Source organism: Ochotona curzoniae, unplaced genomic scaffold (assembly GCF_017591425.1).
Source record: "Ochotona curzoniae isolate NIBS_2020 unplaced genomic scaffold, NIBS_Ocur_1.0 scaffold_2453, whole genome shotgun sequence".
Taxonomy (NCBI): domain Eukaryota; kingdom Metazoa; phylum Chordata; class Mammalia; order Lagomorpha; family Ochotonidae; genus Ochotona; species Ochotona curzoniae.
In genome coordinates, this window is record NW_024467094.1 from 2,519,003 (window position 1) to 2,591,091 (window position 72,089).

The window sequence follows — 72,089 nt, forward strand, 5'->3', positions numbered from 1 at the left end:
TTTGGTACTATCGACTTGGCTGCCTGACACATCTATCTGACTGAGGCACTTCAATTTGTAACAGGCCTTTCAGACGTAGTTTCAAGGGATTTACAGATCATTTTCATACGTAACTAAGAAGATCCTAAGGAGTAGAGATATTAATAAAAAGCTAGATTAGCTCATTTTGTTCAAGACTTTGTGGCTCATGCCTGGTAAAGATCCAGAGAGACATCTTGGCTTCAAGCCTTTGACTCTTAATAAAAGCAATGTTGACTGATGTGTGTCTTCATCTATGCATCTTCACGCTCTTTTGTGTACACGTAGTCGCTCCTCAAATGGACTGGATGAGCACATTCACACACACCTGTGAGCAAAACACGTATTAGTTCCAAATAAGAACCCGGGTGCGGGGCAGAGGGATAATGTCTTGTGCAATCAGCAGCGTCCACTGGGTCTTGAGGAGTTGACCCAAGGATATGTTAAAATTGTTAAGTCCGGTGTGAAGTCAACCATTAGAGCGTGCATCGGCAGCAGCAGGGCCCGAGTTGCATTTTTCCTTTGTTGTGCTAGCTTATGCTCCAAGCAATGCATGATCGCCTTCGATAGCGACTGCTTAAAATAGAAATCCTGACGATTTTACAACACTGGAAAAGTACGGAGAATGAGATGTTACCTCTGATGTGATTATATTAATGATTACTTAGGTGCTTAAATCAACAAGAACTGGGAAGAGCAACGTGGAAAACAAAATGAGACTGTAAACGGCCCATCCCTTGATTTTAAAATCCTATTAGTGATGTTAAAATGGTTGAATGACAGAAAGCAGAATACTCATAAAACACAGAAGCAGCCCCGGGTCTGAGTGAATTGGCCAGTGTTCCTTGCTTAAGACAATTCCAGTGGCTGAATGTGGGGGTACACAATCTATCTCTGCCACCGTAAACTCCCCAAACTCTCCTGGGATGCTGGAGCTGTGAGAGCTTACTTGCCTGAAACCTATTCATTAAATATCTGAGGCTGGGGATGGATCAGCTAATTGGTTCAGTCCCCAAGTTAGTTGGAAACATCTGGCATCTTCCGTACCAGGCTCAGGTTCCACACGTACCTATTCTAGCAACTCTGCCATGCGTCCGTGAAAATGTCCATGGAGAGCAGTGATTTTTGTGTTATTAATATTTTAGGCATGTTCCCTAGCTGCAACCTATCCCACTTGGGGAAAGGCATCGTGGAGAACAGACATGCTTTATAGCTGCTGCTGATTTACAGGCTGCTAAACCCACTCTTCAGTTGCCCTTCAGGATGCGAAAGAGCAAGGGAGGCAAGGTGTGAAATCACCTGGAGGTGATGTGAAAGGTGAGTGAAGTGAGGAGGCAACCGTGAAAAGTCCTCCTCCTCTCTACTGTCTCCAGTTCACTCCAGGCTAAAACTCCAGGTTCTCACAGTGTCCCAAAGGGGTTCAGCTCTCCAAATACATATGAGGCTGGGAAAGAACAAGAACGACCAACGTGAGCTACAAAAGAGGTAAGAAACCAATGAGGGACAGCAATAATAACAACAACAGAAATTCTGCTTGCAAACGATGCCTCGGTGCTTGATCGGGAAAAGATAGCTTAATATATGAAATTCCAAGTGAGGTGCCTTAATGTTAAAAGGCCAAGCAGAGGGTCTGATGTGGTAGCCAAGTGATAAAGACCTTGCCTTGTATGCACGGGAATCCCATATGTGCCCGTTTGTGTCCTGGCGGCCCCGCTTCCTATCCAGCTCCCTGCTTGTTGCCTGGGAAAGCAGTCGAGGACGGCCCAGAGCCTTGAGACCTGGAAGAAGTGCCAGGTTCCTGGCTTGGGATCAGCTCAGCTCCCGGACCATTGTGGCCACTTGGAGAGTGAATCAATAGCTGAAAAAAATTTTCCTCTCTGTCTCTCCTCGTTTCTGTATATCTGACTTTCCAATAAAAATAAACAAAATAAAAAAGACCATGGAGAAGATGATGTGTTCTTGTTTTCATGTAATGACTGAAGTTTTCATCAAGTGTAACTGGCAGCTTTTATTTTGCTAGCAGGGAGGGTTAGAAAGATATGACACTGGGAACCCAGCAGAGCGGGGGTCAGGGTGCGGATGGACACACCACAGGTTGTGAGAAGAAGGAGAAAGGACTCAAGATCTAACAAGACTCACACATCTGGGATCTCCCAGCTCTCCACTCAAGTTCCCCACTTAATGAACAGCCACAGGACGTAACAACAGGATCAGGCTGGGATAGGACAGGCCAGTGAGAATGATCCAATAGGAAAACTCTGGGATTCAAGCATTTTCTGATAGTATGACGTCATAGTTATTTATTATCTACTGAAGAATGAGCAACCAGTTAAAATTAGTTAACCAATATTACTGACCATCTCATGTGGGCTAGGTATATACACATATATTTTTAAATTGTTTTATTTATTTGGAAAGCAGATAGATATCTTTCATCTACCAGTTTACTCCCGACAAATAAGTACACCAGGTCAAAGCCAGGAACCAGAAGCTTATCTAAGTTTTCTAACGTGGATGGCACATCTATTGCCTCCCAGGGTGCACAGTAGCAGACGGAAATCGGAACCGAGTGGAATCAGATACTCTAGTTTGAGATGTGGGCATGACCTCTAGGCTATATTCTTGAATCTTTATATTAATCAGGTAAAATGGCTCTGTCTTTATTGTATGTGTCAAGAATATGGAAATTATGATTTATGTGAGTTCACGGAGCAAATGCCTATTTTCCTTTTTCTTTGTAACTATTTATCCCGGACGTGTGTTTGGATTTTTCTCACATGTGCCTTGATTTTTACCTTTCTTACATCTTTGGAGACAGAACCATTTTTTTTTTCAGTAAAATCTAGTTTTTCTGTACTTCCCTACATAATTTGATGATTCTTAGATATCTCGTTTAAGAAATCCTCTCCTCTAACAGTGCTTGCCAAATACCAATTTTCAAATAACAGGACGAACTACCCTTGGGAAATTTTTCATTATATACCTAGAGACAAATATGGAAAAGATAATCTAGAAATGTTATTTGTGAAAGTAAGAAAGCTAAAACTTAATGGGACCATGAGAGACACAGAACATTAGCAACAAGGCAGATTGAAAAGCCTAGACACTCCTTCCTGCCACAAAAATAAAATAAAATAAAATAAAATAAAATAAAACCATCCTGTTTCAGCCACAGTTCACTGGTACTCTCCTTTTATGAAAAAGAACAAAATAATTGAAATCTGAATGCTGAAAGACTTGAAAACCATGCTCACCAAGGCTGCTAAAGAGATGGAGAACTCCTCTCGCCATCTAATAAAGAACACATTCCTTAGCTTTTAGGGTCACCCAAGAGAGAAAGGAAGTTGGGACTTACTTGCATCCAGAACCCAACTTCACCAGCTGAGCCGCCAAGGATGTGTTCCCAGTGGTCAGCCTGAGTTCCAGGGAAAGCAGAGGAGACTTGTGCTGGTCAACACCATTGATTTCTTTCCTTGCTCAGCACCGAACTCAAATAGGAAAGCAAATCCCAGTTCTCACTTTGTTCAGAGGAGGAGAAGCTTGTTCCAAGAGACCAACCTTTGGTTTCCGTGGTGTTTCTTAAAGATCTAGTGTTTGTTTTAAAAGTTCTAGAATGCCAATGAGTTCATTCCTGTCTATTCATCTTAAGGAAAAGGAGGGGAGCAGCATAAGCTGATAGACACCATAGGAACCATGGGAAAGCAGCGAGTTGACAGAGACCCATGGGATCTCATGGTTGAGCTAATTAGTGCAAATCTTCTTGAATAGGAGACCCATCTGTAATGAATGAGATATGCCTGCTTTTCCTAAAGCACTGGAAATACGGTCAAGAAAAATGATGAACCGAAGATGTTCTCAACCAAAAAGGATGATAACTCTCCAGGAATCGACTCCCTGCAAGTGAGGTTATAGGATTAATAGGACAAAGAAATAACACATAATATGCTTGTTGAGGTCACCAAAACAATGTGTGAGTGAGTTTTAACCAAGAGATGGAAAATGATATCAAATAGAAATCACAACTGAAGACCACAACGCTTGAACTGAAGGATCTGCCGGAGAAATTCAAGACAGATTAGGTGATATAGAAAACAGAATCACTGGATTCAAAGAACAGTCACTGAAAATAATTCAAAGGAGAAAAAACATGTACAAAATATGTTTTAAAAAAAGGACGAATAAAGTTTAAAAGAATAAAATGTCATCAAGTAGACCAATTTATGTATTGTGGAGGAGGGTAGCCTTGCGGGGCTTGGAGGAGAGCCTGCTGAGACTTGAAACCCAGGTGGTAAACCTTAGGAGTGCCTTTGGTCTCCCTGAAGACCTGCGCACAGCTCCTGAAGGCCAGCACACAACAGGCCCCCTTCCTAAGGGACAGGCTCCACCACAATGCACTCCCACTCGCCGCTAGACTTGCTTTTAGTCCTTGGAAAGCGACGGTAGCCAAAATATTCCCACAATTAACTGTTTTTGAAGGTTGTTTGGGATCTGGGTAGAAATATATCCTTTCTACAATAAACTTTCTGCCTTGAATTCCTGATCCTTGGTCCCCTGTGTCTTTTTAATATAACAGGGCTCTCCTGTCCCAAGTCCTGAGTCCAAAGTGATCCATATGGAAGTACGTCAAGTGAAGAAATATAGAAAAGACCAGAGGGTGTATTCAAAGAAATAATACCTGAAAATATCTCCAATTTTGGAAGGGAAAAAGTCAGCAAATAAAACAAGTTTAAAAAAAAACATGACAAGATTCGACATTTGGCACCGTGGTGCCAAATTGTCAGAGTTCCTAGGTTTGAACCCCTGCTCTGCCTTGACCCAACTTCCTGGTAATACTTACCCAGAGGGGAATCATCATTGGTGGCTCAAGTCCTTGGGTCCCTGTCGCCCATGTGGGAGGTCCAAATTGAGTTCTAGGCTCCTGGCTTGGACCTGGCCCATCTTTTGCTTCTGCAGGCACGGGGGAGTGAATCGATAGATGGGAGAGATCTTTCTCTTTGCCTTTAAAATCAAAGACAAATAAATATAATTTAAAAATATGTAAGATGTCTTATGTTAAAGGCAAAATGTTTATGGGGAAAAAAAGTGGCTTGTCACATATACATGAACCCTGATAAGGACCATTAGCGATTGGTAAGGATGGCAAACAGGCAAACAGCAGCATAGTATTTTTTTTCCTTTTTAATTAATTACATTGCATTATGTGACTGAGTTTTATAGGCTCTGGGATTTCCTCAAGCCCTCCTCAACCCCCCTCCCCATGGTGGATTCCTCTACCTTGTTGCAGTATTAGAGTTCAAATTCAGTCAAGATTCTTTCTCTGCATACTTATATCAAGCACAGAGTCCAGCATCTTATTGTCCAGGTAAATTCAACAGTTTCTTGGGGAGACCATCTCTGGTCTGATGGTAGAGCTGGCAGAATATCACAGTATAGCACCTAGACTCCATACTCAGCTTTGCTCCTGACTTCCAACCAATGCAGACACCGGGAGGCGGCAGTGTGGGCTCAAGTGTGTAGGTTGCCGCTACCCCTTTAAGACACCTGAGTTAACCCACTCTCAGCTTTAACCCCAGCCCAGCCCTGGCCTTTGTGAGCACTGAAGAAGTGAGCAAGTAGCTGGCAGCTCACACACTCTCTCTTTTTCTCCCTCCTTTTCTAAAATAAATACATAGTATAAAGGAAATCTCAAATAAGCCACCTTATTATACCTCAAGAAGTTACAAAAAAGAACCTATCTCCAAGTTAGCAGAAGAAAGTAAGTAAGATTAAAGCAGAAATAAAAGAGATAGACAATAGACAACAACAGAAAAAGCCTATGACATGCATGAAGAGTTGGTAAACAACCTTAACAAACACTTAATCCAGACTGAAAAAAAAAATCAAAGAGAAAGAGGGTCTGGACAAATAAAGCCAGTAATGAGACATTAGAGCTAATGCTACAGAAATAATACAAATCATCACAAGAGGATAATTAAAGGCCAACAAACTGGATTACTTAGGAGAGAGAGAGAGAAAGAGAGAGGTGAATTCCTGGAGAAACACACAACCTACAAGGACTGAAAGAAGAAAAAGCAGAAATTCTGAATGGACAAAAGATTTGCAAGAAAAGTAATTGAATAACCAACAATCTCACAACAAAGACAATCCCAGGTCCTAATGGCTTCACAAATAAATCTCCCGAACGCTTAGACATTTGGAGAAGAATTGACGGCAGTATTTCTCAAAACTCTTCATTGCATTTGAGGAAGAATCACTTTCAAACTCACTTCATGAGGCCCCCAAAGCAGAAAATGAGCATCTTCCTTCCCTCGCTAGCCTCAGGTCCACCATCTTGTTCTACACCACAGCAGCCTTCTCTTTTGCAAGGATGCAGTTCTAATAGCCACCCTGAGCAGATTCTTCCATCCCAGTGATGAGATCATTCAGCTTTCTTTCCTTTGCAAAGCTTCCAGTTACAGAATGAAGGCTCCATGCCTGCCAGATGCATTCTTTCCTGTTTGAGTTGGAAGCCTACACACACTATCCCCCTTGATGTCTCCCTAGCAGAACCTACTGGAGAGGGCAGGAAGAAGCCAAATAAGCCTGCTACTCTGAAATTCTCAGTTCTCCCTGACAGTAGACCTTCAGTCTGCAGGCAAGAGTTTGACCAACTGTGTCGCTACTGCTTTACACAGATTACAAGTTTTACAGCTGCAGTGTCTGTTTCATCACTTCCTTTAATAACGAATGCCATATTTCAGGTGTTGTTGTTCCAGCTTAGCACTTCCAGATGCTACATTCCCCATAGGTTAGGGATACCTTTGGCTTGACTAAACAAGGCAGAAATTTACGCCTTGGTTTAACAAAGCCATGAAGGCAGACAGTCAAGGGCAGGTTAGGTGGCTCCAATATGACCATCAGAGAACTCCATTTCCCTCAGTTGCTGGAACCAGTGAGGCTAGAATTCCAGTCATTTCTGTCTAAGCAACTGCATCCTGGTAGTGTACACAGAGACCAGTAAAGAGACCCACAGGGCATCAGTTCTAAACACTACATCTAGACAAGCTTGCAGCTATGGTTGCTTATTCACATCTAAAATGGACTAAAGAGTGTAGAGGATAAAGCCATCTACCTGCAGCAAAAAAAAAAAAAATACCATGGAAGTGTCAGTTCAAATCCCACCTGCTCCACTTCTAATCCAGCTCCTTACAAATACACCTGGGAAAGCAGTGGGAAATGGCTCAAGAGTTTGGGCCCCTAAACCCACACTGGAGACCTAGAGAAAGCTCCTGAATCCTGGCTTTGGACTAGCCTCGCTCTAGCTGTTGTGGCCATTTGAGTAACGAACCAGTGGATGGAAGATCTCCTCTCTTTCTCCCCCTCTCTCTTTTTTTTCCCCTCTTTCTTCCTCTCTCCCCCTCTCTCTTACTCTGCATTTCAAATACATAAATAAATAAATAGTTTTTTTAAAGGTGGCACCCCCCCCCAATAGTGACTCTAATGTAACTTAAAACAAATAAACAAAATTGACTAAAAGCAAGGACTCTAAAACCTCACTGTATCTTTAAGATGATGATTTTCAAACATTCCTGAACTGGCTGCCCAAAGCCCAGGACATATATTGATATATTTTCACGATCTCTGAACCTCTGACCGTGGATTAGTTCGATAGCATCCCAAATGGGCCTGCAGCCAAACGCCGATGGCATCAGTGGTACCTTTGAAGGACCATGCACAAGAGCATTCTACAACGAAGGAATCTCTTCTCTGTTTCCTCAACAGGACTACAATCTATGTCCAGCCAGACTGGATGGTAGCGATGAACAAGATGTTCCCCCTTCTCCCACTTTTCAGAGCGGGAGAATTCATGAGCATCGTCTTGTCCTCTCTTTAGCATGGTGTGCTGAGAGCTCACTTATCTTTAAATACTTGTGCAATTCTAACAGCACACAGAGGTGAATACAGAGGACTGGATAGTTCCTGGATTGAACCTAAAGGGCATGAGTAGCAGATACTGTGCAGACTCCATTGGAGAAGGGTGTGAGGGTGTTCTTTGCACAGCTGGCCCTTCTACAGAGAGGTCCAAGGCCAAAGTAGTAAACCACAACAGATGACCCACTTTTCAATCAATGTTAGATTTTTTTATCTGAGCCTTCTTTCCCCTCCATTCCTTACATATCCATCTGAACACTTGTTTGGATTCGGAGCCTACACCTAAGAAATATGTTAAAGAGATGGAGGAGTTGGAACCCTCACTCCTTTTCAGCTTTTCTGTCTTCTTCCATCTTGACATCTGGAGTTCACAGGATGGTTCAAGTTCTGGCTTTCATCCTGGGCTGTGAGAATGAAGCTGCACCTTCAGGGAAATTATGTGTGTGTGTGTGTGTGTGTGTGTGTGTGTGTGTGTGTGTGTGTGTGTGTGTGTGAATTAAAAACCACCTGAGTCCCTCTGCATTATGTGGAACCCTCTTGGTGTGCTGGGATTGCCTATCACATCTACAGAAGAGAAACAGATTTCTTAGTTGTTTACTGCACTGTAATAATTAGTCGTCTCTGTCCCATGCAGCTAACTTAACACTAGTTGATGCATTTCTCAAACAACCGCTCCATTATACAGGAGGTGACTGGTGATAGAAGGAGAGCAAGGAAAGTAGAGGGAAGGACCCCCAGCGGCATGGCCTAGCGGCTGAAGTCCTCGCCTTGCATGCCCGGGATCCCATATGGGTGCCAGTTCTAATCCCGGCAGCTCCACTTCTCATCCAGCTCCCTGCCTGTGGCCCGGGAAAGCAGTCAAGTACAGCCCAAAGCCTTGGGACCCTGCACCCTTGTGGGAGACCCGGAAGAAGTTCCTGGATCCTGGCTTCAGATCGGCATAGCATCGGCCATTGCGCTCACTTGGGGAGTGAATCATCGGACGGAAGATCTTCCTCTCTCTCTCTCCTCCTCTCTGTATATCTGACTTTCCAATAAATAAATAAATCTTAAAAAAAAAAAAAGAAAGAAAGTAGAGGGAAGCCGAAGTGAGTTATGCTACAATGTCCTTTAATTTGGATCTGACTTCCCCTGTTTTCCTTAATCAAATCCAGAAACACCCCCAAACATACTCTCTTTTGTACAACCAAGTCTGCAGCCACGGACTGTGTGTTCTGGGACATCCCAGGGCAGTTGTCCCATGGAGCAAACCAGGGAGAGGTGGGTAATGCTAGGACATGGCAAGTCTAGAGCAGTATTCCTTCAGCCTGTGGGGTCGTGGAGTGGACTGGAAGTCATTTACTCCAGATGGTGCCTTGTGTTTCAAAGGCACATTTTGAAGCCTCAGCCATTGATCAAACAGACTACTGGATATTGTTCTCTGTGTGTGATAACTGTGGCGGGATGCAAAAGTCCAGGAAATAGAGCTACTGCCTTCTGAAGTCAGCCTGACACGGTTCTCCTCTGGGGGGGGCCCTTTCTTTCTCTCCATTTTTTTATTGCTACATCCTGCCTGTTCCTCTCCAACTCCCTCCACCCAAACACACATAGTTCTCCCCCAAACTGGATGCCTGGCTCGAGTTTGCCAGTCTGCACTGAAATGCTCTCGGCAGTAAAGGATTCAAAATGTTTCATTGATGACCTCTCGGACAGTCCCAGCCACCCTTGATCTTCAGGAGGCAGAAGTAGCTAAGCACTAAAGATGAGTGGTGTTTTCTTTTGTTTTGTTTTGTTTCGTTTTGTCTTGTTTTGTTTTGCCAACTAACCAGTGTGAGTTTGCTTGACAGATCTCGAATTCACCTGGGCTGTTATCCAGTCTGACATGAAACTGCCCTCACTGTCCTATCGAACCCAAGTAGGGAAGGGGTGAGGTAGATTTGTGAACCGCCGATCCAGTATCCATGAGTTATTTCCAAATGCATGTGAACCCGCAGCCTGTGCTGTAATATGCACAGTGGGTTAAGCTGTTGATTACATACTGGAACATCAGGGCTTTTTTTTCCTTTATTTTTGACATTCTTTACATAGTTCATTAGGGCAAAAAAGGTTCAAGGGCTACAGGAAAGTGGGTAAGACTATTATTTCCATATTGTTTCCTTCATGTATCTGAAGTAAAGGGAGATATTAAGGGAGAAACCCCACCCGGTCTCCCACCCACCCCAGGTCCCTGATGTGGGGCATGCTCTGAGGGTTTTGCTCAAGTGGTTGTGACAGTTCAACAGTCATGAATTGCTGCCAATCTCGCCATTCCAAGCACGATGAGGTCGCTGAAGAATCCACTGATTGACATAGTCCATCTTAGAGTTTCTGTCTTCCAGACCATTAACAGGGATCTGGATTAGAAGTATAGTAGCCGGGACACAAACCAGCAATGTCTGGGGATGCTAGCACTGTATGGCCTAGCTTTACCCACCACACCATAATGCCAACCCATCTCCTGATATATGCAAGGCAAGGATTTAGCTATTAGACCATTATATTGGGCCCTACATTTCTTAAATTTTAGAAGCATTTAGAAAATATCCAAACTTAAATGGTTCAAAATAATTTTAGATTTCAAGGAAACTCTGACCACAGTACAGAGAGTGCCTGTGTGCTCCTCATCAGCACATCTCATATCACCAGGTATGTTTGTACAAAGCATCGCTTCATTGCTTTGGCACCTGCCTTTGTGTTCATACCACCTTTTAAGTTCATTTTTTTTTTCTATCAGGATCTCACCCAGAACACTTCCTTACATTTAATTATCTTGACTCCCAGCTTCCTCCGGTCTTCAACCATTTCTCAGTCCTTTGTTCTCCATAACTGTGACGGTCTTGAGGGATGCTGGTCAGGCATGTTGGATTATATTCCTAAATCTGGAATTTTCCTGATGACTGTGGGCTTGGAGGGCAGGGTGAGATGCCTTCTTGTCACAGCCTATCAAGGGGGTCTGATGTCTGTCTGTCTTATGAATGGTGATGTGAACTTGAGCCTTTCTTGAAGGTCAAATTTGCTTCGTTTCTCCACCACACTAAGCCCTCCCAGTTTCTACACACTGTTTTTTGGATGTGAGCTTCTTCACTAAATCCAGCCCACATTCAAAAGCAGGAATTGGGGACGGGAGCCTTTTTGGTTGTTTTTTTTTTTTCTGAGCTGAAAAATTTTACTTTAGAAAAATGTGGGAGATGGGTTGGCATTATGGTGTGGTAGGTAAAGCCAACCCATACAGTGCTGGCATCCCCACAGCATGCTGGTTTGTGTCCCAGCTACTATACTTCTAATCCAGATCCCTGTTAATGGCCTGGAAAACAGAAACAGAAGATGGCCCAAATGTATGGGCTCGTGCCATCCACATGCGAGATCTGGACAAGATTTTGATATTGTTTAGTTATTCACATCTGAAATTGACTAAAGAGGGCCGTGCTGTGGTGTAGCAGGTAAAGCTGGCATCCCGTATAGATGCCCATTCAGGTGCCAACTGCTCAATTTCCAATCCAGCTTCCTGCCTAGGGCCTAGGAAAGCGATGAGGATGGCCCAAGCACTTGGGCTCCTGTACCCACATGGGAGACCAAGAGGAAACTCTTGGCTCCTGGCTACAGATCAACCCAACTCTGCCCATTGTGACCCCTTAGGAAGTTAACTAAATGGATGAGAAAAATCAATCAATCTCTTAAAATGTCTAGGAACTTATGGGAGAAAAATATACATAATTGGCATATCACAGCTACACGGGTGATTCTTTAACAACTGCAGCCCCCTTCTGCTTCTCCCTTCAAGACCTAGCACATCTTAATCCCTTATGAAGAATTTCCCAATTATGCCATCAGCCTCCCTCCCCCGGGAAACTCAGTTTAAATCACTCTGCTATGACCATGGTTTGCATGTTTCTCACGTGGCCGTGTAAACAGCAAATGAGAACTACACCCTGATGAATGAAAAGGTAAAGTCATTCGCTCGTTTCTCCTCATCCTTCCCTCCTGGATGGACGTCAACAGATCCATTTTTTTTCTCCTCTTCCCTCCTCAGTGACTGAGGCTGTTACTAACCATACTTGCCTTTTAGCAAGCTGAATCCAATCCATGATGAAGAGCTTCTGTATAATCTGCAGTTCTCTCATCAAACTGTCAGAAGCAATAAGTGCCAATAAAAATTGGAAGAGGAATTCAAGTCCAAGGTCGGGTCCCCGTGACTGTTTCTCACAGAGATTCGTAACAAGCATCAGTATCTCCAGGAGCCCTGGCTGTCCATCTCCTATTGTTCTTTGTTGCATGGTGGTTAGCTTTGGATTTGGCTTTGTTTTCTTTTTTTTTTTTTTCCCAAAACACAGATTAAGACGCGGATGACTTTCGAGAAAAGCTCCCACATGGGAGATCTGAATGGAATTCCCAATTCCTGGCTTTTGCCTGGCCCAGTCCCCACCCATGCCAATATTTAGGAAGTGAATCAGTGGATGGAAGCTATCTCTCTCCTTCCCTCTTCCCCTCTCTCTGTCACTCTTTCAAATTAATTAAATAGATTGTTTTAAAGGTTCTGACTTTATGAGTCTTTGCTGTCAATAGCTTTACAAATAAAGTGTGAGCCTATGACCTAAGCTCTGTGTCATAGAAACTGGAGCTATTTAGGCAAAATAAAAGTCTATCTGCTTCTTTTTGTTTTGGTTTCCCTGTAGACAATGATTTAATCATGTCAAAATCAGAGTTACTGAGAGAAAAAGAGGGAAGAGATCTTTCATCCGCTGATTCACTCCCCTAAATGGCCACGAAGGATAGGCATTGACCAAGCTGAAGAGCTAGGAGTTCCTTCCAAATCTCTCACATTGATGGCAGGGACCTAAGGTCTTGAGCCATCCTCTACTGTTTTCCCAAGTGCATTCGCAGGGAGCTGGATTGGAAGTGGAGTGCCTGGGACACGAACCAGCATCCATATAGGATGTTAACATTATAAGCACTGGCTTCACCTGCTGTGCCACAGCACCAGCCCCCATTTCTGAAGACGGCTGAATATCTTCCACATGGTAGGAACCTTTGTGTCGTATCCACCCAGCGGCTGGATGAGTTTGGAAGTCAAGTGTCTAGAGTTGTTTTCCTAAGGTCTTGAAATGACAGACATTCTGCAGTAGGTCCCTACCCTCCACTAAACCAAGGTGACTGGGCCCCTGTTACCACCTCCCAACTGCTGCAACCCTTCAACTCTGTCATTCCTTTCATTTCCCTTGGGAGGCATCTTATCAAGCAGCCTATGCAGGTGTGTGTTCAGGAAGTAGTAGGGACACAATCATATCCAGAAAGGAAGCTGGGAGAAGAGAAATATAAATTAAGAGCTAAAATGGGGGGAAGAGGGGAGGCACAACGCTTCTCGGGTCTACTAAGCATTAAAAATTTGAGAGAGTTCTGTTAAGCCATGCAGGGGTAGCCAGAGAATGACTGTAACTTCACCCCAAATCTCCCTTTCTTCTGGACCTCAGTATCTCTATGAAGTGTGGCTGGATATCATTATTGTCAGGATCCCTGCTTAGCTCCATTGTCTCAGGGAAAAAAAGAACATTCAGTGTGTCATTCCTTTTTGCCCAGTGCAAACCCCCTCCTCGCAAAAGCCAAACCCAAAGCCCAGCCCTGTTATCATGCATGGAAGTGGGGCCAAAAACCAGCTAAGGACTCAGCTGCTGGGAACCTATTAGCAGCAGCTCAGATTTCCTGCTTCCAATGGCTTGCAACGCTCTCTGGATTAGCTTTGCCCACAGCCTGTGGTTAATGACTGTTTGGATGCTAACAATCTGCTGTTGTGCCGACAGAATGCCTGTAAAGACTGTGTTCAGATTGTTGAGTGAGGCCCCAAGGATGGCAAGGCTGTTTCAAGAACAAAAAAAAAAAAAAGTGGGGGGTGGAGTGGGGTGGGGTGGGGTGGGATGGGGTTTGGGAGAGAGACTCTGGTCTATGTTGCCTGACACCCTGCCCAACATCAGGCTCCAAGTCTTGATCGTGACGATATCAGAGGCGGTTGGCATGCTACATTGTGAAATGGGTTGTTGATATCCACCCAGGATGCCTGCTTTCATTCTGTCCTCCATAACTCTTCCATCTGTTTCTTTCCCTTTATGTTTGCCTAATTGTGATCTGCCTGCAAAGGCCTCCACTACCCCAAAGGGAGGGCAGGTAAACAGGCTTTGAACAAGATACTAGCCCAAAGGGGATGGTGATTTCTTTCTTTCCATTATCAAGGAATTGGCATCATATCAGAGCTGAACATTTTAATAGCTTCTTGTTGCCAAAGAATAAAGTTCAAACCCATCTACATCATTGAATCCCTACTTTTTTAGAACTCCAACCCAGGTTTTCAGTCTTATCATTCACTACTCCGTTTTAATCTTGCTTTTCCCACACAGGACTTTTTGAACCTGGGGTTTTCCAACCTTGATCATATTGGCCCACAGGCTTGCAAACACCAAGAAGACCCATCCATCCTTTCCACTTTGGGATACCATTTCTACATTGTAATCTAAATGCTGCTTCCTTCACAAAGTTGTCACAGAGTTCCCAGCCGTAAGTAACCTTTCTTCCAATGCATTCCCTAGCTGTCTGCTTTATAGATGAAGATTGCTCTCAGTGAGTAATTCATTTATTAACAATTTCAGGGGCTTTTCTGTGCCTTTCATGCCCACACTGTGAGCAGAGTCCTTAGAGGTGCACCTTGGCTTCCCAAGTTAATTTTCACCCAAGAAATGAAAAAGAACTAATGCGGGCACCACCATCAACTCTTGATGGAGGTGAGAATTAGAGGATGCCCCCCTGCCACCACCACCCAAGAGTCCAGATTCACCTGGACTCTTGACGGATGCAGTGGAGTCACACTGTGAGATCAAGACTTCCAGCACAGCTTAGAGCCTGTACGTTCTAACTAGACCTTGAGAGCCATGTTGTTCATCGTGGGCTTGGAATTTAGCAAGTTAGTCGCTTAAAGCAGGTTGATTCAGAAGCAAGTTGTAAATTTTAGAGGGGAGCTTCGGGGCTTAAGTATAAAGAAAACGACTCCTTTCTGATTGAGAATATAATTACAAAGACTCACACACAGGGAAAGACCATAATCTTCTGTCTTTTGGGGCTCCTGCCAAGTTGCATGAAAGACAAAAGTTGAGTTCTCAAAAGAGGCAGAGGATGAAAAGCTTGGGGGGAATCAGAGAGGCAAGGGACCACAACGAGGTGGCTCTCCCTGAGGGCGGCACATGGGACTCAGAAAGGCCAGGGAGGGTGTGAAGCCTCCGAGAATTGTCACACCAGTGGAGTTCAGTGAAGATCAAGGAGAAAATGGCCTGTTCAACTGAGATACCCTCACATCCTTGACCTTGTCTTAGAAACATGCCTTGGTTGAGACAACATCCTGTTATGTTTGTTGCTGAGTTTTTTTTTTTTTCAAATCCATGTGCTTTTTAATTTTTCCTCTTGGGGAAACCATTCCTGAAATTTTTCTTCCCAAGTGCACACCTGTAAATGACTGAATTATCTAAAGAATTTGAATAAGGACAGGAAAATAAAAGAGAGGAGGAAGAGCCACTTGTGATAATAGTTTTAAGGTTCCGTATCTCATCTTCCATCCTAAATATACATGAAGTGTTCAGTGGAAGTTGAATTAATGCTTCCTGTAACAAACACACAGCACACATCCTGTTAAGAAACTGCGGCAGTGAACGTGAACATTTGGCATGGCGCTTAAGTAGCCACTTGAGACACTCACATGCTGGGTTCAGATCCTGGCTCTGCTTCTAATCCAGCCCCCTACTAATGAAGACTTGGGTGTTCAGCTTTCTACCACCCACATGGGAGACTCAGATTGAATTCTAGACTCCTGGTTTGGTTCAGTCCAGCCTCCATTGTTGTGGGCATATCGGAAGTGAACCAGCAAGAGCAGGTAGGTGTGTGTGTGTGTGTATGTGTGTGTGTGTGTGTAGTTTCTGCCTTTCACGTAAAATAAAAATAAATAAACAAATACAGCTATAACCTTACTGACAGGGAGGATGCTCTATGACAAATAAGCTTTGTGGGCAGACATATCATTTCAGAAGTAAAAGTACTAAAGGAACTATGTAAGACCCATTCAGTACCCCAAGAGTAACCATAAATACTAATATATTCAGGCACTTGTGAGAAGACCCTAACACTATTAGCACTATCAGCAGGTTGAGTCATTGCTTGTGATGCCCACACCCAAGGTGAAGCGATAGGTTCAAGTTCCAGCTACTGTGCGTCCAATCATGCTCCTTGCTAAATCATGGGAGCTGGCCCAAGAGCACCCACATGGGAGACCTGAAGGGAGTCCCCAGACCAGCCTTTGGTCAGTGCACCCATATGGCATAGCAGTGAGTAGAAGTTTTTCTCTCGCTCTGTTCCCATATACCTACCTTCCCCCAGAGTGGAAGTTTCTCTCTCTGTTCCAAACACCTACTTCTCCAGTGAATGGAAGTGCCTCTGTCTCTCTCAATCTCTTTCTTTCTCTTTCTTCCCACATGCCTACCTTCTCTGTGATGGTCCTGTTAAGCAATCAAGCAAGCAAACAAATACATCTTTTAAAGATAAGTATCTTTCCTCCATAATGGTGCTGGTTCATATCCCAGCTGCTCCACTTCTGATCCAGCTCCCTGCTAACAATGGTCTGGTAAAAGAAGCAGCAGATGGCCCAAATATCTGGGCCTCTGCTACCCACGCGGGAAGCACAGATGATGATGGTTTTGGTTTGGACTTCACCTTGGTTCAGCCATAACCATTGCAACCATGTGGAGAGTGAACCAGCTAAAGGAAGGTCTCTTTTTCACTCTCTTTTCAAATTCTGACTCAAAAGTAATCAAATTTAAAAAAAAAAGAAGAAGAAAAAGAAAAACATCTTTTCTCTCTTTTGTGCAAAGTGCAGGCACTTGGCGATGTTCTGTGATTCTCCTTTAGGCAAGTAGGAGTTGCTTTGACCTTTTTCTGATAACTCAGGATAATTCACATGCATACTCAGTTGCAACAATCCTTCAGATCTACTGCGGACTTTATGGTCATCAGTGACCTACAGTTTCGGATGTATATAATTTCAGCTCAGGGAAGAATCACTTCTAGAAGCCTGCTGTCTAATTTAGGGGGAAGCTGATTCTCAAAAAGTGGTTTTAAAGTCTTACTCTGATGTAGCACACTCTAGTGTCACAACAGTGATAAGGACAGTGCACCAATAACATCATCAACATGGGTGACCTAAGCCTGACCTCTGTCATCCAGACTCCTTGGAAGTCTTGATCAACTTTCTTAAGTCTTGAACCTTCCATTTTCTCCTTTGTAAAATGTGGATGCTAACAGTACCAACATTGTAGGCAATGGCCAATATCTAATCAATGGCCAAGTGGATAAATCCTGTACTGGGTGCTTGGCCAGTAGTCATTATGGATGTGTCCATCAGATCTGACATGGAGAAGAGATGACTATAGGACAACATCATGTGGAGGCTGAGCTGGAGCCCAGTGGATCCAGACAGGGAAGCAAATGGAAGACATGCAAGATAGCCTAGAAGATAACCAGGAGAGGGTAAGTTTGTACCAGTGAGGAAGGCATAAATAAGACGTTTGTGTCTGGGGCTGTAAGTAGAACTTCCAGTTGGAAAGGAATCTTTGGACAGCAAATAAGGGTTCGATATAAAGGGAGCAGAATGGAAGCAAGAAACAGGAGACTTCATCCTACAGGCAATGTACTGTGCTGCAAGGTGTTTTTTGTCTGCAAAAAAAATAACAAAATGTATTTCTTTAAAAAAAATCAGCCTGACACAGGAATGGTGAGTGATGGTGGTAGGTTGCGAGATCACGGGGTTGGCTCATCCATGATCAGTGAAGAACAGTGAGGTTGATAAACCAAGCTTGGAGGCTGATTGGATCATGGAAAAAGCAGGGGTTCAAGATTTTAAACTGTGTGACTCAAAGAATGAATGATGTGTCACAGACAAACGAGTGTAAAAGCCAGGACTCCAACGCAGAACTCAACTTTTAATCGTTCACCATCTTATATTAGTGTGTCATAGTTAAGAGATGTTATCCACATTTGGTATTCACATTGTTAAGATCCTTTATTTGTGATGAACGAATAAGCAGGTTGGAGCTGTGAAGACAATTGGGTTGGTTCTAGGAGACAACCATATGTATCGTTAAGAGGAATTTAAAGAACAGAGAAAAGGGCTGGCGAATGATCACAAGGATATGAGAGCCTGTAGAACACAGAATAGAGTCACAAAGCCCAGGTTAAGTTCTCGATGTACTTCTTATTGGCAACTCTTTAAACTTGACTTTCCTTGATCTGGCAGTGATGTACCCAATTTCCAAAGCTTGGAAAAATCACAGTGACAGTGGATGGACGTGTTGTGTGATCTGTACAATGATGCACGGGTATTGTTGTGACGGGAGGCCAGGGCGAATGAAGAGCAGTTCTTGAAGGTTATGGAGAAAACCCAATTGTTCCACCACAGCAGATATGGTATATTGCATCTTGAGAGCTGAGGAAGTGGCACTTCAAGCAAAGTGACCCAGCAAAGGGTTAAAGCCATGAGAAAAGTTGGTGATGAACACATCCCTGCTGACCTCCGAGAGAAGGGCTTCTGCTGAGACAGCGACAGAACCTGGATTTTATGAGATTAGGGAGAAAGTGGGTGGTAAGGAAATGGGCACGCTGAGGTGTAGACTGCTTAATTAAGAACTTTACCTGGAAAGGAAGCACAAAATGGGACGGTAGCTTGAGGGGGGCAGCTTAAATTATTACCGCTGCTATGGATGTAGACATTTTAACAGGATCAACGCCTAAAACTGAAGGGATTAGCACTGTTGGTGGAATTTCAGTCACCTGGGGATTGCAGGAGAATTTTCCCTCTCCGACACCTTGGGCACTTCCCCAAGCCTCCCAAATCATCCCCTGAGTGGGTGTCTGCTGCTCTTACCTTCATCTTCAACTGGCCCTTCATAACTACAGAATTCAGAATCCTATCACCCGAGGTCACCATCTTATAATTTCATACTATTTTAGTAATACTAATAATAGCAAATTTGTACATTTATTTATTTGAAAGACAGAGACAGCTCCCAAAGATGAATTTACATCTCCCAAATGCCCAAAGCACCAAGGACTGGGCTAGGCCAAATCTGAAAACCAGGAACATAACGGACATCTCTCACTTGTACAGCAAGGACCCCAGTCCTTGAGCTTTCTCTGTTGCCTCCCAAGGTCTCATCAGCAGGAAGCTGAAGTCAGAAGCTGGGACTGGGTCTCAGATTCCAACACTTCAGTACAGAACAGGCATGTCTTAGCTGGAGCCTTAACCATGTCAGTACATCCTCAACGACAGATTTCCAAAACAGCAAACTCTGTCAGCAAGCTAGGAGAGGGAAAAAAAAGGCATTGCACATGTCTGTCACATTGTTCTTAAGTTCTAACCCTTAGAAATAAGAAACGACAGTTTTCTTAAGCTTCTTCAACTACAAGATTTGTGCAAAACGTGGTAGTCAGCATTGCTGTCACGTTCCCTAATGATCTTGATTCTGTCCAACCAAACAAAGTTACTCCCTCCTGGAGTACACACCTTCTCCACTCTCATCCTGAGGCTCCCTAAACCTGACACTAAGTCACGCCAGCTGTTCCTGTCCTCTGTACATGTGTTTATGCTGCCAGTTCTATAACCACCTTATCCTCTGCTCTCTCGTCCCAGTGTATCCATCTGCAAGTTTTGGCTCAGTCGTATTTACTCGCAGAAACTTTCTGCCTCATGGAATTTTGCTCCTGAAAAATAGCTTGTACAACCAAAAGTTAACCTTAACTTACAACAGGAAACCTTCAAAAATTTGTGGGAAAATAAAGGATAAGTTCAGTTTTGTGCAAAAAAAAAAAAAAGTCTCTTTACATAGGAAAGGTTGTCAATAAGTTCATTAAAATGTATATTGTGAAAAAGCTATGTATGGGTGGCCAAAATTTTCACACTGAACTATACACGGATTTCAAAATATTTTTGCACTAACGTAATCTTCTCTTTCAATTCCGTTTTCCCACACACCTTTTCAAGTGTTGTCCAATGTAATTGTGTTTAATTTTTGAATTTTCATGCCCCATCCTCTTATTTCCTTAACGACAGTCTTCCAAGTTTTCTTTTTTTAAAAATTGTCAGTGATTTATGTATTTGAAAGGCAAAGATACAGAAAGATAGAAGATCTCCCTTTCTTTGGCTCAGTCCCCAGATACCTGCTATGATTGGGGCTGGGCCCCGAGCAGGACCAGGAACCTGAAAGGCAACCTGCACTCCCATGTGGGTGGCAGAGCCAATCACTTGAGCGATGCACACCTTTTTTCTGAGGTGTGCATTAGCCTGCAGCTGAGATCATAAGCGGAGCCATAACTGGAGCTCAGCAGGGGACACAGGCAACCCAAGAAACATCTTCATTTCTATATCGCATGCATGCCCTCATTGTTCACGTTCTCTTATTCTTGCTCAATCTTTTTCATTATTATTATTATTATTTTATGATACAGTTATTGGCTCTGGAGTTTCCCTTTTCTCCCACTCCAAATTCCCCCCACCCACTCACACGCGCACACACACACAGTTCCCCTATATTATTATAGTGTAGTTCTTCAAATGGTCCTAAGTCCATCTTTGCAGGCATGAACAATGGCAGAGAGTCCAGCATCCTATTGTCAAGGTATAGTAAACAGTTTCATTGGGAGTTCATCTTTAGTCTGGAAATAGAAATGTATACTGTAATGTATCTTCACATCTGGATGTGACAGTCTCCATTACACAGTTACTATACATTCCCTTAAATGAAAAGCCACAAAACGAAATCAACAACTGGAACAAAAATAGAAATTTGCAATGCCATAAAGTTAAATAACACGCTACCAAATGACTAAAGTGTCACAGAAGAAATGAAAAAAAATCAAAAACCTTCTTGAAGAAAATGATGCTACTGTATGACCCATGAGTCAGTGAAGAATTTGAGACAGAAAGCTGATTTGAGGAAATGAAAATAAAAATTAAACTCCAAAATCCATGAGATATAGTTTCCACTGGTCTTTGTTGGTGAGATGTGTCTCCTGTAGGTACCACATAGATGGGTTTTGTTTTCTGATCCAATCTACTACTCTATATGACATTTGCAAATCTACTAATCTATGATGTTTGCACGTCCTTTTCTTGTGAATTCTATTCTCTTGCATTTCTGTTTAATGCTCAGATCTAGGGTATGCATTTATGTGATGATCATTTAAGGTCCAGGTTTAAGTCCAAATACTACGACCTCAAGTTGAAGTTCTGAGAGGACTGATGAATTTGTGATCTCCTGAAGATGCCCCCGAGGGGAGCAACTCTCTGTCATGCGAAGGGCACAGCGATGACAACAACCATGACAAGGAAGAAGAGCGATGATTGATGAGTGGCATGATCGCCTCTGAGTCCTGAAGTGTCAGATAGAGAAGGCAGCCTCAGTTAGGAGCAAGTTCCACATTAGTCAGTCTCTTCCCCCTTTCATGCACTCCATTTTGGCTTTGCATGCTGGCTAAGCTTCATGCTGATATCCTAAAATATACTAAAATGTAAATGGACTCGGTTGTTGCGTCTAACTCAGGAGAGTATTGTTCCCTCCAGTCTTCGTGACAGCCTCATCACATTCCTCTCTTCATGCTTCTCCTTTCTCCCCTACCCACACCATACAGTAAAAGTCAAATTAAAATCAAGGCTTCGTTGTGGCTCAGCGGAGCAAAGCTGCCAGCTGTAGTACCAATGCCAGCATCCCAGAGGAGCAACGGTTCTAGTCCTGGCTGTTGCACTTGTGACCCAGCACCCCGTTAATGCACCTAGGGAAAGTAGCAGAAGATGGCCCCACTGCTTGGGTCTCTGTCCCTGCACTCACGTGGGCAGAAGGGGTTGCAGGATCATAGCTTCAACCTGGTCCAGCCCTGGCCTTTGTGTCCATCTGGGGAATAAACCATCAAACAGAGAGAAGATTTGTTTTCTGTCTCTGTGTCTCCTACGAATTAAATAAAGACTTTGAAAAAAATGATCACAACTTCACATCCTGTTCTCCATTTTCTCATGTGTTCCCACACCCCACCCCAAGATTAACCTTGATCGTTCTTGAAATAGTCCGGGTAGAAGGTGAGGCAATGATGTTACAGTCATTCTACTTTAGAAAAGTGACGTAGCTTGGCAGAGCTGCACAACAAATGAAGGTAGAAATGTGCTTTAACTCCTGAGCTTTCTGCTTCTTTGCAGCATGGCTGGAGGACTCCTACAGGATGAGGTCAGCTGCCGAAAAAACTGGTGGCATCCAGGAGTTGGGATGTCTAAACGTCTATAACCACTAGAGGTGACTGAACCATGCATTAGTAAAGAAACAGGCAATAACAGCTGTCATTTAACTCTTGAACACGAGAAGTGGACAGAAAGGACAAAATCACAGACCCCAGAAAAGGGGGTTTCTGAATTGGAAAGAGAGAAGGCTGCAAGTGAATCCACACCCAGCAAGTGCTGGAAAAGTGAGGCTGAGGGTTTCAACCAAGGACTGCTGAGGAGCTTCACGGGGACTTGATCACCTTCAGGTTCAGGAACAAACGCATTAGTATTCAGTCTTGGTCACCTGCCTGATGGCTCTTCATCACTCGATCTGATGACAAAGCGTCTCTTTGCTGTTTAAAGGTCGAATGCCAGGCACAGGGAGGTGGTGTTTTATCACCAGATGAGTGCGAGCAACAAGACAGATGAACACTGCCGGGAGTGGCGCCAAGTGCAATTGTGTACCCAGATTGCGATTCCCTGAACACGTGTCATGTGCCTTCAATTAACCCCGTACTGATAACTGGTCAGCGACACTGATTTATGGCAAGGTGGGGTCACAGAGCTGAGTCTGGAGAAGTGTTTATTTCGTGCTGAGATGGAAGAGAAGCAGAATCATACTCGCTCTCATCCCCCACAGAATCTCACATTGATATCCTTGTTCATAAAGCCCAGGCTGCCATGGGTACCCCATGGTGGGACTTGCCACCGATGAAGAAAGTTCAAGGCTATCTCAGAAAGAACACTTACAAGTGTAAATTCCCCGGAGAAACCTTTAAAAGAACATACTCCAACAACAAGGGCAATAAATGTTAGGTCGGAGGCTACAGTATCATTTTAAAACCTTCTACACATCTGGCCTTTTAAAAATCCCTAAAACACCAGTGAATGGACAGAGCAAGTATTGTGTGTATATGTGACACAGGCTGAGGGGATGACTCAGGGTCACACCACTCAAGATGGCAGCGTCGGGATGTTGAACTATAAAGATTCTGTTTTTCACAGATTGATGGGCAGGGGGACGGAGAGAGACACAGATCTTCCATTCTGCTGGTCCACTACACAAATGGCCATAACTGCTCAGATGGGGCCAGGCTGAAGCCAGGAGCCTGGAATTCCATCTGTGTCTTCCACGCAGGTGACATAGACTCAAACGCTTGGACCATCTTTTGCTGCCTTCCCCCACAACTGGATAAGAGATGGAGCAAACTGGACTCGACCAAGCACTCCAATATGAGGTGCCAGCATACAAGCCATGGCTTCATTCGTTGCAGTGCGTCCCGGCCCTGACTCACAAGGCTCTATAATCCTGTGATTTTTCTCCATTGCGCCTGCCTGTCTGGATCATGAAGATGGGGTGGGATTCAGCTCTTCAGAAGAACAGGGTCTTCCGTCTGCCTTAAAGGAAACTCTACGCAATCTAAACAATTCTGTTCTCATTTCAGATGTGCCTTCTGTTCTCGCTTTCATTCTGAAATTAAACAAATAAAAACCTGGGGCTGGCATATTGGTTAAGTCGCAGCCTGTGATGCCTGTACCCCATACTGGTGGCAGTTCATGTCCCAGCAGCTGTTCTACTTCCGATCCAGCTTCCTGCTAACATGCCTGGGAAAAGCAACAGATTTAAGGGTGAGAAATGTGAACCTGGAACTGATCAATGATTCCTCCAAAGTCACTCCGGAGTGTCTGGTTCAAGTCCAGGTGGGCAATCTTCACTGTTTCCGCTCTTACCTTATGCAGATTCACAAGAAGGAGGGGCAGGTTGGTGGCCATGCAAGGTCAGAAATGGACCCATATGGGCAAGACTGGTGGGTCAAGTACCCAATGCATGTCAGCCCACCCAAGCCCAAACCAGGGGTCATCTTAGCTCAGTTTGACCCTCCAGGCCTGTGGAGCATCATTGTTCCTCCAACTAGTGAATCTACTTAAGGAGGGGTCTTGGACTCGCTGGGAGGTTAGGGAATCAGGGCAGGCACTGGGCACAGCTGGGAAAACACTGTATCCCTTATCTGAATGCCTTGATTTCATTCCCAGCTCTGTTCCTGATTTCTAAGTCCTGTGATGTACAACCTGAGAGGCAGCAGACGACTGGAGTGGTTGGGTGCCTTCCACCAACATGGCAGACCTGCCTTGGGTTTCCAGCTCCTGGCTTTGGTATGGCCCAATGAGGCTGTGGCAGACATTGAAGGGTAAGGTGATAGATGGAGTCTCTCTCTCTCCATTTCCCTCTCCCACCCTCTTCTCTGCTTTTAAAATAAAATGAAATCTTAAAAAAAAAATGTGGAGTTAAGTCTTTGCATAATAACAGGTGCACAGAGGTCAGGTGTACAAAGTTGTAAAGTCACACACAAGGGACAGGAAGGCTCGATTTCTTCACTTATAAAGCAGGAATAAGAATACACTGAGGGGTCAACACATTGGCTCAACTGGCTAATCCTCCACCTCGAAGGGCAGGCATCCCATACGGGTGGGTGCTCGTTCATGTCCAAATTGCTCCACTTCCCATCTAGCTCTCTGCTTGTGGCTTGGGAAAGCAGCGGAAGATGACTCAAAGCCTTGAGACCCTGCACTCATGCGGGAGACTTGGAAGACACTCCTGGTTCCTGGGCTCAGATTGGCTCAGCTCACCTCTGGCCCTTACAGCCATCTGGGGAGTATTCCAGTAGGTGAAAGATCTTTGTCTCTCTTTAGCCCCATGAATCTGCCTCTCCAATGAGAATAATCTTTAAAAAAAAAAAAGAAAGAAAATACACTGTTTTAAGGATGAAATATGCCAGTGATGAAAGAACTTGAAAGCCAAATGCAACCCACTCACCTTTTCATTATTTTTAATGCACACATTTTTTTGTACTCTTTGTAAGTGTTTGCTCTGTAGCCAGCATAAGGCTACACGGGGTGGGAGAGTATATGTGGAGTCAGATGGTGTTACTGGAAATGCTTATCATGCACATTAAACCCTAGCGGTGACAATAGGGAGTATTTCCTGTTAAGTTCCCTTGAACTCCAAAGCTCTCAACATCTTAGGAAGCTTTGTTCAGGGTAAATCCTCAACACTGAAGTCATTAGGCCTGTAATTTACCCCCTGCTAGAACATGAGAAAATGTAATCAAATAAATATTATTGTTTTTCCTTCCTTTCTTAGCAAATTACCACCTTCCGTTCCTCTCTTCCCCCAAGCTCTCCTAGCTGGGCAAGTCTGGAACTGATCTCATGGCAGAGAAATCTTTTAAATCAAAATGCTGCCATCTGTAAGAAGTCCTGCCCACCCCCCCCCATCCACCCCTGTTCTTAAGCGCGGAAAACCCTTCAGAAATCAGGAAATGAAGTCCAATTTGGCTCCAACTGGAGGTGCGCGATGGTGTTATGAAATTCCACACAGTCATTCACATAAGTGCTGGAAAATATAAACTTTCCAAGAGAAATGTGTGTCTTGACGATGTTAGGACAGACTGCATTCCTCCCTTCTCCCTAAGGGAACCCTACACAATGACACCTGTAGAGCGTGAGCAGTGGGTGGTGGTCTGCAGAAAATGAGCCTGGGGAGGGAAGGGAGAAATGAAAACATCAAAGGAGAGAAGGGGAACAATTACGCAGGGTGTGTCTTTCATGCACATAAGATATCTGTTATAGTGTGTGTGGGTGTGTGTGTGTGTGTGCGTGTGAGAGAGGAGAGAGATTCCTAAATATACACCAGTAATTGTGTCATTATTCTAGTCAGTCATTCACATATGTGCACACTCCTAGTTACATCAATATGTTCTTCAATATTCCTAAGAAAGACAGACTTAACCAGAGTTTAAGTCTGGGGAACAAGGATATGTAGTGGAGAGATTTTTGAAAGTCAGCCTTAAGAACTGAGTTTTCCTGCCATGCCAAGACACAGCAGCACCTAAAGCTTTGTTCTTGTTTCTTTGCTCTCCTCTGTCCCTTCCCTTCCTCTACTCTTTCTTCAATCCCTCACTTCTATCATTCTCTTCTTCCTCCCTCCCTTTTTCTTTTCAGATATCTAAGTGCACTCAGCTCTCATCATAAAAGCCACACAATTGTACTTTAAAATATCATCGTTTCTTCTTTTGAACGGCCAGGACTGGGACTCGTGTTGTAGTACAGTAGTATAAGCCACTGTTGGCAATGCCAGCTTTCCATACGGGAGGGACAATTCAACACTTGCTGCAATGCTTCTAATCCAGCTCCCTGCTGATGGCCTGGGAAAGCAGAAGACGGCCCAAGTGCCTGAGGCCCTGCACCCACGCGGGACTCTAACAAGTTGGAGTCCTGGGCTCCTGGTAGAGCCATCTGGGGAATGACCCCGAGTCTCTTTCTCTGTGTCACACTTCATTTTGAATAGATAAAAATAAAACTTACAAAAAACAGCAGATAAGGCAAATTCACTGAAATTTTTCTCAATTCCAAGTTCTCCAACTTTTATTTTCCTGTATGAAGCAAGACCAAAGATAATTCAAAGTCTCTTTTAAGGGTTCATAGGCAAATTTCTCAGGGTCTCCTCTCTCTCTCTCTCTCTCTCTCTCTCTCTCTCTCTCTCTCTCTCTCTCTTTTTCTGTCACACACACACACACACACACACACACACACACACACAGAGTTATCCTCTCAGCTCTTATTCACCCTCTTGATCTAAATAGCTACAAATGGCCAAATGGTCACTCAAACAATGTGTTCTGAACTGGTCAAGAGCAAAGGAATGCATTTGTGCTTGTAATAGCAGAGATTTTTTTTTTTTAAAAATTACTTATGTGCTTAAGCCATGTGACTTTTAGGCGACCTTCTGCTGATACTGTCACAAAGCATCTCCTAGATTCTGCCCTAAGCAATGTAAGGTAGATGAAGATAGCTTATTTACAAGCCAGGAAACAGAGGCTCCAGCAAGTCAGCCAGCTTACTGATGCTCATTCAGGCAGTTTGTGTTCACGCCTGGATCGCAGCAGGTGATCACATAAGCGTTTGCTCAGTCAGTGCGTAAGGAAAACTAAAAGCTCATCTCCCTGACTTAGAAGTCCACACCATTTTTTTGTTCTTAATGACATCATGATGCCTTGTTGATGAACTTTCAATGTAAAATTGCGTGTCCCTGACCATAACTGTTACAGACAGCTACACAATTACCATCAGCCCGCCATATGTATAGGGATTGATTCCAGACTCCCTCACCAGTACTCACAAATACCCAAATCTGCAGCTGTTCAATCCCCTTATGAAAGAAAGGGCATAGTATTTGCATATAAAGCATCCCATCCTGCTTTGTGACCATATCTAGATCACCTACTGCTGATACGACATAAACACTAAGCAAATAAATTCGTTGTCATAGTCTATCGGCTGGAGTATGAAGACAAGAAAAATGTCCATACATGTTCAAAACAGAGGCCATCTTTGTTCTAAATGTTTACCATCCACAGATGCAGAATGCATGACTGCAAAAAGCCCCCGTAGTTCATCAGTTGTTGAGTAACACATTTATCCTCCAAACGTCAAAGAAGCCATCCCTGCCAGATGCTACATTCTGATTCATTAAAGTACATGCTAAAAGGCTGCAGCAGGGGCCCGACGCAATAGTGTAGTGGCTAAAGTCCTTGCCTTGCCTGTCCCGGGATCCCATATGGCCACCAGTTCTAATCCTGGCAGCCCTGCTTCCCATCCAGCTCCCTGCTTGTGACCTGGGAAAACAATAGAGGATGGCTCAAAGCCTTGGGACCCTGCACCTACATGGGAGACCCAGAAGAAGCTCCTGGCTCCTTGGCTTTGGATTGACTCAGCTCCAGCCATTGTGGTCACTTGGGGAGTGAATCATCAGGTAGAAGATCTTGCTCTATGTCTCTCCTCCTCTCTGTATATCTGACTTTCTAATGAAAATAAATATGTTTTTTTAAAAAATAGGCTGCAGCAGAATAAATTAATTGTGGGGAACTTCTGATATGATCCCAAATGCTAGAGTCTTGAAATCTGGCAGGTGATCGGGGCGTTACGAAGTTCAACAACACTAATTGGATTTTGGAGTCAAAGTACGATAGGCTGGGGCAGGAAACCAGTTGTGCTACAACACACATAGTAGGCAGGGTGGTGTGAGTGTCTGGGAAATTCAGTGCAGAGGTAGTTACCCTCCAACTGACCTATGAAGTGTGGAAATGTTGGGGAGCCAGAAAAACTAGCAGAGCCAGAAAGACTTGACCAAGACCAATGGCATGCAGGGTCCTAGGTCATAGGCCACACTTGGAATGGGAATACTAAGGATGCTCTGAGAGTGGACATGAGGGCATCCACTTGACACTGCATTTAAGATCCTATTTGGAAAACCTGCCTCCAATATCTACGCACCTGCGTTTGAGCCCTTGCTCTGCTTCCAATCTTACATTCCTATTGACGTGACCCTTGGAAGAAAGCTCAAGTATTTGGGTCCCCGCTAACCATTTTGAAGATCCAGAATGAGTTCTGAATTCTTGTCTTTGGGCTGGCCCAGACCAAGATGTTGTGTGCATTTGCGGAGTGAAGAATAGATGGGAGAACTCTTTCTCTCTGTGTGTCTCTCTGCCTTTCAAGGGAAAGAAAAGAGCAGACAGAAAAACCATCCAACTACACATTATCTTTTATATATATATCTAATGCACAGTAATTCTTAGAAACACACACACACACATTGTGGACGAACCTCCCTTTCTTTTCTCCGTGCTTCCCTTTCTTCACTTCTTTCTTAACTGATAACCCTGTAAGAAGCATCCATGATCCCATTACCTCAAATAAAAGCTAGCATTTTGGCTTGACCTATGTGTGACTCTATGGTTCCATTTGACTCTTACGTGCTTTCCCCACCACCCTGAGGTTCGTCCTAGACCAGAGAGTCTTCACGTTTTGCCTTTCTTCTCTCAGAATGCTGTGAGTGCGTTTTGCTTACAGTTTTATTAAAAAGATGTTAAGCTATATGCAATCCTTCATGACTCATGGTTTTCACTCAGAATACTGGCACATTGCCAGGGCATACACAGATTGTCACATGCTATTATATCCATCGACCTGAGCAGCTATGTAACGTTCCTTTGTGTCAATAAGTAGCTTGCTCATAGACTCTCCTTCAATGGGTATTTGCAGTAGTTCCCTCTTTTGGCTACAGGAAAAAATGCCCCCAAGACTTTTCTTGTGCGTTTTGTTGCCTCTGTGCTTGTTTGTTTGTTTTGTTTTGTTTTGTTTTGTTTTGTTTTGTTTTGTTTTATCACACTCAAGAATGGAGTGGGTGAGCTCCCGGCTGTAGGAATGTTCATCTTCGGAAGCCAATGTCTTGACATGATGGCAGTTCAGATACCTACCCATCTGTGTTTTCTCCAACATGAGATCTTCTGAGTCTTATAATCCTCCACCAATCAGATAAGTACGAAATGGTCTCTTATGCACCTGAGTAGCACTTCCATGGCCATTGCTGATTTGCAACATTTGTAATATGTATATTGGCTATGTGTGAAATAGTGATGATTTTCTGCCCATTTTTCTCTTTGGACCTCTCATTATTCATGGTTATTATTTCTTGCCACTATTTCTTGTTTCTGTTACTTGAAATAGCTTTTCCACATTCGTGATTATTTTTCCTTTTTAGGTTATCTTTTACTGAATTAAATTTCCTTTTTTAATTTTAAAGTAGTCAAATCTTTTCTTCAAACAGTGAATGTTTCTTATGTTCTAATTAAGAAACTTTTCCTTATCCTTAGATCTAAAAGGTATTGATGTATAATTTCTGCTAAGTATTTAAATTTTTTTATTTCTTGGTCATTTGACATGTTAGTCCATTTCAGGTTGATTCTGTATATTGTAAGAGGTAGGAGTGATTTTCTTTGCCACATGAGTCAACCATTTTTACCAACTCTGCTTCCTAATTCCTTGACTTAGCGTGAGTATTTGGCATAGCAGTTAAGATGACATTTTGGGACATTTACATCCCCCATTGCAGTGCTGGCTCAAGTTTTGGCTTCTCCATTTCCAATCCAGTTTTCTCCAAATGAGCACTCAGGGAGGTAGCAAGGGGTGGCTGAGGTCTACGTGCCCCTGACACACGGGAGACCCGGATGGAGCTTTTGGCTCTTGGGTTGGGCTTGGCTCAGCCCTGCCTGTGATTAAGCACCGGGGGGATGAACAAGTGAATGGAAAATCTCCATCTCTAGGCCTCTCACATAAACATAAAAACGAATAAAAATTCCAAGTCCCATCAAGTCGTTCCCACCTATGCATTGGGGGCCTGCGTCTCTGTTCTTTCTTCTATTCCATTGATCAATTTCCAACACCTGGGGTCAACATTACACTGTCTAAATGCTCAACTTTACAAGTTACATTTCTCTAGCTGATCTTTTCAGAAATATCTTGATACTTCAGGGCTTTTTTTTTTAACACCTTGGTATACAATTAAGAATTATCTTGCCAAGATGACAGTGAACCTTGAAGAATACTAATCTGGATCCGGCACGATAGCCTAGCAGTTAAAGTCCTCACCTTGAATGCACCACCATCCCATATGGGCGCCGGTTCTAATCCCAGCAGCCACACTTCCCATCCAGCTCCCTGCCTGCAGCCTGGGAAAGCAGTTGAGGACGGCCTGAAGGTTTTGGGATCTTGCACCCATGGGGAGACCTGGAAGAGGTTCTGGGCTCCTGGCTTCGGATTGGCTCAGCTCCAGACATTGCGGCCGTTTGGGGAGTGAATCATCGGACGGAAGATCTTCCTCTCTGTCTCTCCTCCTCTCTGTATATTTGTCTTTCCAATAAAAATAAACAAATCTTAAAAAAAAAAGAATTTTAATCCTATGTTGTCTGGAAGCACAGTGAATCCATAGGCTTTGGGGAAGCATTGTGTATTCACAATATGGCTTTTTGTGCAAGAATCATCATATAATTCATCTTTTGATCTTAGTATTGCTAAGTAAATTTTAATGTTTTTGTCAATATCTGGAGAGTCTTTTCTTAGTTGTATTTGCAGATACTTAATATTTTCATATTGTTGAATATGATCGTGACATTTACAATATTGTAAAATATGATGAATAAGATTCTCTTTGTCAGTGATGCTTAAGAATTCACTTTATTTTGCTTATAAATTGTTACTAGCCGAATTGCTAGATCCTCTTACAATTTTAACAACTTGTAAATGAGGGTTGTCTTTGTAATATAGCATACTGGTTCAAATAATGGTAGGGTATTTTTTTTTTCAGCTTTAGAATTTTGCTGACTCAATTAACTGACTCAATTATTTAGTTCCTAATATGCTAGTTCAGTCCTCTACTGCCCACAACTGAGTTAGGTCAGGAGCCAGGAACTCAGTTCACACAACCTGCGGCCTTCTCGGTACACGGCAATGCCTAAGAGCGCTCGTTGCATTGGCTAGACTACCCAATACCGAGTTAAATATGATGCTACATTCGTGAGTTCAGAAGGAACGTTTCTAATGCCTTCTCATTTCATATGTTTGTTGTTAGAGTTTTTATGTTTTTTTTTAAAGATTTTTTTTTTTATTGGAAAGGTGTATATACAGAGAGGAGAGACAGAGAGGAAGATCTTCCATCCGATGATTCACTCCCCAAGTGAGCGCAATGGGCCGTACTATGCCGATCCGAAGCCAGGAGCCTCTTCCAGGTCTCCCACGCGGGTGCAGGGTCCCAAAGCTTTGGGCCATCCTCGACTGCTTTCCCAGGCCACAGGCAGGGAGCTGGAAGGGAAGCAGGGCTGCCGGGATTAGAACCGGCGCCCATATGGGATCCCGGGCGTGCAAGGCGAGGACCTTTAACCACTTGCGCCACCACGCCGGGCCCGAGTTTTTATGTTTTTAAATCACATTTACAGAGGACCTTTTACTCCAAAATAACCAATTCCTTTCCTTTTCTATTTTATTGCAATCGGTATTGAATGTTTTCATGTTTTTGCTTTTATTGAGATGGCCACACTTCTTTTCTCTTTGAATGCTTTCATTCATTGAGTAATGCTTTTCATATCACGTCATCTTGCACAGAGAGAGATCATAACAAGTATATCCAACATACTAATACTTACTTAAATTTTTATTTGAGAGGAAAGCTTTTGTTTTCTTCCCAAATATGATGACGTCAGGAGCCAGAGCCTGGCCCCAACCCAGGTATCCCAACAGTGGAATACCTAGTGGAGCATCTTCACTAGTAGGCTAAGTAACCCATCGTTGTTACTTTGTTTTACTTTTTATGCAGTTCATAAGTGAAATGATCCAGTAATGTCTGTCTGGCTTTTATATCAGAATTATTTTTTACCATAAAAATGATCTGTGGAATATTCCCATTTTATTGCATATGCTTTTCTTCTTTTACCTAATCATTTATAATCTTCGATTCACTTATTTTACCTGAAACTCAGAGTTATAGAAAGTGAGGGAGAGAAAGAGAGACCTTCCATCTGCTGATCCAAAGCTAGCAGCCTGGAACTTCTTTGCATCTCTCACATGAGTGCAGGGATTCAAGCTCTTGAATCATCTGCTGCTCTCCCATTTGCAGGAAGCTGGATCAGAAGCGGAGCAGAAAGGACTGGAGTGGAAGAATGGGAAGAGAAAAAACAGGACACTTGTACTAGAGAAATACAACCAAGACTTAAATAAAAGACTTCCAAGAGGCAGAGAGTCATTCCATAACGATGGAGTTAATTCATGAACATGACGCAGATATAAACGTATAAGCACTGAACATCTGACCACCTAAACACAAAAAACAAATACCAACATATCTGAAGGGAGAAATACAACAAAGCAATAATAAATAGAGGAATTAGATGTCTCACTTTCAACAATGATGAAGAAGTCATTCAGACATAAAATTAATAAGGGAACATTGAACTTGAGCTACGCTTTAGAGCAAATAGACTTAGCACATATGGAGAACATTCCGTCAGAACAAAGGCGTCTTCTCAGCGCATATGGAACATTCTCCAAGACAGATCATTTGTTAGACCACAAAACAAGTCTTAGCAAATTTTCTAAGAAGACTGAAATTAAAGCAAGTAGGTTTATGACAACAATGGTCTGAAACCAAGAACTAATACGGGGAATCAATTACAAAACTCACAACTATGCGGAAAGTGAACATACTTGAACTACAAATGAGTGGAAGAAAATGCCAAAATGCTAAACTTTAAAAACACGTTTAGACAAAAAAGAGAGAGAGAGAACAGAATATACTAAAACTCACAGTACAGCAACATTCAGAATAATTAGGAAAGAACAAACTAAACTCAAGTTAAGGGGGGGAAGGAAGTAAACAAAGACCAGAATGGAAATAAATGGAATCAGAAAAGCAATAGGAAAGATGAATGACACTAAGTGTTGGTCTTTTGAAAAGACAAAATGTAACATGACTTTAGCTGAACTAAGAAAAAAGAGGGAAGCCTCAAATAAATAAAATCAAAAGAAAAGGATGACATTACAACTTTTACCACAAAAATACAAAAGATCCTAAAACACTATGAAAAATTATATATATATACACATATATATGTATGTAATATGTATTTGTATGTATATACATGTAATTGTTACAATATAGGTTTGTGTGTATGGGGACATGTCAAGGCATTCATGGCAATATGAAACTAAATATAAATTTATGTTGATGCAAGAAATTGAAATGCAAGCATGATTTTTCACAGCTGAAAAATTTTGTTTGAAGAATCTTCATATACATGAATTTCAAAAGATTTTGAGTTCAAATAAACATATTTATTGATTTTTTTATCTAAAATATTTTTTCCAAAGATTTATTTTTATTGTAAAGGCAGAGGTACAGAGAGCCAGGAGCTTCAGGCAATCTGAGGAGCAAGGAGCTTTTTCCTGGTCTCCCATGCAGGTGCAGGGTCCCAAGGCTTTGGGCCATCATTGACTGCCTTCCCAGGCCACAAGCAGGGTGCTGGATGGGAAGCAGAGCAGCTGGGACATGAATTGGCACCCATATAGGATCCCAGTGCATGCAAGATAAGGACTTTAGCCACTAGGCTAATGCGCTGAATCCCAAATAAGCATTTTTAAAAGATTTATTATTTATTTTTGCTGCAAAGTCAGATATACACAGAGGAGGAGAGACAGAGAGGAAGATCTTCCATTCAATGATTCACTCTCCAAGTGACCACAATGGCGAGCGCCAAGCTGATCCGAAGCCAGGAGCCAGAAACCTCCTCCAGGTCTCTCACATGGGTGCAGAGTCCCAAGACTCAGGGCCATCTTCTACTGCCTTCCCAGGCCACAAGTAGAGCACTGCATGGGAGGTGGGACCGCCGGGATCCCGACGCATGCAAAGCAAGGACATTAGCCACTAGGCCTCCAAGCCAGGCCCCAAATAAGCATATTTTAATTCCACTTTCTATGTACCTTTTGAAGTATCACATATATATTTTATGTATTTACATCCACGCATTTACACATAGATAGGGGAATGTTATTTGGCCATCAGAAAAGAAATTCTGCCGTTTGAGACAACATAGACCCTTGACGAGACCACTTTGCTAAGCAAAATAAGCTAGACTCAGAAAGACCAAAACTGCACTATATTATTCTATGTGGAAATAAAAATTAGTGAAACGTGCAGAGATAGACTGCAGCCGGGCTTTGTGGAGCAATGATGAGAAGCTGGTCAAGATTCTACAGACGGTGAAGAGCGTGATGACAACGGTTAACAATGAGTTCTAGGCCTGGGCTTTGTCGAGTGTAGCTTTCACACCACACACATGCAGCTTTGTGAGGCGATGGATATGTCATGTCACAGTGTTTCCATAAACGCGTATTAAAACATCATACCGTGCATCTGAAACACACAGTTTATCAACCATAGTTTGAGTAAGGCATAAAAAAAAATAAACTCAGATATTCTCAGCTCTCTTTCTGGAAGTGCTTCTCGACACTCCTGTCTTGGCTGCTGGTACCAAGGGGTCCCGTTCAAATGCCCTTTGAGCATTGCACTCTCTTCCATCAGTCATCTCTTCTTCCCTGGAAGGCTTTATGCTTTTCAATTACTCCCCATAATGTGTGTAAGTAAGAAATTATTCCCGTAGCTCTCTTCATTTGTTCCTTTAGCTTTTTAATTCTGGGGTAGGGAGGAATATATTTCTAATAATTTCAAAACCTTCCACTTCTCATTTAAATCTCTTACCATTCGGGCCCGGCGCAGTGGCGCAAGTGGTTAAGGTCCTCGCCTTGCATGCCCGGGATCACATATGGGCGCCGGTTCTATCCCCGCTTTCCTTCCAGCTCCCTGCCTGTGGCCTGGGAAAGCAGTCCAGGACGGCCCAAAGCTTTGGGACCCTGCACCCGCGTGGGAGACCCGGAAGAGGCTTCTGGCTTCGGATCGGCATAGCATCGGCCGTTGCGCTCACTTGGGGAGTGAATCATCGGACGGAAGGTCTTCCTCTCTGTCTCTCCTCTCTGTATATCCGCCTTTCCAATAAAAAAATAATTTTAAAAAAATGTTGTTAAATCTCGCACCATCCATGGGTCTTCCATTTCTTGGATTTCTGCACTTTACCTCTGTCCATATTCCTTGCCTTCTCATGACATTTTATACTTCTGCTTTTCTTCTTTCATTTAGGAGGTTTCCTCAACTGACGTGTAATTCACTGAATCATTTCTCCGGCATATCATTACTCTATTTATTTAATCTATTGCTGACCTTAACTAACATAGTTTTATATTGAATATTTCTTCACAGTTTCACTGTAGTTTCTCATTCTTTTTCCATGTTGTTATCACGTAGACAGGAGAGTCAGCCTGCAAATTTTTTTTTGAACAAAGTGACTGCAGTAATTAACTATTTCCCATATGTTCTTGGGATTTCATAAAGGCAGGAGTTCAAAGCCACCCAAATGTTACTCCTGAGGACTCGTGGACCAGAGATCAAGATGCAACAGGTGTGGGGGGCAGGCTCTTGTTTGTCCCCAGGCAACGGCACTGAGAAAGCGGGACAGGAACCGCAGTAAATCTTTCTCACTGCATCACTTCCCAGCCAAGTCTATACACACACACGTGTGCACATGTGAGCACGCACACACACACACACACAAATACACACGTTTATCCCACAGTCCATCACGGTCTTCTCTGGATCGTGTCTTTCCTCATTTACCTCTTTCTGAAATTGAAAAATAAGAGCTGGACAGCAGACACCCAGAATTTCTATGGCGAAAACATGCAATCTCGAGACACATGATATGTTCCCTCTTATGAACTAAAAAGGAGTGAGCTACGCAGCTATTTGCTCTTGGGCTTTAATCCCTATTCAATCTCTCTCTCTCTCTCTCTCTCTCTCTCTCTCTCTCTCGTTTTCTAACAGGCACACCAATGGAGGATGTACTTTCCCTCTTCCTGAGGAAGGCACCTGCCTACCCAGCCTGTTCCAGTAAACTCTGACTTTCAGACCATGATCTCTTGCTTGCACTGTCCAATATTTCCCTCAACCTCTTCGCTTGCCTGAGAAGTAGCCCTGAATTTAAACTTCAGATGGGGGCCTGCACCACTGCATGGCAGGTGAAACCACCAGCTGCGATGTCAGCATCCCCTAAGAGCACCGGTTCATGTCCTGGATGCTCTACTTTCTATCCAGCTCCCTGCTAATAGCCTGGGGAAAGCAGCAGAAGATGGTCCACATGTTCAGATCCCTGGTTGTTCAAGTGCAGACCCAGAAGGAGCTCCTGGCTCCTGGCGCAGGCCACTGCAGCCATGTAGGGAGTGGATGAGAGAGCTCTTGCTTCCTTTCAGTCTCTCTCTGTAACTCTGACTTTCAAATAAATAAAATCTTATTTTAAAAAACAACTTTGAATTGAAACTCTAAAGACAGGTATTTTCTGAAGATTTTTCTGGTAAAATAAGTCCTTGAAATAGCCTGTTGTCCCAGACCATTGTGGAAGAAGTTTTGGAAGAAGCAATGGTACTCTCTCTCGTTCCTGTTTTTGAAACAAGTTTTATGGTATCTTAGAGCTGGAATGACTCAGAGCTCATCTAGACCCGTATTTTCCATAGAAGACTGGTGGTCCAAGATGGTTGCGTCACTTGCCCAAAGTGACATAAACACAGAAGATGGATTTTAGACTCGGGATAGATCTGTTTTGCCGTAAAAGATGGTCTCTCCAGGACTCATCACCTTCTTTCCCTAGCAGTTTCTCTAGTCTGCTTTCACATTCCCTCTCTGAACCCCATGTTTCAGCCTGTGGGAAGGCTGGATCCCCCTGAGGACACTGGCCAAGAAGGGAAGAATAGCACCTGCCATCTATGTGCTTCTTGCCCACCTCCCATTTGCAGGTCTGACAAACAGAGGCCTTGATGACCCTGCTCATTCATTCAAGACACACCCACTTGAACATGATCTTTCTGTTCGTGAGAGTGCATTAAAAAGTTCACGGAAATAGAATTAAAGGACGAGTTCTTGGTGATGCAAAAATGTTTGAAAACCATGCATGGTTTATTTTATAATGTGCATTTCCACGACCTTTTGGGAGATCACTTCTCCACCGTTTCAACATCATTTTTGCTAAGCAGTAGGGGCGGTACAGTAACTGCTTAAGGAGCGAATAGATTGGGAGCAAATTCAGATATGAGAATAAGAGTCTGAGCAAACAAAGTAGTGAAGCAAACACAGCGGATTACAGCTTGGGAAAAGAGATGGGAACAAACTGTCGACAAAAATGCAAATTCTTACATTAAAAAATGCAGAACTGGAAACTAGATTCCTGTATCTGTCAGGAGGAAAAAACACTGTTAAATTTCATTTACATGGGGTTCCAGAAATGGAAAGACTGAACTATAGTCACAGAAATCAGATCAATGTCTAGCTGGGCAGGGTTGGGGCGAGGCGGGGACTGGCTGCAAAGGCATGTGAGAGAAGATTTTTGGGGTGATGTGGATCACCTACATCTTGGTTGGGGTGCTAGTGATGATTGTAATCATTTGTCAAATCTCCCTGAACTCTGTACACTGGACGTGTGTATTTTATGATATTTTTTAAGTCGACTGTAAATATCACAATGCCATATGTGCTGACTGAGCATTTAGGCTCACAGAAATTCCCAAGTTTACTGTGGTCTTTCTGTCTGGAAACCATTTGAAGCAGGGGGAAATTTTTGATTCTTCCATCAAAACCCACACTTTGATAGGGTACCCCATCACCATCTTGCCAAGTGAAGTGAGATGGAAGATGATGGAATGACTTGCCCAAATCCATTGGCAATAAGGAGTCAGGACATTCCAAGTGTCACTCGGCATCTGATGGCCCCCAGTCCACAGCTGAGGGGTCCAGGGTAAAATGATTTCACACCATGGAAGCCAGCAAACTCAGGCCACTTCACAACGCAACATCAATCTAGATCCACAAAAAGAGCTGGCCTCAATATCAGATTACTGTCACTGTTGTCGTCATCTGATCTTCAGCAAACACCTCATTCTAATGTAAATTATGATTTTCAACCTACATAGGAAAGGTAAACAAAATGATAGAATCCATTCCATTAAAGGTCTCCTACAGGAGCTATCAAAGCAAAGACGGAAGTAATTCCTTCCATGCTGAGATACTCATATAGACTTGAGTTTCACATGGTAACAAATGAGGTTTATTTGTTAAGTCGTAACATACGGAGTCTGTAAAAAGACATGCTGGGATTGGCCAGTGTTGTGGTGTATGAGGGTAAGCCTCTGTCTAAAGCACTGGCATACACCTGTCAATGTCCCAGCTGCCCCACTGCCCATTCAGCTCTCTGCACAGGCCTGGTAAAGCAGTGGTAGGCATTTAGCACAAGAATTAAGATGCTACACTGAACACTCATGTCTCATGACGGAGTGCCTGGTTTGGGCACCCTGGAGGCAGGAATCGCTGGGTTTGGTAGCTGGCTGCCTCCCACCACCATGGGAGGCTTGGATGAGTTCCTGGCGTCTGGCTTTGGGCTGGCCCAGCCCTGGCTGTCACAGCCATCTGGGGAGTGACCCAGTGGATGACAAATGTCTTTCTGTTTCCCCTCTGCTCTCCCTTTCAGGTTACACAAAAACAGATAAATAAGAATTCCCAAAGAAGGCATTCATACACCAACCCTCTGATAAAACTTGCTATTTCCAGGATGATTGATGGTGGTGTCTGGAAGATAAAACAGCAGGAAGATCCGGATTTTCCCTAATTATTCAACAGTACAGGATTGATTAAACAAATCAGATGAGGGTATAACAGCTATCCCTTCATAAGATAATATCAGCATTATTGCACATAACATACACATATAGTAAAGTGCAAGGAATTGTATTGCATGGTGGGGAGTGAAATTCCCAACCTTTGAAAAAGCACATAAATACCCGTATACAAAAATGTCTTAGAAGTTATTCTTCGAAATATCCACCATATTTATCTGCGTGCACTTTAAGGATGCGGCTGTGCTTCTCATTGTATCCGTAATCATATGTTGTTTAGTACGTGGGCAATGAAACTACAGCCCACAGGAAAGAGACAACCACTGTCCCTCACCCAGGCAGCTCTAATCCTCAAAAGACGGCTAGGTGGATTATTACTCATACCAGAGCGTGAGGGAATTAAGAACTCAAAGAGCTCCTTGGAAGGTGTGCTCCATTATCTTAGGTGAAAAACAAACAGGTAGCTCCCCTTTGATCCTTGGGTGCCCATCGGCATCCTCACGTGGGCCGGAGGAGACCATTAGTGAGGGTGAGGCCCACTTGTCCCTACCTGCTGTCCTCTCCAAGGTGTGGCTGGGAACGTGGGAGCAGCTACATCCGCCCTAATTATCCCTCCGCTCCAAACGCCACACCTGCCGCTGCATCCCCTTCCGGACGCAAGGAGTCCAGGCAGGGCCTGCTGGAAGACGAGGGAAGAATGCGAAGGCACGTGGAGATGCTCCACTCTCCGCTTGCTCCCACAGCAGCCCGCTTCCTTTCTTCCGTGTCTACACTGCCAGCTAAACCTCAGATGTTCTCTTTGAGGAGACCAGACAGTTCATGTGAAAGCCCCTCTGTCATCTCATTCACTCCTTAGCGTTTGCATTGTGGGAAGAAAAGGAAAACCAAAACGAAACAAACAAAAAGTAAAAGCTCCCAAGAAATGACTTTCTGGTGGAAGAATTGCAAATGCCAAACACGAATGCACAAGGAAGGGCCGTGAGTTTGACAGTCATGTTTGACCCAAGGTGATCCAGGACCTGCCGCTCACCAGAGGCTGAGAATGCCATCCCGCCCTGGGGCAAACTGCCACTAGGACTTGATTCTTGATGGAAATCTTGAGGGAGTGCCTTCTAATATCTGAGATCTAACACTATAACCCTCAAACCCCTGTACTCCCGGGGGTGGGGGGGGTCTCCTCATGTCAAGGCAAGGCAACCAGATGTTCCCCATTTTCTTGTTAATTTAGCCATCTCCATAGCGCACTCCTAGGATGCACTTTCCACAAAGAGGCCAAGAAATATTCCTTGATGTCAGGTCACCCAAAGGTTCAAAGGCGGTGGTAGATAGCTGCCACCTCCTCCTTCATCACAAAGTAACGGCTTGCTCTTAAAAGGAGCCATAAAGCAAGGGCGAACTTGGCCCCTTCGCCACTTCCCTGCTGCCAGAGTGATGGGTGCTTGTCAATATCTCCCTTCGGTGATGGATTCTCTTAGTCTCCCATTGCTGGACCATGATCATTTATCACAGGGCAATCTCGTAGGACACAAAATATAGTGCCCTTGTGACTCCTCACTCTCCAGCACTCACTGACAGCAAATGAAAATGACACCGCCTGCCAGGCCTGGCCGTAATTCAGCCTCATTTTCCAGAAAACCTTCTTGGGGGCACCACTAAATAACGGAATGAGCGCTGCCTAGAGGTTACGACAGAGTCAAGTCACGTGTACTGTGTTCGGACAAATCGGCCCAGCAAATGCACCGCCTGAGCTAACGGGCCCTCCATCTCCCTACACGTTCTCCTGGATAATCGGACTGAATGAGCTCACCACGCTATTCTCCATTTGTTCTGACAAAGGCGATGACTGACCTTCCCTTATACTTTGCGAATAGCAACAGAAAATCCGTTTCTCTAACCTTACTCTCTGCCATCTTTCACCAACAAGCAAAAAAGAAATTTGCATCTGAAATAACAATATTGATTTCTAAGCACAAGGGTGGTATTATGGAACGTTTCGAAACATATTTTTTTTTTCGTTTCATCCTTGTAGTGAATTTTGTGACATAGGGGATGTGGGAGAATTGTGCATGGCTGAATTGCAAAGGATATAACTTTGATATAACTCACACAGCATAGGCACCCTCTTAAAGAACAGATGGGGGAGGTGACAAAGCCAGGCATCCTGATGCTCTGCATCTACTTTCTACTCCAGCCATGTTGCTGGAGAGCTTGGAACTTACACCTTTCCCTCCCAACAGATCTTGGACCAAGCATCCCATAAAGAGCATTAAGGCATGAATTACAGAAACATGCAAAACGAAAGGAATACAATAAAAGTAATCTGGCCAAAAGTATTTTCTATTTCCTTAGATAACAAGTTAAGGGATGGATGGATTGTGTCTTCTTTAAATAAAATTTGGAAAGTATTCACAGGACCACGACTATACAAAGGTAACTTCAAAAAGCTCGTGGGGGGCCCAGCGCGATAGCCTAGCGGCTAAAGTCTTCATCTTGAATGCACCAGGATCTCATATGGGTGCTGGTTCTAATCCCAGTGGCCCTGCTTCCCATCCAGCTCCCTGCTTGTGGCCTGGAAAAGCAGTTGAGGACAGCCTTGGGACTCTGCACCTACTTGGAAGACCCAGAAGAAGCTCCTGGCTCCTGGCTCCTGGCTCCTGGCTCCTGGCTCCTGGCTCCTGGCTCCTGGCTTTGGATTGGTGCAGCTCCATCCGTTCCAGTCACTTGGGGAGTGAACCAATGGATGGAAGATCTTCCTCTCTGTCTCTCCTCCTCTCTGTATATCTGAAATTGCAATAAAAATAAATAATTCTTTATTTAAAAAGACCTCATGGGAAATGGAATTAGGAGATAAGCTTATTTCTTGGTGCAATATTTTTAAAGATTTATTTTTATTATTTTTTTTTTATTGGAAAGGCGGATATACAGAGAGGAGAGACAGAGAGGAAGATCTTCCGTCCGATGATTCACTCCCCAAGTGAGCCGCAACGGGCCGATACTATGCCGATCCGAAGCCAGGAGCCTCTTCCGGGTCTCCCACGCGGGTGCAGGGTCCCAAAGCTTTGGGCCGTCCTCGACTGCTTTCCCAGGCCACAGGCAGGGAGCTGGAAGGGAAGCGGGGCTGCCGGGATTAGAACCGGCGCCCATATGGGATCCCGGGCGTGCAAGGCGAGGACTTAACCACTTGCGCCACCGCGCCGGGCCCCTTGGTGCAATATTTTTAAATGCATGTTAATGAAAGGCCTTTTAAAAGTTCATGGGAAATGCATTTTAGAAAAAAACTAAGAATGTTTTAAATACTTTGGAACCAAAATAGACTTACCTTTTTATTCCATTTTTTCATCTGATTTTCTGAGATGCTCTCCTACATGAATCCATTGTCTTCCCTCCTCAACTGTAAACTGCATCTTTTCTTTTTGAATCTAGTAGCCCCAAGATTAATCTGTAATGCTTTGTTAGATAATAGTTCATCATTTGTTTTTCAAATTTGCTTTATAATTCACATACAATAAAATTCACTTTTGAAGCATACATTTCAGTGGTCTATTCCCAAAGTGTGCAACAGCCACTACTGTTCAATTCTAGAACAGTTTCAATCCCCCATAAAGGAATCCCAGACCTAGACATTGCTGTGGCATAGTAGGTTAGTAGGTTAATCCTATTATGTGCTTATGGCACTAGCGACCCAACTGGGTGCTGATTCAAGTCCCAGCTGCTCCACTTCTGATCCAGCTCTCTGCTAATTTGCCTTGGAAAGCAACAAAAAACATGGCCTAAGTCAGCAGGAGGCCCAGAAGGAGCTCCTGTCTGATGGCTTTGGATTGGCCAAAGTTGGCCATTGTGGCCATTTGGGAAGCAAACCAGCAGATGGAAGACCTCTTCCTCTGTCTTTCCTTTCTCTGTGCAACTCTGCCTTTCCAATAAAAATAATTAAATCTTTAAAGGGAAAGAAAAAGAAAAAAGAGAAAAAAAAGAAAGAGAAAGAAAGGAAAAGAAAGAAGAAACTCTAAACCTATCATGGAAATTTCCCAATCTCTCTTTCCTCAACCCCTGGAATCCATTAATTTGTTCCCTTTTCTATAGATGTGGCAAAGAGCTGTCACCTCCTCCTTCTTCACCAAGTAATGTGATTCCATTTAAATGGAATGACGCAAAGGTGACCTCTTAGGACTGAATGGCTTCTTAACGTTTTCATGGTTCTCCATGCTGGAGAATGTACATCCCGTTTTCTTTTAGACACGAGTAAATTTACCATCTGAAAATATCATCTCTGTGTGGATATTGAGCGGTTCCTATGGTGTTGTTATCATAAGATTTGAATATACACTTGTACAGCAGATGGATGAACTTCTCTCCAGGTCAGTAGCTTTTGCTAGGTAGCTAATCCATGAAGAGCTATTCAGCCTCCTTCTTCACCAAGGAACTAGAAGCCATGCAAAACCATTCTCCAGTGGTCCAATCAGCCAGGAGTTTTCCAGTTCTTATAGTACATATGAGGAAGTGGTATCCATCATGAACTCGCTACAGATGTGCAGATTCTTGCTACCATTTTAAAGGAAATTGACACTAAGAGACTTGTCATGTTCCTGCATTTTGATTTTCCTATTTCTGTATCAGAGAGCTAAAACAAAGCGTCCTACAGAAAATACAGAGACACATGACATTTCTGAGGATGTTAGACTGATGAAATATAGATAACAAACCTAAATACCCAATAATGAGATGTTGAAGTTTGATTGTGTTCATTTTCATTGTGCTCCGTGTAGCCGTGAACACTAAGAACAAATTATGTCCAGTAACTGTACCTGTTGAGAACAAGGTGATGGATGCATAAAAAGGTGATCCAGGTGAGTTTCTAAAATTACTTTCAACAGAGCTAGTCCCAAAGTGGGTAAAGGGTCAGTGGCCTTCATTATCTTCTCACCTCCCTGCCTCGGAGAATCTGCCAGAATAAAGGGCATGTGGGAAACAGAAGACATTGTGCAAGATGGAACACAAGGGCAATGACAGAGGCAACGGCTTAGCCACCGACAGGGGGATGTGCGTCATGATGAATCCTCCGGTCATCGCCAAAGGCATATGTTTATCATGTGTGAATGAACACAGGGGGAGGGGGCCTTGCACTCTTACACAGATGGGACAATGGTAGCCTTGTTTGCTTAGAGAACTCACAACTTGCCAGTTTGTCAAAGCTGTAAATACGTTGTCCCGAGCATCTTTTTGTTTCCATTACATTTCACCATTCAGGTCATCTTTACAGAAAATGGTCTCCCACCTGGTCCTATTTTTCCCCTGTGCTACTTAGCCAAGATTCATTTTAGGCCCAGAAAAGTATCTGAAGGTCTTCTAGGAAGCTGATATTAGTAGTTTTGGTACACAAAGTCTTTCAATTGCTGGTTTTGCCTGCCGTTCAATGTGGCATCTGTTTGTGTGATGTGACCTTGAGTTAAAATCGAGTGTCTTTTGAGAAGACAGACATAATCCAGATCACTCAGAGGTACATAACGATAGAGTGTGAATGATCTCAAGTGGTGGTTGGTCTCAAATGATGATCTATATTTTATTTGTAGATAAATGAACACACTCATATGACAACTTATCTATATGCACAACAGAGCCAAGTTTTAGTTATCCTTGTAAAGCAATAACGGATCAAAACAGTTCAAGAGTTTATTACACATCACAGCTCATGTTATGGTGCTGTGTGCAACTTTTCGTTTAGTTCTTAAGTGAGTAAAAGATGCTATTTTTGGCCCCATTCAGCAGATAAAGAAATTAAAAGAAAAATTTACGAAATTACAACTTGTGTAAGAATATTTATAGAAACTTTATTTGCAGTAACTCAAAACTTCATTTAATCCAAATGCCCCAAGCCAATTAATAAACAGATGATGGGATTGTCTTACAAGGTAATATTACACACCCAAAAACAAAGAACAAACCACAATACTTTGCAACATAGGTGAACTGTAAGAGCATGTTGAACTAAACAATCCAGTCATGAATAAATGAAAGTGCCTGTGGCATAATTTTATTTATATGAAATTCCAGGCATGATGTGATGGGTGAATTGGCTACTCCTCTACCTATAAGCACTGACATCTCATATGGGCATCTATTTGTGTCCCACCTGCTTCAGTTTCCTTCCAGCTGTCTGTTTATGGCCTGGGAAAGCAGTAGAAGATGGCCCAAAGCCTTGGGACCCGGCACCCAGGTAGGAGACCCAGAAGAAGCTTCTGGCTCCTGGTTTTGGATTGGCTCGTCTCCGGCCATTGTAACCATTTTCAGGAGTGAACCAGCAGATAGATCTTTCTCACTGGTTCTCCTTCTCTTTGTAAATCTGCTTTTCCAATAAAAAATAAGTGGTTTTTAAAAAAATTATAAAAACTGAACTCTGCAGCTAGTTTTATGAAAATTCACTAAAATCACATCTAATGTAGAGTGGTTATAAATGGTAGATAGACGGAGCACAGATGCTTGATGAATAGATTATAAGTGATTGGTGAAAGATTGATAGATGACGTAGTATCTTGAGGTGATTTATAAAGTTCAGAAGCAGAATTGGAATATAAGGAGGCTGCCTTGCGTCTGACTCCTTGTCAAACAGTTCATGAAATAATGGATAAATGCAGTCAGCAGCAACATGCAATACATCTTCCTCACTGAAGTGAGAAACAAACAGGTTCAACTAAACTATACAGTTCATGTAGAGTGTTTATAACAGTGCCAGATAGATATTAGACTCCAAAGCATGATGGCGACGATTATATACAAGCAGTGTTGTTAAGACGATTCGAGAGTATCTGGGGAGTCAAACCCATAGTCCGTAAGTCATGAAACAACAGTACAAGCACTAAGTTATGGCGCAGTGATTAAGACGTTCCTTGAGACGCCTGTATCCCACATCAAAATGCCTGGATTTGAGTCTTGGCTCTGTTTCTGGTTGCAGCTTCCTGTCAATGTGCACCTAGAGTCATGAGGTGATGGCTCAGTGCTTCAGTCCTTGTCATCCACACAGAGGGCTGGTTGGAGTTCGAGCTCCTGAATACACCTGGCCCAGCACTTGTTGTTAAGGGCATTTTGGGGACAAACAAACGGACGAGAGATTTCCCTCTTTCTGTCTTTTGTCTCTCTGCCTTTCAACTCACTTGAAGTTAATAATTTAGCATTCAAATTTGGAAAGGCATAAGAAGGACAGTTTAGCAAAAGAAATGGTACAGGGGGCCATCCAAGCTAAGGCCAGAAAGTCATTGTCCACCTATAGACACAGGTGTCAAGTAGCTTAACAAAGAAAAAAAAAAGTCCAGAAAATAATGAACCCACTTCCTGCCCAGTGGCTAGCAACTCAGCATCAACCTGTTATTGGTCCAAGGAGATGTGAAATCTCTCAATTGCAAAATGTTGATTACTAAGCCAATGCTTTAAAAGGTGGATACCTCTAGGATAGGAGTTACGAAACATGCGCTAAATACATAGTCTTGAGATTTTAAGAAGCCGTTTAAGCATCTGTCCACACCTTATTCTTTTATTCTCTCTCAGTCTTGATAAGCAAACCCAACTTAGAGAGACCAAGTGACTTGTTTAAGATATCTTAATAAGAAGGAGGTATAGCTGGTGATTCACCCACCGCAAAGTTCAATGTTAAGTATCTGGCAACCTGGGTCTCCTCTGGGGTTCAGTTCCCTTGTACAGGACTACAGAGGAAACGCTTCTGGATACAGTGAGTTTGGCATGAGATTTAAATGGAAATATTACAAGGAAGGGCGATGTCATGGGAAAATCTTAGGAAGACTAAAATTCAAAGAGTGATCAATGGATTCGTAAGTCCATCGGCTTTGAGATAGGAAAAGTCTTGAATTTCAACTCTGTGCCTGTGTGTGTATGTGTGTGTGCACTGAATTTCTCTCATCTTGACGATCTCAAAACTTTAGAAGCAGAAATTAATGACTGTATCCAAGCCTTTCATTTCAATGCATTCCATGAATATGCATCAGGCTTTCCCCGACACGGCCAGACACTCCCCTCAGCACTGGGAATTCAAAGATAAACAAGACAGCTCTGGCCTAGAAGAGGCAGTGGAATACAAATATTTATACAACTAACTACACCAGAGTTGCACTGCAATAGAAAGATGGACAAACTCGAGTTTCTCAAAGGAGTGAGCTAGTTGCTTCTAGGGCCAAGGAAAAGATCCAAGTCTCTCATTACCAAATACAATGTCTTTCTCACCATCCACGTATAGTATTACTCTTAGGACTCCACAAAAAGGCTTTCTGTGTAAATCTATTTGTGTAAGCCAAGGAGATAATATAATCTTTCAGCCTTCTTGTTAATACACTGCCACCACAAATCCAAGATCAACACTCATGCACACTATTGGCCACAAACTATTATGATTTGGGCCCTGGTAAAAAAACCATTCATTTCCCTGTAAACATGAGCTTGAAAACCATTAAACAGATGTCCATCACCCCACATCCATCCTTCACTGTAGCAATTCTACTTGGCTGTGTCTATATAAGGCCACAGAATCAACCACACTTTTGTTAGCTTTTTTTGTTGCTGTTGTAACTGCTTGTGACATAATTCTAACCTCCCAGTTAGTGAAAAGCAGCCCAAATGTTCGCCCATGTTTTAGTCCTTGGTCTTTTCATCCTCTAGGCAGGACATGTACTAGTGGAAAAGAAGTAAAAACTTTAGTTGCCAATGCTTAAACATCAGAGGGAGTGAAATAGGCGTTAAAATGAATTCTTACCTTCCTGGTTTTCTTCTTCTTTTAAGAAACGGATCAAATGCTTACAGAAAACCTACAACTGCCTGGAGTAAGGCTATGTACATCAAGGGAAAAATGAGCAAGTGACCATTTGGATTCTCCAGAAACTTGCAACATAAATACAGACATCCAACTTTAAACCAGATCTTGGAGCTCTGATTGTAGGGGAAGACACAGGCTGACAAGGACGCTTCCAGCTCTCAAGCCAATTTCATACAAATCCTTCTGGGTTGCCAAGTACTTCATTCACTTACACATTTTACAGTCTTCACCTGCTCTGGGGGCTGTAGAACGTGGTGAGCAAAGGCCTCTTGATGGATTTGTTCATTTGTTCTCTCCACAAACAATCCGCCACCTGCCAACTAGCAGGCATTCATTGCAATCGAGGACCATGGGTGGAGGAACATAACGATGAAGATGCTGGCGGTACGTTGGCCTTCCCAAGTAGAATGCAGCAGTGGAAAGAGTCATACATCATGATATTTACGCCAAGTGACTTGGAAGTGACATGTTGTGGAAATTCTAACACAGGATCCCTCGGAGTGTGGGTTAAAAGAAAGCTTCTCAGGGATGTTTAAGGATGAACAGGATTTAGATGTTTGGAAAAGACACCGACTGGAAATCTAGAGGCAAATATCCCTGCATCAACCCTGCGATGTTGTGTGAGTGTTGATGACTGTGTTAGGACCAACTTGTTGTAGTGAATCAGAGACCCAGCCTCCCTCTACATTACTCCCTTGGGTGGTTATAATCGAGGCCTCTCCAGGCAACCACCCACACAGGAGGGCGAGACCCTTGCAAAGCCCGGATCCAGCTCTCAGCAGATGCCCGGCACCCCCGCGGGCCAACAATAAGTCCTCAGAGGCAGAGGGGAGCTGGTTGTGGGGCCGCACCACTAAGCGCAAAATACACAACCTTCATCTGGGTTAATGCTGCTTCCAGGAGACTCAACACCAGGAGAGTTTTTGTTTTTTTTTTTTTTTAATTTCACCCAGGCCCAGTTCCAGACACCGAGGTGGGAGAAGAAACACAGCCACACACCTTACTTTGGTGGAGAAAAAAGGCAGCAAACCAAAGAAAGAGATTAATTTAAGGGGGAAAAAAAAAACCAAGCGCTAATCCGTCAGTGGTTTTCCAAGACTGCCTCAAGCATTAGTAGATCATTAAATCTTTGTTAACAGGCCAGGAAAAAAAATGTAAAAAGGAGGGGAAAAAGTGGGTCATAGTCCCGTGTAACTTTGCAAACTATGGAAATTTCATCAAATCCCAGAATGGCTGTCATGAAAGCAACCGCAGCTGCCCAACCCAGCCTAGGGCCTCTTCTCCTGTGGGAGCCTTCAACAGCCTCATGGGACAGATTTCCACCCACTCCAGCCCCTGGGAAACCACAGTCACCTGGGCTTGCCCACTCCTCTCTGAATGAGGGGGACAACTCCCTTGTTCTAAGAAGAGAAAAAAAAAGAATGATCTTCTTGGGTCTCTGATTTTGATTTCAGGGTGTGCAAGCCAAGTCCGATCGGTCTTCTACTCCCTTGAGAAATGTGCCAAGTATCTTGGTAGCCTTTTGGAATCTTTCTTTCTCTTGGCTCTTCCATCTAGAACACAAGTTAAAAAGACCAGATTTCAGACTTTTTTTTTTGTTTACATTTTCAGACATCTTCATATACAAAATGAGATATCTTGGGAGATAAAGCCCAAATCTAAACAGAAGAGTCACTTCTTCATATCCCCCTTAAGATATACAGCCTCAAGATATTCTATATGATTTTTAAAAGGTTTATTTATTTTTATTGCAAAGTCAGATATACAGAGACGAGCAGAGACAGAGTGGAAGATCTTCTGTCCAATGATTCGCTCCCCAAGTGGCCGCAATGGCTGGAGCTGAACCCAGCCAAAGCCAGGAGCCTGGAACCTCTTCTGAGTCTCTCACATGGATGCAGAGTCCCAAGGCTTTGGCCATCCTCGACTGCTTTCCTAGGCCACAGGCAGGGAGCTGGATGGGCAGCTGGGCAACCAGGTTTAGAATAGGTGCCCATATGGGATCCCAGTGCATGCAAAGCAAGGACTTTAGCCAATAAGCTATTGTGATGGGTCCCTCATACAATTTTTAACATACTTATTTATTTGTTTGTTTGTTTGTTTGTTTGTTTGAAAGGCAGAGGGAATGACAGGGAAAGAAAGAAGATTCAGATTTTCAAATCTGGGGATACCGTGGGGGCAGGTGTTTGGCTCAATGGTTACGACCTCACTTACAATGAACTCTTTCCAGCTTTCTGTTAGTGTGCACGTGGGAGGAGGCACGATGACTCAAGCAGAAGAGTCATCAAGACCCAGAGTGGATTCGCAGCTCCTGGCTTCAGCAAACTCCTGCCCTGTTGGGGAGTGACACAGGCAGCTCCTGGCTTCAGCACACTCCGGTCCTGTTGGGGAGTGACACAGGCAGCTCCTGGCTTCAGCACACTCCTGCCCTGTTGGGGAGTGACACAATGGATGGGAGAGTCACACACAGGTACACACATTCCTCTTCCTATTCTCCCTATCCCTCTGACTTTAAGGTTTTACACATTCACATTAGAGATGCTCTACCTGCGTGATGCTCCCAGCATCCCCTTGGATCTTGTGGTCTCGAGCCACAGACAGACTTTTCCAACTTCTGTTTTTCCCTCTCCTTGGAAGATCCCAGCCTTATCATACCCCGCCTGCCTTGTGTTCCGAGGAGAGAATGAGCTAGTTCAAGTCTTATCAGACACATGAAGTAAAAAAAAAAAAACTATCATAACTCTCATTTTCAAATTATAATTTTCTGTATTTCAGAGGCAGAATGGAAGATAAATATGAATAGAGCCACCAGAGAGAGTTCTAGCCTGCTGGTCCATTCCCGCAAATGCCAGTACTGGCCAACGTTGGGCTCAACTCAAAGCCAGGAGCCAGCAATTCAAAGTCACTTGCATGGGTGGCAGGGACCCAATCACTCGATCCAACACTGTTGCCTCTCTGGGTCTTCATGGCAGAAAGCAGATCAGGAGCCAGGTCTGGAGACCAAATGCAGAAATTCCGGTGTAACACCAGTGTCTTCGCTGGTGTCTGTAATGCTGGACCAAACCAATTGTAATTTTTTTTAAGCAGCCAAAAATATTACTCAGGCAAGTTATCTTATTATGTCAGAACTTTTAAATCCATGTCTTTAAAGTATCAGTTGCCTTTTGATGATTTTCATCAAGCAAAGGCAAGTTCAACAACATTAGCATTCTATAAAAGATTAGGCAGAAAACTGAAGACATATTAATGGAGACATATATGTGAGAGCACACACACATACTTACACACACGTGCACACTCATAAACTCACATAAGCTATGCATTGCACACACACACGTTACAAGGCACACATGGAAACATGAGCCCTAAGGCATGTGTCACAGACACAAATGGATGTGTGTAAACATACAGGTGCATTACGCAATGAATGCATGCACACACACAAGCCCAGGTCTTAAGTGTTTTTATGCCAAGCACACTTTCATGACTCAGCTGTATTTAGAGGCAAGTTCTCAGTTGGCCCAGAGCAACCGAGACAAGGACCATTCACTTGCCAATTTCCCACATCAGGACCAGTTGATGACTATGTGTGAAGGGTTCGAGCATCACAATGGTAAACTCTAGGCAGGAAAGAAGAAAATAATTCTCTGTGACTGAGCATGTTAATTCTCCATTCTGATGATGGTACAAAACAGAAAGTTTCCACATGGAGATGAACTCAGGGGCTTATAGACTGACTGCAGTCTGCTGAAAAAAAAAAAAAAACTCCACTCCTGCCCTAGACTTGTTCCCTTTGCCCTCTTTGCCTCTCCAGCTCATTGCCAGTCAGATATGCGTGCAAGGTGGGTCCTCAGTCACCATCCCCATGGAAATCCCTGGCACCTGCTGTGATGCACCTGCCACGCAGCTCACACACTCCTGAAAAGTCTCCACATCTCTCTGGTGCCAAGTCTACCGTACACTCACTCATGCCCACAGCGACAGGCTCTGTCCCTCTGCCATCTAGCGCAGCCACACCCCTCCTGCAGGTGTAGGGAGCCCACAGCTTCTCTTACAGCACTCAGAGGTCGTGAGAGTCAAGGGAAGGAAGGCACCACGAATACCTTCTATTGGCCAGGTTTCTTCACCGTTCCTATTTTACGGCACCACATCTTACAGCTAGAGAAGGGAGCTCCATTAGAGTGCTCTTCGCTCACACTCTCCCTGAAATGTGAGGGGCAGGCTGCTCCTTAGGACTATCTGAGGATTCTCAGGTTTCCTTTGTGGCTTGACTCGATAGGGACGATTTGTATGCGGTTCCTATTTAAGACTCCTAACTGCAAATCCTGCAAGCCACTACCCTTTATCTGCTTTGGGTTTGGAAAATTCTTACATCATTCTTCACTGCGGTTTGTGGGAGAAACTCTATCCTCCGAGTCTGCCATACCCTAGTCCTTGAGCGCACTGGAAACATGCTTCTAAAAAGTTCAGTTCTTGGGACCAGGCTTAGCAGTTAAGAAGTTAGTTAGGATATCTCATCTCACACCAGAGCATCGGGGTTTGAATTCCAGCTCTGCTTCCAAATTCATCTTCCTGCTAATGTGCACCCTGGGAGACAAAGGGATGACTCAAGTAGTTGGATCTTTGGCACTCAACTGGGAGACCTGGATTGGGTTGACATGTCCTCACTTGAGCCCGGCCTGACTTCAGGCTCTGACTGCTTTTTCTTTATTGTGGGTTCTAGCAGGTGCAGGAGTCACTGTCACCCTTCACTATCTGGGTTTGCTTCAGGAATACCCCACCATCTTTCACATCTCTGCCAGGTACCAGCTCATCAGACCTGACTCGCAGGGCCTTCTAAAGTCAGAACACATTTGCTCTTCCTAAACCTGCCCTTGTCACGTGCTCACCCACCACAACTCAATCCCCTCCCAGTTCATGTCCAACCCTCGGCCTCTACTGGCATGGCTTCATCGCCCTCGTTGTGTCTTCTCTTTAATCGGCCACTCCTGTTGTCTCCTCACACTGCGGTCTGTGAAGTTCTACCTCACGGCTGCCTCTCTAAAACGACTTTACATCCAGGAAAAGGATTTATATCATAGCATCCCTCGTTACATATAATTATTTATGAACGTTTTATAAGAGGAGCACCAAATGGAATATGTCTGCCATGCTCTCTTTCTGTCTCTAACCAAGCAATAATCACATTACTGTATACTTTCAGACACATTACCTCTGCATGCAGTCATGATACTTGACCCCCTACTGTGAGTTCCGCACCAAATCACTGCCTAAGCCTTTTAGGTGTAGATTCCATAACAGGCACCTGGTTCAATTCTGACTAATTGAAAATAAAACAGCTGGCTGGGATTTCCCTAGAACATCATTCCTCTCTCCCAAGGGACAGAGAAAGCTAAGCTCCCCTTTGGGACATCGTGCATTACTCTTCGAGGCTGCCTTGATACAGTGAAAGTTGTTACCATGGAAGCCAGGATGCTGGCATCAACTAGCATCAAACAACCCAGCATCCACTTATGTCTTGGATTACTGATATGTAAGGAGCTAAATATCCAAGGGCCAGGATTGCAGCACTGCAAATGAAACCATCGTCTGCAAGGCTTCGTCCCATATTAGCACTGGTGGAAGTTGCTGCTGTTCCAGGTTCAAACAGCTCCCTGTTACTATGCTTAGGAAAGCAACAACGGCAACAGAAATGGTCCAAGTGCTTGAATCCCTGCCATCCACTTTAGAGACCCAGAAGAAGTTCTGGCTCCTGGCATTGGCCTGGCTCAGCTCAGCCACTGTAGCCCTTTCGAGAGTGAGCCAGTAAACTGTCTATCTCTCCTCTCTCTCTCTCTCTCCATCTCTCTCTCTCTCTCCATCTCTCCTCTCTCTCTAACCATCTCTCCTCTCTCTAACCATCTCTCCTCTCTCTCTTCATCTCCCTCTCTCTCTCTCTCCATCTCTCCTCTCTCTCTCCATCTCTCTCCTCTCTCTCTCTCCATCTCTCCTCTATCTCTCCATCTCTCCTCTCTTTCTCCATCTCTCCCCTCTCTCTAACCATCTCTCCTCTCTCTCTCCATCTCCCTCTCTCTCTCTCCATCTCTCCTCTCTCTCTCCATCTCTCTCCTCTCTCTCTCTCCATCTCTCCTCTCTCTCTCCATCTCTCCTCTCTCTCTTTCTCTGTGTGTCTCCCTCTGTTTCTGTAACTTTACCTAAATAAGTAAACATTTATCTTAAAAAGCAAATAAGTGTACTCTGTAAGTAGTTTCACTCAAAATGTCTTCCATTTCTAACAAAATGGTATACACTCAGGTACAATTTTTTTTTCCTTGAAATAACAGAAAAAGAATGATGACTGCTAAGTGAAATCAGAATAAATGGTAAATGAAACAGAAAAATAGAAAATAAAAGATCCACAAGATGATAGCCTAAAATAACTTTAAAATTTTATGCAAGTCTTCTTTCTGCTAAAAAAAAAAAAAAGACTTTATTTTCCTGTTATAAGAGAATTTCCTAAGATAATGACCCAAATTGGATAAAGACTTGAAACCATACACTTAAACTGAATCACGGCTCCAATCTTGTTTGGCTCTTGACTTTGGACAAGTCATGGAATGTTACCGAGTCTCATGTTTGTGTCTTTTTAAGTGGTCTTCAAGCAGTTCAGGGAAAATGCAAGTTTTATACCAAAATAGAAATATCTTCATTCTTTATTCATTTTGAAAGGCTGACGGAGAAAAAAAGATTCCACATTGCTTGGTTTTCTCCTCAACAGCCAGGACTGAATCAAAGAAAACCCAGGAGCCAGGAATGCAATGTGGCTGGCAGGGCCCCAACTCCTGGAGCCATCACGGCAGCCTCCCAGGGTGCATGCAGCCAAGAAGCTGGAGTCAGGGGCTGAGCCAGCACTCTGAGAGAGGAGGTGGTGGTCCCGGGCCAGATCTTAACCTCTTGGCCGAATGTCTGCCCCCAAGTTTATCTTTTAGTTTTGTTCTCATGAATTTTTAAAGACGCTTCTTATAACAGGAATAAAAACCCTAAGGACATTATATGAAGTGAAATAAGCCAGGCATACCTCAAAGGGATGCTATTGGATGTCGCCTAGGTGAGGTACCAAGAGTAGGCAAATTTCCTAAGATAATGACCCTGTTGCTTCATGGGTCAGCATGTCAGGTTGTAAGACAGAAGGAGTTTGGGATGGATGCACAGAAATGCGATAATGCCACTTGACTATTGAACTGTGCACTGACAAATGGCCACGCAAGCACATTTTATGGGTATTTTACCGAAGTCGAAAATAAAAAAAATAACTATAAGAAGGTGAAACAAACAAAACAAAATAGATTTTAAACAGAGAGAGGGGAAACACTCAACAGAAAATCAGAACCAAACAGGTCTTTCACAGCAAGCTTGCATCAGCACCCCTAGCTCAAACCAAGTGCAGGCTGCGTTTCTGTGGATGTGGCATTTCCACCGTGACTTTGGTTTTCGCCCTTACGCAGAGTAGCTGCTCTGTGCCTAATTGTGTTTGTGTTTCCCCCGCAGGGACGTTTCACAGTCCCCAACCGTTGAGATGGTCCCATAAAATTTTACGACAACAATTTCTTAATCGAGTCTGTTTGTGGGACCTTCAGAAAACAGTGAGCAAAAGCTAGGGAGAGCTAACCTGGACCATTTTCCTGAGGTCTCATTTAATTATAAATCACAACTTTATGAGCCTCCCATTCAAAACTCGCAGGACTCTACTGCTGCACAAAAATAATTTACAGTTCTTGTGAGGCAGTGAGCTCACGCCAGGAAATCAAGGGCACCCTGAGCTCTCTTCCTCCAGGCTCCTTCACAAGTTACATGCTGTATACAAGAGGACCAAGGTGCGAGGATGGAAAGCGTGGTGCCCCCGTGCCCTCCCAAGGGCTGCCACCAACATGCACAGAACCTGTCTATACTTACTGCCCATCCACCCCCGGGGCAGTTAGGGGCTCACTGGGTGGAACAACCACACTTGCTCATTTCAGGCGGAACTATGCAAGAAGGAGCCTGAAGTTATTGGGTGTGAAATGCAAATAGGTTTAGCAGATTGCCCACTATTTATGTGGCCTTCAACTCTGCTTGCTGATGTGGGGTGTTCTCTTCTTTTGTATCTGACCATCTGGACATGCGTTAAGACTGCTTCTCTCTAGGAAAGTTGGCCTGGTGGTAGTAAGAGAGCTCACGGCGCTCATCAAGACCAGAATCACTCCCCTTGGGAAACGGAGGAAGGAAATGATCACTAAGACTTCTGCCAAGAGGGTGAGGGGAGCAAGACAGAAAGGCGTGCAAAGCCAGGTTTGAATACGTGCAAGGCAGGCAGTAGGACTGTGTGCGTGAGGCCCAGATTCCAAAGCACACATGTTCTCTAACCTTGGAAGTGAAACTCGCTATTGTAGTTGTAAAGCTGTTGTAAAGCCAGAAGACAAACTCACTCTTGTAGTTGTAAAGCCGTGGCCCTGCCCCAATAGTAACCACCTGACAAAAGAGTTAATAAAATGTCGCATTACCTTGAAATTGGGAGGCAATCGGAAATGGACATGAAGCGCCTGTCAGTCTCCTCTGACATCTTAATCATTCCTTTTTCAGGTCTCAGGTTCCTGGGCCTGGCTTGTAAAGCATCCCCATCAGTCACGAGGTGCTTCAAGTTTGCCAGGTAGAGTCTGCATCCAAACCCCTTTGTCCAAAGTGCCCAGCCCCATGGTTACAAAGCATCCTTGCTCTTGACGTCCATCTTCCCAGACAACCTTAGAAGCTGTTTCTATGACTACTGTTCTAAGAGGTGCGATAGCATCTTTGGGATGTGAAAGTAGTCATTCCATTGTGCATTGTGAACTTGAAATTATGAATGACCCTGTACGTAGAGGATCCAGAGGAGAGTTAACGTCAAGGTCAAGGAAGGTAAGGCTTGTTAACTGGCCAGGCTGAGCGACTCTGCGAGACAGGAAAGCAAGCTCCAGCAATGTGTGTCTCCAGCAGCATGAGAATTTATAGTGTCTCAAACAGACAGAACTACACATTAAAAGGGATGTTACCAATGTACTCACCATGCACACCTAACACATGCAATACTTTCCCATGGTTTTTTTTTTCTTAGAGAGAAAATAGTCCAGCTGAGGTGCAGCCCCTAAGGGCCACCAATTCTTTTTGCTGTCTCCATGGAGCAAGTGCCACCCTGGGGTGATTATGGGCCACTCAGTGTTAGGTTTCTAGGGGCTGTCACAACAAACTCTTAGGGGCTTCAACAGCAGACATGCATTGTCTGGTGGTTCTGGAGGCTGGCAGTTCAAAATCTAGAGCACAGCAGAATTGGGACTCAGAGGGAACCCAGGTCTGAGAGCAGAATCTGGCTCAAGCTTTTGCTAGCTTCAGGCATTTTTTTGGCTTGCAGGTGCATCACCCCCCTCCTCCCTCTCCACAGGCCCTTCTCCCTGTGTCTGCATTCTGTCTTCCAAGTGTGTGTCTGTGTTTGTGCCCAGCTTTCCCTGTCCCTGAAGGACACGCTCAGATTAGGGACGACCCAAATGTCCTTGTTAGTTAACTTCCAGATAAAGTCAGCTTGACAGGCACAAAGAGAATGCCAACGCCTTTCTGCAGACAAAATGCAGCCACAAAATGTGTCCTTGCACTTGATGATGTGGCCCCCGTGGGATTCGTTCATGATTTTGTTGATACAGAGTCCTGGCTGCTGCACTTCTGATCCAACTCCCTGCTAATGAACCTGGGAGGCAACAGAGGATGATCCGGCCCCTATCACACACGTGGGAAGTGAGAACGGAGCTTCTGGCTCTAACTTCACTGGCTGTTCTGGTCATTTGGTGAGTAAGCCAGTAGCTAGATCTTTTTATCTCACTCTCATTCTTGTGAACAAGTGAACACTCCAGTATTTATGGTAACAATATCTCCTGTGTCTGTTGAACAAGTCACGGGAACACACAGGTGAGGAGATGCACATGGTTGTGTACGAAGACACGAGATAAGAATTATTCCTCATTTAAGCTCCAAACAAGGTGGTTCAATTAGGCTTGGTCTTAAACCAGGCAGGCTCAACAATGATACTCAATGCATCTCTCCTACCAGGAAAGGGAAAAAAAGTAGGAACTATCCCCAGCCAGGAAGAGGAAGTGGGAAATGCCGTTCCTACTTTGGCAGACAGAAAAGGGGTGTTTTACGCAGGACAATTACCTCTGACTAGCAGTGACACCTTTGGGGCTTATCACAACTAAGGCTTACTGCTTCTACTTGTCCAAGTCTCATCCAAGCCAGAAGGTCCCACCTCCAAGTTGGAGCTCTGCTCTTCTTAATTCTGTGGCCTTGGTGGGTCATCACATCAGGGAAGGAGTGAGATGGAAGATGCCCAGCTGCCCCTAACCACATCAACCTGAAGATGATTATTGTTCCCAAACAGAGAGATGACCCAAAAACAACTGCAAGACAATGGAACAGAATAGTCAGTGAGCACTAATTTTCTTTCCTCTTCTTACAATATAAATGTCAAAGGAGGGAAACAAGGAAAAACATCTGGGCAGGTGTGGAGAAAGCCAAGAAGGTCAGAAGAGGCACAGCTGAGCCTGGAGATGATGCTATAAAAGTTGAGTGAGGACCGTATCACCAGGGGAAGGTGGTTGGCTGGAGGAGCCTAAGTCACACTCCTGAGCCTGCATGACTGTCAAAAAATCAGAAAAGTCTGAGAGTCCATGTGTCCATAATGGTGAGAGGTCCAGAATTGAGCCCACAACTGAGACTGAAAGGCTGAAGTATTCAGGGCGATTGCAACCAGAACCCAGTAGTATGGGCCACTCGCTCCAGAAGCAATAATAAGCACAGATAATGGCCTCTGGTCCCAAGATCCAGCGGTGTTGCCTCCACCCCAACTCCATAGAGCTGTCTCAATGTCCAAGAGATGGATTGGGTACAATGAGGCAAATATCTGGAAGACTCCACCTTTTCTTAGAAGAGACACAGTCATCAGAAAGCTTCTTCACACTGGAAGCCACTGTGATATCAAACACTGGCAAATTTCATGTGAACTTTTCCTCTTCTTCCCAGCATGGTGAGGGAATTCCAATGAAAATTAGATGTATCATAGAAAATGGAATTTCTGTGCCCATCTTTATAAGACATAAGTAAATTTGCAACATTGCAATATGCACAAATTGAATTACTTTCCATGGAAAATCCAGATTTAGTCATAAGCATGCACAGAGAAAAATACAGCTTTCTTGGGTCCTTTCAGTTGAAGGCAACATAGCTGAATAGTTTTGTTGGTTCCAGCTGTGACACTTCATTTTCTATTGTGAAAACCTTCATTGGGGAGTAATGTGTGTCCTTCACAATTGGACCCCGGCAGAATTATGGCCTGGGATCTTGCAAGGACATCAGGGGGCAGGGAAACAGGACTAGAACAGGAAGTACCTGCCTTGTGCCAAAGGAAAGTGAATCAACAGAAGGTCTGAAAGTAGAGAAACGAGATTGGGAAGTTGGAGGTCTACATCCAAACTATCAGGTAGGACAAATCAGTACATGTGCAGGGTTCTATACTGAGACACCCGCAACTCATCTAATCTAACCTAACGATTGGCGATGTGACCATCAGCAGGTGAATCTGTGGCTCTTGACTGATAACATCTTTCAAAGAAGTCAAAGATGTGATTCGGCTGCTTACAAGACAGAATGAGGGTTCCTAGACTACACAGAGGTCCCTTGATACACACGGAGGTTACATCCCTATCAACCCGTCATCAGTCTGAGATGGCTGAATCGATGGGGCAGGCATACTGTACAGAGGTTGAGATGTCATTTGAGAAGTCTGCCAAGTCTGCCACCTGTTTCAGAGTGCCTGGTTTGAGTTCAGACTTGACTTTCTGGTTCCACTGCCTGTTAAAGTGCACTTGGGAGACAGGCAAAGGCTCAAGTGGTGAAGTTCCTGATATCATGTGGGAGGCTAGAGTCCTCAGATTCTGCCTTAAGCCTCGTCCAGTCCTGGCTGTAGCAGGCATTAGGGGAGAGAACCAGCAGATCAAAGATTCTCTCCTATCTGCCTTTCAAATACATAAAAATAGGTGGGGTTTTTTTTAGCAATACAACTTGTCTATTTATTATACTATTATTTTTATGATACAGTTTCATAGGCTCAGGGATTTCTCCTCTCTCTCTCTCCCCAACTCCCCTCCTCCCTCTTGTTTCTCCTAGCTCAGCAAAATAGCTCACTGGACCATTGATTCCCCACTGCTCTCCCACATGCCCTGGGGGCTGACCACGAACCCAGCCTTCCCAGAGATCATCATCACACGTTAGTTAGCCTGGAAAAGACCCAAATTAGCAATTCGGAGGCCAATTTCTACTGTACACATATCACCGTCACACCCTCAAAGCTGAACCGTTGTTAAGTCTGAGACCGCCTGTACGAACAAAGGCAATGCATGACGATAAGCCTGTATCGTAGCTTCTTCATCCACTGATAGACAACTAAGTTCTCTCCACCGTCGCAGAAGTTCTGAGCACAAACATTCTACTCACTCACAGCAGTAACAGATTCATAAGCACAACCTGCGTTAAGCTTTCCTTGCCTGTCTCACTTTATTCCCTCCCAGTTTTCCACCTGCACTTCAGTCCTTCCCCCAGTGTTCTGCTTCAAGGAGAGCTCAGTCTAAGACACCACCTTGTGGTCTCATATCGAATGAAGGGTATGAACAGAGAGATCACTTACCCCATAGGAAGATCCAGACAGCAGAGTCTGGACAGGATCTCTGAGGCAGAACAATAAAAGCATCAGGGGACAGCTAAGCTTAGAAAGAAGCAAGTTAGTACATGTTCAGGCCTTGAAGGGTCTGAAACCCTGGTGGACAGAAGACAGGACAGTATGCTGTGCCGACCACAGAACGTGACCACCTATGACTCGGATGATGACTTAGGATCTGAAACAGTCTGTTCTGGGATGGACTGAGTGCTTTAGCGCTGGGGAAGGGATGTATGCTGGAGGTAGCAAAGAAAGCCAAAGTCTTAATAGAATGAGGCTGCTTGGGGTGGGAGGTGCAGTTGAGTTCTCAGCTTCAAACACACTGATGCTTTGAAGAATCATCTGCGAATCAGGTCGCACCTGGGAAGGTTCTCTCCTGAGCCCTCTGGATGGTGGTATCCAAGACACCTGGTGCATCCCGGCGCTTGCAGCAGGACTGACTGGCTGTTCGGCAGACTCCGACTTGTGAAGACGAGTGAAATAATCACCCTTCTTTCAAGAGGCATGGGATCAAGACGCTGAGCTTAAAAGGAAGAAGCGGCGAAGGCATCCAACCGCATTCAAAACCCACATTCTTGAGAACTAATGTGCGCATGGGAACTTGAATCTCTTCTATTAGTCACTGCAAATTAATATTTACTGTGCTCGGGTTACTAGTGATGAAAAGCTTGGGCTGAAATGTCAAACATGACTCACATGTAGAAACATCAGAAAAAGTTTTACTCAAAGACTATAAGCTCTTTAAGATTCCTTGCTACCTAGTAAGGTAAAAATAAAACGTGCGGCAGAAATGAACTGGTGCTACGGAGTCAAATTGTGGCATGAATTAGCCCTTTAATTGGCTAAGATCATTTTGGGGGCGACTCATAGAAAATAGGACTCATATTGGCTTACTTGATGCACACACTGGCTGCCTACCTGACAAGGAAGACTTTGGTTGGATCACCAGCTCAAACATGACCTAAAGGTCCTAGCACTCTTCTATGCCCACAGTTCTTCTTTACACTGATGGGGCAGCAATGTAAGCCTGGGAGTTGTTTCAGCTTCCTCCCTGAAAGCAGAAAAACCAGCTCAACCCCACATGCGTGTTCTTCCCAGCCCTACCCCAAGAAAAACCTGTACGAACTACTCCAGCTCCAGCCCTGCCCTCTGGACTCTTAGCCTCACTAAGCCATTTAAGACCCAAAGGACTGGAGGGAGTATGTTCTCTGCCCTGTGCTGGGCCTGTGTGCACACCAGCACTTGTCACTTCAGTGAAATGTATTCCCCCTTAAATAAATTTGTCTCGGCTGTGCATCCGTATCCTACCTCCTTTCTGTGCTGCCCCACTTTTCCGTTAGAATCATCCTTATTTCCATCCTCAGATTTGTCACCTTTTGGTGGAAAAGTGTATGACTTCAAACATGGTTTCATCAAGAAAGAGCATTCAGTAGTGCACACAAGTGTTTACAGCTACAAGATCCAGTACGGTCTAAAACTGAAAGGATCAAGAAATATTTCAATAAGCAAATGAGCAAATAAATTGTGCTATAGCCACACAAGGAAAAATAATTCAATGGTCAAAAAAAAAAGAGCTGTCAAGTCACAAAGAGACATGGGGAATTTTTAAATCTTTAAGGTTACTTCTAAGAAAGGGGGGTAGTCTATGAAAGATAGCATTGTATGATTCCAACTGTATGAAATCCTTAAAGAGATGAAACCGGCCAATGAAAAGATCAGTGTGTTCAAGGATTCAGGAGAGAAGAAGTGAAGAATAGATGAAACACATGGGACGTTGCATTTATTTTATATTTTATTTTGAAAGGCAGGGCAAGAGAGACAGATAGGCAGACAGAGAGGAAGAAACACCGACTTGCTAATTCAATTCCCAAATGCACGCCATGCCTGGGACTGGAGGAAGGCTGGGATCAGGAGCTGGGAATGCAATTCTGGTCTCCCACATGGTTGGCATGAACTTGGCTACTGGATCCATCACTTTAACTTCCCAGGGCTAGGAAGCTGGAACTGGGAGTGAAGCTGGGAACTTGAAGCAAGGCGCTCTGATGTGGGACTTGATGTGTTAAACGGTGTCTTGATCGGTAGGCTGAAGGTCCAAAGCATGGGACCTTTATGGCAATAATAAATAATTCCATAGGATACTGAAGATGGGTAACATTACAGAATTACCAAAACACATAGAATACTTCTATGTGGATTTCAGAATTTTTTTTTCCAGTTCTCTGAAGAAGGTCACTGGCATTTTGATAGGATTGTAATGAATCTGGAAACCACTTTAGGGCATATTGGCATCTTAACAACACTCATTTTTCAAATCCATAATGATTGGATGCCATTCCTTTCTTGTGTGAGTCTCTTCTTCAATTTCTTCCATTACTTTTTTTCTACTTCTTACTGTAGAGGCCTTTCACATCCTTGGTTAAATTTAGTCTAAGGCTTTTGTTTCTTCCTTTGTTTATGTAACCATTAGAAATAAGACTGTTACAATTTTTTTTCTTGGCAAGTTCATAACTTTTGAAAAAAACGCTGCTGACTTTTGTGTATTCAGTTTATATTCTGTAAATTTACTGGAATTCTGTCTTCTAATAGTCGGTTATTGGGTTTTCTGTTTGTTTTTGTTGTCTTTTTTATTGAAAAGGCAGATATATAAAGAGAAAGAGAAAGAGAGAAAAAAATTTTCCATCTGTTGGTTCACTCCCCAAATGGCCGTAATGGTCAGAGCTAAGCCAATCCAAAGCCTGGAGCCATGAAGCAGAGTCCCAAGGCTTTGGACCATCCTCGACTGCTCTCCCAGGCCACAAGCAGGGAGCTGGATGGGAAGTGGAGTGTTTGGGACATGAACCGGTGCCCACATGGAATACTGGGTGCACGAAAGGGGAGGATTTAGCCAGTAGGTTGTCATCCCAGGCCCTATTGATTTTTTTTAAGCATCTCTCTATACGGGATCATGTTCTCTGCAAACATGGATGGTTTGAATTCTTAATTTTTTTTGTATGTGCTCATCACTGATGGTAGGAATGCAGACCAGTACATCTATCTATGATAAATAATAAAACAGGGCCCAGTGCCATGGCCTAGTGGCTAAAGCCTTCACCTTGAACACACCAGGAAAACCCCACATGGGCACCGGTTCTAATCCCAGCGGCCCCAGTTCCCATCCAGCTCCCTGCCTGTGACTGGGAAAGCAGTCGAGGATGGCCCAAGGAGTTGGGACTGCACCCGTGTGGGAGACCTGGAAGTTCTTGGCTCCTGGCTTCAGATTAGCGTAGCATCAGCCTTTGCGATCAGTTGGGGAGTGAATTATCGGATGGAAGATCTTCCTCTCTGTCTCTCTTCCTCTCTGTATATCTGACTTTCCAACAAAAATAAGTAAGTCTTTTTTAAAACAATTACTGGATAAAGAAAAATAATGAAGCCCTGTTTTTTGCAACAAAATGGAAGCACATGAAAATCATTAAGCTTGAGGAAATAAGCCAGTCACAAAAAGAAAAATATCATGTTTTCTCTGATATGTGCAGTTAATATAGAATTTTTTTTTTAAAACAGGGACATAGGAGTGCTATGGACATCTGGTGATATGATTGCTATTTTCAAGCTTTGCTTATATGCCTATAGAACTACGGTCTTCTTACTTTCTATTTGTTGGATATTACTGTTAGTGGTAAATTAAGTCTATGATTGTATAGGGGATTAAAATTAAGACTTTGCAAAAAATTTAAGAAAAAAACAAAAGGAGAAGGGTTGACAGGGAAAAGGGAAGCATGCTTTTTTTTTAACTGTGCCTGTAAAGTACATAAAATCTGTTCTCTTTGTATTGGTAAAAGTTAAAGAAAATGAGTAAAATCCTGACATTTACAGCCCCAGATGGGTGGGACTATAAATTATGATCAGCGAAACAAGTCACAGACAGAAAAACAAATGTCACAGATTCTCTTTCTTGCATGAACGTTTAGGGATAAAGGAGTTGATCTGAACTAGAAGTGGTGATTACTGGAGGTCTGGAAGTGTAGAGGAGAGTTGTGTAGTTGGAAGCCAGACACAGTCAGTCAGAGGTCCCCAACACACTGGGAAGAGTTGGGTTCACAACAATGCACTGTTGAAAGAACTGGACCAATGGAGCTGGCAGAAGCAACACACAAAAAGAAGCCAACAGAAAGCTTAATAGCCTAATATGATTGATCTACACTGTGCACCCCATAAAATTGTAGAAGCACTACACAATAGCCCAAAACTATTAAAAAACTACAATAAGCTCATAGAATGCATAATACAAAGAATAAGCCCTGTATTGTTAGTTAATAAGCATATAACCATATGGAGCCCATCAGCTTCAACCAGTGTCCCACACAGTGAAGCACAATTCAGGAGCTGAAACGTTGCATCAAGAGACGCGATTGCAGGTTGTCGTGTCACATGATCTGCTTTTCTTTGAACTTAAACCTGCACTAGACAAGAAGAAGTCAATCAGGAAAAAACCCAATGAAGAAAAAGAGGGGAGGGGGTTCAAAAGCTCGTTCCACATTTCCTTTCTTTTAGCAGAGAGAGGTATCATGTCCTTTAGTGGATCCAGGAAGACTTCCTGGGTCTGGTTTTGGCCAATTCCAGCTGCTGAGGAAGGCGGAACTGACGAATTGCTTAGAGAAGACTATTGAGGGTGGCTATTGAGCTGGTCAATAACAGATCCTGACCTTGGCTGTGCAATGATGAGAGAAACACACATTTCTTGCTCTAAGACTCCCCTACTGATAATCTTAGTTGCAGAGAAGGGTTTGGGACTTCTGGTTCAAGCTGACACCTGAGTGCAGCTGAGAATCGTCTCTCTGTCTACAACAGTTACGAAAACTCAACCTGAACAAAAGAAATGGAACTCCTACAACACAAGAAACTGAAGTCAAACCCTTGTGAAAGCTTTAGAAAATCCCACAGCAAATAAAACACAGAGGACAAAGATGAAATTCCAACATGGTAGAAGTATTTGCCCAGCCAAGAATCCATCAATTCATCTCTAAAGATTATGTGACTCGTTCGAAAGGTCTGTACCAATCAGAATACTGAATGTCCCTTCTCTGCAGGAGAGAGCGATAGCCTAAGCTTTCCTGAGCTACAACATGCGGCTTCAGCCTTCCTACCCCTCTATCATCTTTCCACCTTCACTTTGCAAGATGGCTTCCTACGCTGGGATGTGGTCAGAGAAGAAGCACTAAGCACCCATGTCCCCTGAACAGATAGGCAACAAAGAGCACTAAAAAGAAGCAGCGATGGCACAGAAAGCTTCGGGGATCTCAGGAGTTTAGTCATCCCTTCTATCAATCAAAGAACTGCAACTACTTGCCTGGCCGTTACATTTATGGTTTGAGAGAATTCCAACCACAAGGTGGAGAGTGAGGGGAGCTAAGAAATATCTACCCTTCTGATATATGGGAAAGCCGTGCTGGGTAAACATTTCTTCGTTGCAGGAAGTCAATGAAAGGCAGCGCCAAAGAGACTCGGTTTTATAGTAGGAGAGAGGTCAGACCTGTCAGCGTTATCTCAAATGGTTTCCCTCAAGATTGAATACAATCTGTAAATCATCCGATTTGTGTTCTAAAAAAAAAACTTCAAAAAATGAAAAGCAACAAACACCATCAGAGAACATGAGATAATGCAACAGACTTAAAAAAAAAATGGGGAAAGAGTATGAAAAAATCAAAATAAGCAATAGAAATAGGAAACTATAGAGTCATTGCTAGTAAAGTGGAATTACTGATTGGGAAAGAAAACTTCAGGAACTTTGTCAGAATGGGAAATGAGAGAAAACAATGAAATCAAAGAGAAGGCAGCAGAGAATTTATAAAATAATTTACATCTCTGAATAAGACCCTGTAAGTCTTGGAATGAAAAGTAACTTTCAGGGCTGAAACCATGATGTAGCAAGTTAAGCCTCCACCTGCAGTGCTAGCGTCTCATATGAGCACACGCTTGAGTCCTGCCCACTCAACTTCTGATCCAGCTCCCTGTTTATGTGCTTTGGAAAGCAGCAAAGGATAGCCAAGATCCTTGGGCCCCTACACCCAAGTGGGATACCCTGGAGAAATTCCTGGCTCCTGGCTTCAGACCAGCCCAACTCTGGCCATTGTAGCCACTTAGAAAAGACCTTTCTGTTTATCTTTCCTTCTCTCATTACCAAATTTAAAAAAAAGGGGGGGTGGGAAAGAAAGCAACTTTCTGGAGACCAGAATAGGCCAAAGTCTTCATCTTCAAATTTCTTCAAGTATCAAGCAAGATTAAAAAAAAAAAAAGATTATCACAGTATTACTGTTTTGAAGACAAAAGCTATAAATCTTCCTGAACAAAACTAAATATTATCTACAATGTGATTTTTAAACGTTTGACTTGGAATTTTTTCTCCATAATATTAAACACCAGAATAATTGAAAGCAAATTTCTTTAAAAAAAAAAAAAAAGATTTAATTACTTGTACTTAAAAGGTAGATTTCACAGAGAGAGAAGGAGAGATAGAGAGAGATATTTCCATCTGCCAGTTCACTGCCTAAATCGCTGCAATGGCCAGAGCTGAGCTGAGCCAAAGCTAGAAGTCAGGAGTTTCTTCCCAGTCTCCCACATGGGTGATGATGCCCAAGAGCATGGGCCATTCTGTTTCTTTCCCAGGCCATAAGCAGAGAGCTGAATCAAAAGTGGAGGAGTCGGGACTAGAACCGGTGTCCCTATGGGATGCTGGCACTGCAAGTGGAGGATTAGCTTTCAATGTACCATGCCATCCCCTAAAGAAAATATTCTTAAACTTACAAGATAGAAAACATATTGACTCAAGAAAGCTTTATTTGATTAAATATAAAGGCAATTATTTAGGAGATCATATAAAATATTGAAGGATACAGAAAGGCAATACTATCCAGTTATGACTATTTTTGAAAGACATCTATTGATAATCAATTAAGAATCAGATGACATATCAAAATACAGAATCTGAGAATAGGAATACTGTGGCATGACAGGAATGGTAGGGAAACATGGAAACAAGTGTAATACAGATTTAAAGCTATATTACCAGGGAAGACACTGGTGACCCTGAATCTTCAGCCACTGTTGTAGGACACACCTATCTCATAAAAAAGTAACAAGCTCTTCCTCAACTTCCAATCCAGGCGCCTATTAGTGCACATCTTGGAAGACTGCAGAGACTGTCTCAAATCCTTTGGCCCTTGCCACCCACATAAGAGTTCCTGGTTTCTTACTTCAGCCCAACCTAGCCCCAAACTCTTGTGGGCATCGGGGAATGAACCAGCAAGTGGAAGATCTTTCTGTGTTTCTGCATCTTTCTTGTTCTCCCTCTTCCTCTTTCGTGCAGCCTTCGAGATGAATAAAAATAAGTAAATCAACTTTAAAAAAAATAGATTACAAAGAACAATTTTACAAATGAAAACATAAGGCTTGCAGAAAAATGCACAATGATGTCATAGCAATTAGCTGTGTTGAAAAGTCATGCAGTGTAACAACCAAAATCATGAAAGTTGTGCAGGCAAGGTAAGATTCAAATGAAAACATTCAAAAAGTCCATTTTCCTCCTCATGAGAAAAAAATAAGTACTGGAATTGATCAGATGGATCATTTCAGAAACATCAATTTAAATTTTTTTTTGCCATTTTGCATCCTGCAGTGAAATAGAAGCAGGATGGTAATTAACAACAGTTTAGTAAAGTACATACTTTAATAGAGGAGATGATGAGGAAGAAAACAAAAGCACAAAATTAGACATGGCTTGGTCCAGGAAAAACAGGACAGCGGCTAATTTTGTCCCCTTGGCCAAATTAAACCCTATCCAGTTGTGTGTTGGAGTGTAGGATTCAGAACTAAACGAAGCAACACAAAACGATGAAAGATAAAGAATGAATGCAGTTACTTCAGGCAAAAGCAAACCAAAGAAAATGACTCCAAACAGGATGCAATGTAGGATCCAAGGTACAGCACATTAAATGGAAGCATTTAATGCGGAAAGAACTCAGAAGTGTTGATTCAGAAAGGGGCAGAAACTGTGACGTTCAAGGGCCTCGACAAGGGTGCAGCTCTACTGAAGGACAGAAAAAAAAATTTAGATGAATACAAGATATGTGCTGGCATAAGAGGGTCCACACTGCAAAGACATCAGCTCCCCGCAGCCCCCGCAGCGTGATGCGTGCATTTAGGGCCAACTCCGCAGTCCCTTCTATACCCAGACCTTGTTCCCAGCACTTGAGCAAATGAATCTAAGTCCCGCAGAAGAAAAACACGGAAGACACGACGAGGTGACAGTTCACAAAGACCTTGACTGCAAGCTGTGTCCAGCCACATAGGAAGACTCAGTGCCGTTTCCCTTTTCCCCTGCAGTTCTCCCACCACTGGCCCCTCCACTCTCCCGGGCTCCGCCATGTCCTTTCAAGTCACTTTACTCCCCATCTACTCCAAGCCACTGTCAGATGTTTTCCCTACTGTTTCATTGATAAAGACAGGAAGAAGCAATCAAGACAAGCTGCCCAACACGTGCCCCACTCATTCTTCCTCAACACCATTTATTAACGTCACCGCCATGTTCTGGATGCCGTAGAGACTGAATCTCTCCGGGATTTCCTCCTTCTTTCTCTCTTCCTCTCTCCATCAGCTTAGGGACATCCTTTTAATACTTCTAACCCAAACAATGACAAGAATCTGCTCTGTTACATCCCTGAAGCACGCCTGGGTCCTTCCCTTCATGATCAAAATCCCCCAGAAGAAAAGACGATTTTGTTTCCTTCAAGAATCTGATTTGGCTTTTAGCCTAATCTGATTTCCACCTCTGCCATGCCATTGCCTGCATCACTTGCGATGTGTTTATGCCAAGGCAGTCTGACTCCCCTGCATCCCAACGAAAGCCTCAGGGGCCTTGTACTCAATCCCTCCTCCACAAAACCATTGCTCCCTTCATGCTCTGCTGATTTCTTCTGTCTTCTTGGTCCCCCTTATTCTGTCTCTGTGCCCCCCAAACACATAAAAAGAAAGCTTAAGTAAATGCGACAATCAGATACCTCCACTGGGAAGCTACCTCCCAAGGAAACGATGCCTTTACCTGCATCCCATGATACCTGTGGCCGACAATGAAAGTCTAACAAAGGCAGGGCCCAGGCATTTTTACTTGTTTATGAAAACACTTTTGGAACACCTAATTTGTCGAAGGCACTTTGTGAATTACAGGGACAGTCAAAAGCAAAGTTCTCTGACGGCACCCATATGAAAATTTTTGAGGGTTGCCTGGAAATTAGGGTGAAATCAGGCATCTGTTTGTGATTTCATGTGAGTAACTCCTCCAGCCAACAGTCTTGCTTGCCTCTAACGTTTGTATTTTCTGCATCAACTCAATGTACTTATTTGCTAGAAAGAACGCAAGCCCCAGATAGCCACAAATGTTTGCCGGGCTCCCTGGTTAAGAATGGTTAGTGGTTTACAAAATATAAATAGAAGGAACTAGGACCAGTTTCAGCCAGTCCGACGCCACTCAAAATGTGATGAATAAATAATGAGAGTGTTGGAGACCGCTCTCATTGATGCAGATTTGGAGCCCTCAGCTAAGGGGGACGCTTACGACTCAGCCTCATTTCCAGGGTCAGGGGCAGACATCTCAGGCTGCCATGACCTTGAGGCCCTGGTGAATTTTTACTCCTCAGTCTGGCTCCCCAAAGAAACACTCCAAAGAAACCTCTCCGTTTCTTCCTCCCTGGAAATTGTTCTCATGTATTCAGTGCTGATAAATCAACACACTATTCTTCTCCCATTTTATTTCCCCTCACTTGCAGAGATGGTCCACTCCCCTCTCTTAGTTGCAATCGTAAATGAAGTGCTGGGATCATGAGTGATTCCATGGGTGGAACTTTTGTTCCAGGTCAGAAGAAAGCTGCTTCATTTGATAGCACAGCTTGATTTACTCAGTTCTAGAGCTGATAATACACGTGGCCCCTTTGCTTAGGAAGGCATTTCCACACTCGTGAGTCAACCTAAGCCGCACAGAAACCCATAAGGTAAGAGCAAGCCTTATCTTTATCGCCACTTTTGCCTACTTTTTCAGATTCAAGGACATAAGAAACTCTCGCAATGCCACAAAGCAGAGATAATGAAAGAATTCAGAAGTTCTGTAGTTTTCCCAGAATATGATACTGTTCAAATTAGGCTTTCCTCTTGGCTAGGCAGCTCCTTACTAAGCATCTACTAGCAATGAGATCTGATCTATATACTGACTAACCCAGACAAGGCCCTCGCCTGTAGGGAGCTTAAATTCCATTGGGGGCAGGCAGAAATGAAAAGCAAAAAAAAAACTCAGTAAATTGACAGAGAATGCTAAGTGGAATAGAGCATGTCAAGGAGATCAGGTCTACGTTAAATAACAAGGGAATTAGAACTACATGAAGTAGCTGTTGTCTATTATCAGCAAGTCAGAATTTGGAGACAGGTGGCGTTGCAAGTCTGAACCCAGGTGCTCACAGCGCCTCCTCTCTGTTCTTCTGCAGGAACTGCAGTTTCTGGGTGACTGGGTCCCCTGGGCAGAAGCAGGGAAGGGATATATTCTCTCAAGAGCCCTGGACCTCCAGTGGATGGTGACCATCAGCACAGAGTACCTACTCAGCTCCAGCCTCTGGGCTTACTGCTCACAGTCCTTAAACCTTAGCTTAACAGAAAAATGAAGCCCATTATTCACAGAACACCTTGAAGATGAGGACAAGACAGAAGCTCAATGAAAGACGCCAAGTTAAACCAATTAGTAACGTGCAAATGACCTGTGCAACAGGAAGACATTGCTTTGACTTATCTCAGATCTTTCTCAATGTCTCAGTGTCCTACCAAGTCACTTCGAATGCTTGCCATGGGGTGTCTGTCAACTTCTGAGCTTCATGGCTTTGGTGTTGTGGAAGGCGCTTTCTGATCCAAATAAAACGTCTGATGCACAACAGCAGAAACACACACAGAGCTACAGCTTTGTCGTGTGTTCTTGGAACCCGTCAGGCAGAAACACGGCTTCTGCTGCCTTTCAGACTGGAAATTGGCAGCAAAATGAAGACAGCATGAGTTACATGCTAATAATGTGCTGCTCTTCATGTTTGGATCTT